This window comes from Equus przewalskii, chromosome 11 (genome assembly GCF_037783145.1).
Source record: "Equus przewalskii isolate Varuska chromosome 11, EquPr2, whole genome shotgun sequence".
NCBI classification, from domain to species: domain Eukaryota; kingdom Metazoa; phylum Chordata; class Mammalia; order Perissodactyla; family Equidae; genus Equus; species Equus przewalskii.
Genome location: NC_091841.1, coordinates 28,504,753 through 28,558,628, shown reverse-complemented (window position 1 = coordinate 28,558,628; position 53,876 = coordinate 28,504,753). Strand labels below are relative to the sequence as shown.

General features: G+C 58.5%; 5 protein-coding genes across 20 annotated transcripts; 4 read left to right on the top strand and 1 right to left on the bottom strand.

The window, feature by feature from the left end:
- Positions 1–11,614: 11,614 nt before the first annotated feature.
- Positions 11,615–19,791, top strand: LOC103544300 (aldehyde dehydrogenase family 3 member B2-like). Its single transcript, XM_070565636.1, is given in 12 exon segments — positions 11,615–11,966; positions 12,226–12,360; positions 15,358–15,520; positions 15,947–16,057; positions 16,250–16,325; positions 16,328–16,369; positions 16,529–16,614; positions 16,735–16,816; positions 17,096–17,470; positions 18,169–18,335; positions 18,879–18,978; positions 19,259–19,791. Coding segments are annotated over 12 exon segments (1,755 nt in total). The 5' UTR covers positions 11,615–11,733; the 3' UTR covers positions 19,444–19,791.
- Positions 19,792–34,445: 14,654 nt separating this feature from the next.
- On the top strand, positions 34,446–38,130 carry TBX10 (T-box transcription factor 10). Its single transcript, XM_070564647.1, has 7 exons — positions 34,446–34,657; positions 34,736–34,837; positions 35,275–35,446; positions 36,629–36,784; positions 37,071–37,138; positions 37,347–37,435; positions 37,844–38,130. The coding sequence occupies exons 1-7, from the start codon at positions 34,446–34,448 to the stop codon at positions 38,128–38,130; spliced, it is 1,086 nt and encodes a 361-aa protein (XP_070420748.1).
- Positions 38,131–39,247: 1,117 nt separating this feature from the next.
- NUDT8 (nudix hydrolase 8) lies at positions 39,248–41,183 on the top strand. Its single transcript, XM_070565635.1, has 4 exons — positions 39,248–39,603; positions 40,266–40,398; positions 40,703–40,780; positions 40,873–41,183. Exons 1-4 carry the CDS (start codon positions 39,410–39,412, stop codon positions 41,098–41,100), a joined length of 633 nt encoding a protein of 210 aa, XP_070421736.1. The 5' UTR covers positions 39,248–39,409; the 3' UTR covers positions 41,101–41,183.
- A 963-nt stretch (positions 41,184–42,146) lies between these two features.
- On the top strand, positions 42,147–47,113 carry LOC103543519 (double C2-like domain-containing protein gamma). 16 transcript variants are annotated; one of them, XM_070565622.1, is made up of 13 exons: positions 42,147–42,349; positions 43,121–43,173; positions 43,280–43,486; positions 43,588–43,694; positions 43,820–43,899; positions 43,976–44,047; positions 44,263–44,372; positions 44,451–44,586; positions 44,718–44,771; positions 46,114–46,271; positions 46,349–46,430; positions 46,616–46,712; positions 46,790–47,113. In XM_070565622.1, the coding sequence occupies exons 3-13, from the start codon at positions 43,431–43,433 to the stop codon at positions 46,918–46,920; spliced, it is 1,083 nt and encodes a 360-aa protein (XP_070421723.1). In that variant the 5' UTR covers positions 42,147–42,349; positions 43,121–43,173; positions 43,280–43,430; the 3' UTR covers positions 46,921–47,113. The 16 variants fall into 16 exon arrangements, with proteins under 16 accessions (XP_070421723.1, XP_070421719.1, XP_070421728.1 ...); XM_070565623.1 differs by having other exon boundaries at positions 42,172–42,349; positions 43,094–43,173; XM_070565618.1 differs by having other exon boundaries at positions 42,157–42,349; positions 43,280–43,694.
- A 340-nt stretch (positions 47,114–47,453) lies between these two features.
- Positions 47,454–53,296, bottom strand: NDUFV1 (NADH:ubiquinone oxidoreductase core subunit V1). The gene is made up of 10 exons (XM_070565617.1): positions 52,583–53,296; positions 51,415–51,497; positions 51,171–51,341; positions 50,239–50,422; positions 49,442–49,631; positions 48,813–49,025; positions 48,462–48,628; positions 48,075–48,156; positions 47,714–47,859; positions 47,454–47,611 (listed from the first exon to the last, which is right to left on the bottom strand). The coding sequence occupies exons 1-10, from the start codon at positions 52,652–52,654 to the stop codon at positions 47,525–47,527; spliced, it is 1,395 nt and encodes a 464-aa protein (XP_070421718.1). The 5' UTR covers positions 52,655–53,296; the 3' UTR covers positions 47,454–47,524.
- Between the last annotated feature and the right edge of the window lie 580 nt (positions 53,297–53,876).

Here is a 53,876-nt window from a genome sequence, read left to right as displayed (position 1 = left end):
GCAGGCTGAGCAAACCACTCAGCTGCAAACATTTGCACCCTTTCGTAAGAAAGAAAGGATGATTCAGGGCCAAGAGAGCAGAGCCGAGAGCTGGGGAGAATTCTTCCCAGACCTTGGAACCAGATCAAAGAACTCGCAATATTTTCCTGGTGGGATTTCAGAATTGCTTTGGACCAGTCCACCTGCATCGCGCCTCCATTTTCTCCCTCTTTGAGCAGGAAGGTCTAGCACTAATCCTACACAGAGATGATAGGATTGTGGTCAAGCCACCAGCCAGAGCTCTCGTCCTCTCAAGGCTCAGATGGGAAAGCCCCCTCCCCCGGCTGTTGGCAGAATTCGGTTCCTTGTGGCTCTTGAGCTGAGGACCTCAGTTCCTCGCTAGCTGTTGTCCACAGCTGCCTTCAGTTCCTAGCGTCTGGGCCTTTGCACAGGGCAGCTTGCAACACGGCAGCTGGCTTCATCAGAGGAAACGAGCAAGGAGACCCAGAAAGAACGTGAGCAGGTCCAATGGTAGTCTTTGATTTTTGTGGAGGTGACGTTCAAATAACATACAACTAACCATTTTAAAGTTACAGTATGGTGGCTTTTCCTGCATTTGCAATGTTGTGCAATCACCACCTTGCTCTAGTTTTGAAACTTTTTCATTGCCCCAGGATAGCACCCTGTATTAAGCAATTACCCCAAACCACTGCATCCAGCCAGCCCCTGGCAATCACCAATCTGCTTTCTGTCTCTGTCGATTTGCCTATTCTAGACATTTCATGTGAAAGGAATGATGTAATATGTGACCTTTTATTAGCAAACCTAATCCTGCGATGTACAAAAACCAAATTTCTTCTAATATAACTCTCCATATTAATAGATTAAAAGAGAAAAGGCATACGATCATTTCAACAGATGAAGAGAAAACATTTGATGAAATTCAATATCCATTGATGACTTAAAATGAACAAAACAAAACAAGATTTTTCATCAAGCTAGGTATAGAGGGTATTTTCGTCACCTGGTAAAGCTAGGCATTTTCATCACGTGGTAAAGAAATCTTCCAAAACCTTACAGCAAACATTACGCTTAAAGGTGAATTGTTAGACACAGTCTCATTAAGAACAAGAACTAGATGATAATTCCCACTGTCATGTGCTTCTATTCAACATTGTATTGGAGTTCCTAGTCCATGCAGCAAAACAAGAAAAACCAGTCAAGTATAAGAATTGAAAACGAAGAAACAAAAACTGTCATTTTCTGCGCATTTTATCTTCATTTACATGAAATCCTATTATTATTGGAACTAGTAATGAAAATAAGATTAATACAAAGAAGTAAGTTGCATTCCAATACCCTACCTACACACTTCTAGGAAATGTAATTTTTAGAACACCAATAAAAACAAGTTGCCTAGGTATGCATCTAGCTAAAGATGTGCTAGTGGAAAAAAAGTACCATATTGTACTGAGAGACTCAACAAAGAGCTAAAACAGCATGAACCATGTTCATGGATGAGGAGATTCATAATGGCGTCAGATTCACCACAAATGGTCTATAAATTTAAACACTGCCAATCAAGACCAATAGAAATCTTCACGGAACTTGATGAGCTGATTCTACTATGTCGATGAAAAACAAATAGGCCAAGAATAAACCAAGATAATTTGAAAGAAAAGCAAGATAAGGAGACTTGCTCTACTAGATTTCAAGACTTTCAAGACTAGATTTCAAGATAAGAATTACATCTAACATCTCCTTACCAATCAAGCAAGCGAGAAGAGGGAGTGAAACCTTTCAAGTGTTAAGAGAAAAACACCCACCAATCTAGAACTCAGTACCTTGCAAAATTATCCTTCAAAAAGGAATGAGGAATAAAGCCTTTCTCAGACAAACGATAATTGGGGGAATTTGTTGCCAGTAGACCTGCCTTGCAAGAAAAGTTAAAAGAAATTCTTCAGAGAGAAAGTAACATCAGCTGGAAATTCAGATCTATGTGAAGAAGGAAAGAGTATCGGAGAAGGAACAAATGAAGGCAAAATACAAACTTTTATTTTCTTATTCTTAATTGATCTAATAAATAACTGGCTCAAAATGATAATAGGAAAAATGTGTTCAAATATATATATGCATATATATGTAGAATGAATGACAGCAATGATACGAAGAATGAAAGGGAAAGGAATACTTTGTTATTATAAAGTATTTGTACTACCTGAGAAGCAGTGGAGTATTATTTGAAAGTGAACTTGGATTAGCTGTAAATGTATACAGAAAACTCTAGGGCAATCACTAAAAAAAGTGAAAAAAGGGGTATAATCAATATGCTAAGAAATCAAATACAATCATAAAATAAAATGCTCAATTAAAACTACAGAAGGTGGAAAAAATGTGGAAGGCAAAAACAGGAACAAAGAACAAGGACAACAAATAGAAAACAATAATGAATATGGTAAATATTTATCCAGCTATATCAATAATTACCTTAAGTATCAATGGGTTGAATGCAACAATTAAAAGACAGAGATTATCAGAGTGGATCAAAAAACAAGACCCAACTATATCTTTCTACATAAAACCCACTTTAGACATAAAAACACATATATAGGGATGCAGAAAGATATACCATGCTCATACTAATCAAAAGAAAGTTGGAATTGCTACATTAATTTCAGACAGAGCAGACTTCAGAGCAAGGAAAGTTATCAGGGATAAAGAGGGGCATCACATAATGATAAAAGGGCCAATACTTCAAAAGACATAACGTGTGTGCACCTAATAACATAGTGTCAAAATACATGAATCAAAAACTGATAGAACTTCAAGAAGAAGTAGAAAAATACACTATTATAGTTGGAGTCTTCAGCACCCCTCTATGAGAAATGGACAGATCCAGCAGGCAAAAAATCGGTAAGGACGTGGTTGAACTCAATAGCACCACGGACAGCTATGGACTACTTCATCCAACGCAGGAGATTACACATTTTTCTCAAGCTCTTATGGAACATTTGCCAAGACAGACCACATTCTGGGCCATAAAACACACCTTAACAAATTTAAAGGAATGGAAATCACTCAATGTCTGCTCTCAGAACACAGTGAAATCAAACTAAAAATCAATAAAAGACAAATAGCTGGGAAGCCCCAAAATATTTGGGTATTAAACAACACTTCTAAATAATATATGGGTCACAAAAGAAGTCTCAAGAAAAATTTTACAATATTTTGAACTAAATTAAAATGAAAATACAACTTATCAAAATTTGTCAGATGCAGCAAAAGCAGTGCTTAGAGGGAAGTTTATAGCATTAGAAGCATATCTTAGAAAAGAAGAAAGATCTAAAATCAATCATCTGTTTCCACCTTAGGAAACTAGAAAAAGAAGAGCAAATTAAATCCAAAGTAAATAGAAGAAAAGAAATAAAAATTAGAGCAGAAATCAATGAAATTGAAAACAGAAAATCAATAGAGAAATTCAACAAGTACAAAAGCTGGTTCTTTGAAAAGATCAATAAAATTGATAAGCCTCTAGCAGGCTAACAAAGAAAAAAAGAGAGAAGACACAAGTTACTAATATTAGAAATGAAAGAGAGGACATCGCTATAGATCCCATGGATATTAAAAGGATAATAAAAGACTATTGTGAACACCTCTATGACCACAAATTTGATAACCTAGATAAAATGTACCAGTTCTTTGAAAGACATATGCTGCCAAAACTCACAAAGAAATAGACAACCAAATAGGCCTATATCTTTTAAAGAAATGGAATCAATAATTAATAATCTTACAAAACAGAAAGCACCAAGCCCATATGGGTTTAGTAGTGAATTCTACCAAACATTTGAAGAAAAAATTGTACCAATTCTCTACAATCTCTTCCAGAAGATAGAAGCAGTGGGAATACTCCCTAACTCATTCTATGAGGCCAGCATTACCCTAACACCAGAACCAGACAAAGACATTACAAGAAGAGAAAACTACAGATCAATATTTCTCATGAACATAGGTGCAAAAATCCTCAACAAAGTATTAGCAAATCAAATCCAACAATGTATAAAAAGAATTATATACCAAGTGGGATTTACCCCAGGTATGCAAGGCTGGTTGGTTCAATATGCCTCCATCATATCTCAAGGATAGTTTTGCTGGATAGGGTATTCTTGGCTGAAAGTTTTTGTCTTTCCAAATTTTGAATATACCATTCTACTCTTGCCGAGCATGCAAGGTTTCTACTGAGAAATCCACTGAAAGCCTGATAGGGGTTCCTCTGTAGGTTATTTTCTTCTGCCTTGCTGCCCTTAATATTTTTTCTTTGTCATTGACTTTTGCCAGTTTTACTAATATATGCCTTGGAGAAGGTCTTTTTACATAGATGTAATTAGGAGTTCTGTTAGCTTCATTTACATGTAATTCCAGCTCCTTCTCCAGGTTTGGGAAGTTCTCAGTTATTGTTTCTTCGAACGAGCTCTCTGCTCCTTTCTCCTTCTCTTCTCCCTCTGGAATATCTATAATCCTTATGTTGCATTTCCTCATTGAGTCAGATATTTCTCAGAGAAATTTTTCATTTCCTATCAGTCTTTGTTCTCTCTGCTCCTCCATATGAAGCACGTCTATATTTCCGTCCTCTAAATTACTGATTCTGTCCTCTATAATATCAGCTCTGTTGTTTAAGGATTCCAGATTTTTGTTTATCTCATCCTTTGTGTTTTTCATTCCAATATTTCTGATTGGTTTTTATAGTTTCAATCACTTTTCTGTAGAATTCCCTCTCTTCATTAATTTTATTTCTGAGATCATTGAACTGTTTTTCTGAGTTTTCTTGTAACTCATTGCACTTCTTTATGGTAGCTATTTTGAATTCTCTACCATTTAGATTGTAAATTTCTGTGACTTCAGGATTGATTTCTGGGTGTTGGTGATTTTCCTTCCGGTCTGGAGCATGGTGGAGAGGGATGCTGTCTCTCGCATGTGTGATTCCACCTGCCCCTGCTCTGTACTTACTGTCTGCCCACCTGGGCTGCTCAGCTCGGTGTAGACACCCCTATGACTACTTAGCTACCTTGATAAGGGGCGCTCCCACAGACTGGTTTGGGGGAAGGGAGGAATGAATAGGCAAAGCACAAAGAATTTTTAGGGCAGTGAAATTATTCTGTAGGATACCACTGGAACCGAATACCAACTCAGGTTTGTTTACTCAATGTACAGCAATCACTGAAATGTCAGGATTGTAGCAAGGAAAGAGCTTTATTATCAAAAGGCAGCCAGATGAGAAGATGGGAGTAGAGCTCAAATGCACCTCACCGGAGGGAAAAAAATAGGGGTTTTCATGTACAGTTTTGGGTAGGGGAGGGGGAGTATGTGGCCCGACTGGTGCCTTCCCATGAGATTTATCTTGAGTCTTTGGCGTCACTTCAGCCTGGTCTTGTGAAACTGAATCCCCTTTCTTCTTGACCAACTGGACTTTAACTTCCTGGAAAAATAATTCACCCTGCAGTGGTCCCTTGCCATACCCTCGCCTTGCTGGGTCCTTGGGGTGGGAGGGACAAACAGACCTTTGTGCCTCCCACCACCCCTCAGGCCTCTCACGGTTTGTGATGCTTTGAAGTTTCTAGAAGCCCCCAACCTTGTCCCATAATGACCTCCCAGCAACCTCATGAGACGAGAGTCATATCTTACTTTTCACTCCCTAGTCTATAGAGGAAAGACCAAGCCTCTAGGCCTTCTGGACAGGGTTGGTTCCCAGCTGAGGAGCCTTCTGTGTGGAAGAGGCCTGGAGAAATGCTACCAGGTGCCCTGAGATCTGTCACAAACCCTATTTGGTGTCTTTTCCCAGGGCAACCGGGGACGGCCGCCTGCTTTGCCCAGGGAACCCCAGGGCAGTTTCTAAATCGTCTGAACCTCATGATCCTCTGGGAGCTTATTAAACATGCCGAAGCCAGCGCCCATCCCAGACCTGCTGGGGCAGAAGTGCAGAGGAGGGCCCTGGAAGCTGCAGTTTCGCCAGGGGCCCAGGGGAGGTTGGAGGGTCCCTGAATTAACCCATCGAGTCCCGGTGAGGAGGCCAGCATCCCAGAGGCCTGGGCACAGCTGTCTCGATCCCCAAGAAAGTTCCCCTCAGCAGGGCACTCAGCAGCTTGTCCCTCTCCCCTCCACCCTGAGGAATTGGCACGTCCCTTTTCCTGGGCCTCCCCTGCCAGGCTGGGGAATCCCACTAGGTCTGCATCTTGGGCAGCTCGGCTGCCTTAACAAAATACCACGGACTGGGGAACTTAAACCACAGACGGTGATTTTGCGCAGTTCTGGAGGCTGGAAGTCCCAGATCAAGGTGCAGGCTGACTTGGTTTCAAAAGAGGGCTCTTTTGCCGGCTCGTAGATGGCGGCCTTCTGGCCATGTCCTCACAGGGCAGAGAGAGCCAGCGAGCTCGCTGGTGTCTATCTTATAAGAGCCCTGAGCCCAACTCATGACCTCATCCAACCCTAACCAACCTCCCCAAGTCTCCACCTCCAAATACCCCACACTGGGGGTTAGGGCTCCAGCAAACGAATTTAAGGGGATACAATTCAGTCCAGAGGAGTCTGACAGATCTCACTGGAAGGTCACGGACAAACCTCAGAGGCCTGGACCGAGCCAGCTGCTCCGTCCTCAGGTTTGTCACACCCAACTCCTTCCCTCCCTCCCTCCTCCACTCCGGCTGGTGGTTACTTCATGGAAAACACAGAAAGGGCCAGAATAAAAGTATCCCTCATTCTCCAGAGCCACCCTCCACTCTGCAGGCTCCTGACCCACCTCCACATCCTCTGCCCCCTTGCTCTGTGCCAGTTGAGCCTGGTAACAACCACCGTTGTGTCTGGACACCAAGCCTTGTGGTTCTTAATATGACAGCAAGACGTCCTTCAGCCAGAACCGTTAGGAAACTCTGAAAACAGAGATTTCTTCCCTACAAGTCCTGGAAATTACACAGCGAGGTCACAAGTAGAGAGAGGGAGAGAGCTCAGGCCTGGGGTTCTGTTTTTACTGGAGTGGAGGGTGAAGCCTTCGCCTTTTTGCCGGCTCACTCTTTATCGGTGAGTTTAAAACATAAGAGCAAGAATTTAAAGCGTTAAGAAATTTTTTCTCTTTGAAATGGACGCCTCGGCAATCCAAACTTAAGTCAGGCGCTAGCATTACAAAAAAGAGAAAATCCAGCTGTCAGGGCTTACCGTCCACCACCCCATCAAGGGCTCTTCTCCCGAATCATCTCCGCGAGCGGCCCAGCCTGCCCCCTGGAACTCCCCACTCTCAACGTCACTCCACCCCTCGGCCATCTGCCATTTTCTGCTCCCAGTAGCGACAGAACTCCTTGAAAGAATCATCTGGTGCAGTGGCTCTCAACGGGGAGTGGTGTCGTCCCCCGGGGGACATCTGCAGTGTCTGGAGATGTTTGAGGTTGTCACCACTGGGGTTGAGCTACCAGCATGTAGTGGGTATGATGCTGGCTCAACCCCAGGTTGACATAAGGGAAGCCACAGTGTAGAAAAGAATCCGTATTGTAACTTTGAATGACCTCTGATTAACCAGCCCAGGCGTGCTCTGTGGATTTTATGCTCCCTCCCAGCTGCGATAAGTTGACAGATTCGTTCTTTTGAGCTCCTTAGGAAAGGGATGACCCGCCGCAGCTCCCCACCCCCACCCAGAGAGTCTGTGCAGTCAGCCATCATCAACGGCAACTGAAAGATAAGGGTATAGGACCTTGCTCCAGTCTCTGATGCTTATCCAGTAAAACAAAAGCTTATCAGGAACAAAAAGCGGATGTCTGCCCCCACCTGGAGATCAGACGGATGTCCCCACATACAGACCAGATGCCTCCCCAACCCGGAGACCAGCCCCTTATACAACTGGCTTGTAGTGTTTGTTCTGTAACATGGTTCTTTCAGACATCAGTCAGCCATGTTCCCTCTTGGGGGCAAGCTGTTGTAAAAAAAGTCCTTTCTCTCCTATTGTTACAGGCTCATAGTTACTATCAGCCCTGATATCGGTTCCCCTACAGTGAATCCAGCACATATGGGGTTAAACTAAAGGCACACATTCCCCAGGTCCCTGGTTCTTTAGTTACGCTCAGACGTAAATGCAAATGCTTGTTTCTTTAAGCTTCGGCTCCCGGAGCTATAGAGCCAAATAGAAGTTACAAATTGCTCAAGTCCAGGTGGCCTCACGCTGGGCTCCCACTAAAGTTGTGGCTGATCCCAGGACTTGGAAGTTCTTCACAGAGAAACTAACGTCCAGAGAAGATCAAGAACCCGAAGCTTCCCACGCCCACCTCCTTGGCTCCCTGACGTCAGAGTCCACCTTCCAGTGTGGAGGGAACCAGCCAAGAACACTTTGTCTCCTCTGTTGGAAGCAGCCCCAGACGCAGGCTGCTGGGAAAATGCTGACCAAGAAGGCCACGGCCCCCCCCCCCCCTCCGAAAACCCCAAATAAAAACCCCTACTCATTTCTTAACGGGCAGCAAGCAACTTTTGGGGCCCTGGCCCTTGCTTTGCTCCCTCTGCCTGGCAAAGTAAAGCCTTTCCTTTTTCACCCAAGACTCTGTTCTCGTTATGTGGATTGACATCGGGATCAGAGACCGGACTTTCGGTAACACTACCACCTTGCCTCTTGACTATTGGCATGTCTTGCAGTGGGCAGATGACCCGGGTGCCTTGGGCAGTAATGGGTAGAGACCACCAGGGAGGCTGCTAAGCACTATGAAGCACAGGATGGCCCCCCACCACACAGGGTGACCGTTCCCCGTCAGCAGTGCCGGAGCAGGGCATCCTTGAGTGCACCCAACAGTGGCTCCCAGACCTACAGCCCTGTCACTGTGGCGTGTTGAGAAAGCACAGTTTCCAGCCCTACCCAGACCTGCTGGCTTAGACCCTGCACTTCTGCCAGCTCCCAGGTGAGCCAGGTAGGTGTCTATCCTACTGATCAGCCCTGGTCTGTGGGAGACGCCCCTTCCTCCTGGTCCGCTCGCGTTCAGCTGTTCCAGCACGGCTTCTCTCCTATTTCTCCTTTTCAGTGATACTTGCCAAGGTCATGGGCCCTTTTTAGTCCAGTCTTACTGAGGTCGTTCCTGGCTGCCCGCTTTGCTGTCCCCTGGCCCCATCCTATGGACTGCCTTTCCTCATGACTCCTTGCCGGGCACGCTAGTGACCTCTTCCAGTCCCATGGCTTTAAAGACAATCCATGAGATGATGGCTCCCACGTTCATATCCCCGCTGGCCTGGGCCCTGAGCCTCCAACTCATGTTCCCAAGTCCTGCTTGGCAGCTCTTCGGGCCCCTCTGGCCGACCCCCTGTCCAGTGGGACTTAGGGTCCCTACCTCTCACAGGCCAGGCCCTCCAGGGCCTCCATCTCAGAAAACAGTGCTTGCCTATCCATCCACCCTTACCTTCAGCTGAAACCTGCATAGTTCCCTGATTCCTCCCTTTCCTGTCCCCTTGCCTGAATCTAGCATAACTCCTCCAGGTTCTGCTGGCAAAGCTCTCTCAAAGGGCCCACTCCCTCGTCCACACTGCCAGCACCCTTGCCCAGGCTCTCAGGCTCTGGCCTGGGTGACTCCTGCAGCCTCCAGCCCTCCCCGCCACCCCCAGCTCATCCAGGATCATCCAGACGTGGCCCTCTGTCGGGGCCACCTGCTGAAACCCTCTGTGGGTCCCCCTTGCACTTGGAATCAACCTAACTCCGTACCCACTCCGAGGTGGCCTGTCCCCTGCTTCCTCTCACTCTGGTTCACTCCCTCACAGCCACGTTGGTCTCTCTCCTGCCTACAGACATTTGCCCTCGTGTCTCATCTGCCTGGAACGGGCACTCTGCCTTCGCAGTTGCAGATAATCTGCTTCATCTTGTCCCCGGAACTCAGCTCCAATGCTGCTTTTGGCCCTGCCACAGCCTCTCTCTGCCCAGCGTCTTGTGACTGTGTGCATTGTCTGACCGCTTGTTTGGTGTCCCCAAACCCCCTCCCCCGGGACCAGCGCCCTCCTGCAGGGTCAGTTCACAGCCAGGGCCCCTGTGTAGCCGGGCTTTTAAGAGCTCAGCAAATATTTGTCGACAATTTGAATAGGATTTTCTGGGAGTCATGATCCAATATTCCCCAGGGGCGACAAAGCAGAGAGCTTTTGCTCCCTGTGGTAGGCTGAGAATGGTCCCCAAGGATCTGTCCACCCCCTGACCCTATGTGAATGAGACCTTACTTAGAAAAAGTGTCTCTGCCAGTGTGATTAAGTTAAGGACCTTGAGACGCGGGAATTATTCTTGATTATCTGGGGGGCCTCAAACCCAACCACAAGTGTGCTAATAAGAGAGACGCAGAAGGAGATGAGACACACCGAGAAGAATGGCACGTGAAGACGAGGCAGAGATGGGAGGCATGAGGCCACAAGCCAAGGAATGCTAGTGGCCCCCAAAACCAGAAGAGGTAAGGGTGGGTTCTGTCCTAGAATGTCTGGAGGCAGCGCAGCCCTGCCAGCACCTTGATTTTGGACTTCTGGCCTCCGGAGCTGTGAGAGCATGGATTTTTGTCTTCAGCCACGAAGTTTGTGGACATTTGCTCCCGCAGCCACAGGAAACTAATATAGTGGGTCTGCAAAGGCATCTTACCATTGTTTGATTTTTCTTTGTACCAATTGCTGTTGAGTTTGAGCATATTTTCCTTAGCTTATGGCCCATTCAGGCCTCTGGCTGGTTCTGTTTTGTTTTGTTTTAACAGCTTAATTGAGACACAATTTGCCCAACTGAAGTCGTCACCCGATGGTTTGGGGGCAGTGGGCCTCCTCAGCCACGCACCCACTGCCTGCTCTCAGACGGGTCCTGGCAGCCCTGAGGTTCCAGCTTGTGTGCCCTGTGCTCTGGCCCCCAGGTCCCCTCCTGGGGTCGTATCATCACTGACATCCTAAACTCCCAAAGTCTCAAAGGCTTGGGGGCCTGGGTTTGTGGCAGGCTGTGGCTCCCGCTGGGCTGGCTCCAATCACAGCCACGGGCATGCGGCTGGTTACCTGCTCCGCCTGGAAACGCTCTCCACGGCCCTCAGCAGTGAGTGTTCTTGGTCCCATTGGACAGGCTTGGGGCAGTGGGGGGAGAGGATCGGGGGGCCTGAGCTCATTCTTCTGCTTCTCAGAACCTAGCAGGTGCTCAAGAAACACTCGAGGATATATTTGGAGCCATCGTCTAGGAGCATTGATTTTGTTCCAGAAGCTGCGATCTGCCTTGTCTATACTTGCATCTTTCCATGTGAGCCTCTAAAGAACCATGACAAGTAAGTGCTACTGCCACCACAGAGAGGCTCAGAGAGGTTAACTAACTTTCCCAGCACCACAGAGTAAACAGGAGAAGACAGGAACAAAGGAATGAGGCACTGTCCTGCAGCCACAGATGCCCCGGGGGCCTGTCCAGGCTCTCTCGAGAGCTACTGCGGCCCCTTCTTCTGCCCAGAGGATGCCAGTGGGGCACATCAGGAGAATGGACATGGAGGAGCCACATGGCATGTGGGGGTGGAGGGCGGACGTGAGGAATTGGCGCAGGGATGTGGGTGGGCCATACAGCTCGGCTGGCTGAGGGCTTCCTGGAGGAGGCTGCATTTGCTGCCAGGGTTGTATTTTCATCCTGTAAGGCCCCTGGGGGATTTCTCTGCTTATCAGCCCCTCCCAGCACACCCGGAGTTACCAGACCTGTTCCCGGGCCCACTGTGCCAGGGCGTGTACAGCCAATCGCTGGCGGCAGGAGAGATGTAGATGTGTGACTCAGAAGGAGATCAGCCCAACCCGGTGTTTGTGAGGTCGCCCCAGGTGCTGTGCCTCTCCCAGGCTCAGGCACATGAAGTCCTGTGGGAGGCAGCCAGCCGCTCGCTCCCAGGGGGACTGACAGTCGGCAGAGGTCGGGGCGGGAGCTGGACTAGGACTATTATCAGCACATCTGAAGGCAGAATGTCGGTGAAAGGGGTCAAAGGCGCCGTGAAGCAGCCAAGGTTGGAGCCTGCACAGGGGTATATGGGGCCCAGGGGGCGAGGGCCAGGGGCAGAGGGGCCACAGGGCAAATGGCACTGGGCAGGGGCCAGCAGCACGGGGGCAGGGGGCGCAGGAGGGATATGGGGCCCCAGGGTTGGGGGGCCTGGCTCAGCGCAGGGAGGGGCATGCTGTCCTGCTCTGGCTGTGCCGTGTGGCCTCAGGTCAGTTATCCCATCTGAGCCTCATCCCCCACTCGACCCTCTACCCCTTGGCACCCAGGAGCACCCTCGGAGGACCCCTCTGTCCCCGGCCTTGTGCTGGCCCGGCTGTGCTGTGTGGGGACAGATCCTGTCTTCCCTTGAGCGGCTCCCAGCCTGGGAAGGAGGCAGGATGTGGACGAACAGGGCCAGCCAGGCAAGTGTCACCAGGGCTGTGATCAGGATCAGGGCTGAGGAGCCGGGAGGGCGAAGAAGCAGCTCCTTGGGAGGTCTGGCCGGAGCTCGGTCTTGGGTTTCAGGTTGTAAGAGAAACGCTCACTGTTCATTTCTGGTTCTGGAAGTATTGCATTCTCATTGTAGAAAATCTGGAAGCTACAGAAAGATGCTGAGAAGCTGATAAAAAGCGCAGGGCACACATTGGTGCATGGTGGTGGGAAGGGGCTGGAGGGCTACCCGGACTGGCATTGAACCCGCCATAGTGCAGCTGTGAGGGGGCAAGTCAAGTCAGGACACCTTACGGAGCCTCGGTTTCCTCATCCTTACAATGGGATAATACTAAGACCCTCAAGGCTTAAATGAAATGAAGCATGACAAACACTTAGCTCCGGGAGCCAGCTCTGCTGCCCCGCGCCAGCCTGAGTTCTGCGGTTTGCCCATTGCCCATGGAATAAACCCCAGCTCCCTGGGTGAAGATCCTGTCAGGCTGTTGACCTGCCCAGCTGCATCTTGTTTCTCCAAATCTCCCCCACAGGCCCTTTGCACATGCTGATCCTTCAGTCTAGGGCATCTGCCCTCCGAGAGCTCCTCCGTTTCCCATGGAAGTCAGAGGCTGCTCGTGGGGTCTCTAGCAACCTCCCTCAGAGCTTGTGGCACACCAATTCATGTTTATAATTATACTGTCTTTGATGTCATTGTTCTGTGTCTAGACTGAGCTCTGTGAGGGCTGGCCAGGTCTGTTGTGGTCACTTATGTAGCCCAGATCCAGCTTGGGCCTGCCTGGTAAGAAGCCTGGAGCCCCCATCAGCCCCCACTCAGCAAGCCCTGGGTCCCTGGTCCCCTGCAGTGGGGGACAGGTGAGGAAGTACCTTGGGCGGGAAGCAGGAGCCAGCTGTCCTGCTCTGGCCCCTCTGGCGGTGCAGCTGACCTCAGCCCCCACCTAGCCGTTCGCTCCTCATATTGCTGGCAACGATGGGGCTAGGCCTGGGCACTTGGCCATGGACAAGTGAAGCCTGAGACTGTCCCCAGGCACTCCAAGTGTGCACGGTGAGGACAGAGACAATGACAGCTGAGAAAGGCAGGGAACCCCTGTCCCGCTGCCTCAGCCAGGAAAGATGTAACTGAGCTGGGGCCGGGGTCCTGGGGTGGAAATCAGGACACCTGGGTGCCACAGCTCACCCCAGACTCCTCCACTCTGGGCCTTGATTCAGGGCTGAGGCACTGGGGAGGCATGGACGAAATTAGAGCAGGGCTGAGATGCCTAGGAGCTGCTGGAACCCCAGCCAGGGAAAGCTGGGGGCGGGAGGGTGATGCTGGCATTCCAGGCAGAGCTTTGGGGCAGCCCTGGGACCCAAAGGCCTGCAGGTACCCCAGGACGACTCTGGGACTGAGGGTGGGCAGTGACAGTGGCCAGAGTTGGGTCCAAAGCAGCCCCACCAGGCCCAGCTCCTCCAGGAAGCACCCAGGAGAAAATGGCCCCCAGGCCCTCTTGGGTCTGGGCCTGGGCCTGGCTCCACTCTGCCCCTCTGCAATCTGGGCAAGGGTCTCGGTGGGACTTCCCCCTTCCCCTGGGCCTGGCTGTGAGAGGGCCAGTCCCCTTCCAGCCCACAACAAGGGTTGGACACAGTAACAAGTCTTTCCTGATCACCCCCTGGAGGCAGTGTCCTCCAGACAGCCGGGACATAGCAGGGTCCCTGCCCCGATGACAGGGGATGAAGTGTGCTAGGAATGGTAGCCTCACTGTGTGGGAAGGGAGAGTGTGTCTGCAGGTGTTGTCTAGGAACGTGCCCAGCATCCCTGGCTCTCCACATTCCTCTCCCCGACCGCCCATAGTGCAGGGCAGGCCGCTCTCCTTGTCTTATTGTTGCTAAAGACAGCAACCACAGGGCCCACCGAGTGTCGAGGGTCGGATGGCCAGGCCTGGCTGGCTGTGCTGTGCACTCCCACGGGAATGCTGGCCCCACTTCCCAGATGAGGAGACTGAGGCTCAGAGAGGAGGAGGGGCCTGCCGAGGTCCTGGGAGTGGGAGGGGTGCTGATGGGGCCACTGGCCTGCAGGGTGCCCAGTGGGGATACAAGCCCCATCCCACTCCACAGCTGACGCCCCTCTAAGGTCTCAGGCAGGGCCCGTAAGATGCTGCTGAAGGCTGAAGACAGTCCACAACCACACGCACAGAGACAGACAGAGACACAGAGACACACAGAGACACAGAAACACACAGAGACACAGAGAGAGAGAGAGACAGAGACATGCACAGAGACACATAGAGAGACAGAGACACATACAGACACACAGAGACATGCAGAGACAGAGAGACAGAGACACACAGAGAGACAGAGACACACAAACTCTTTGCCCGAATTGCAGCCCTAGGTTGGGGTGCTCAGACCCCACTCTTGCTCTGGGTCTGGGCAGGCCCTCTTCCTGAGCACCCCCCGCTGGGCCCCTTCTCTCCACTCCATGCCCCCGCCCTCCTCAGGCCTCTGGGGCTCCGTTGGGCTGAAGATGGGCTCGGGTCCCAGTCGGCCCCAGCTCTGCCAGCCCGCCCCTCCACCTCCGCCTGCCCGTGGACCCCGGCCGCCCGAACGCCCCTTTCTGCTCCTTGCTTTGAGACTCTGTCCAGGCCCTCCTCCCCAGAGCAGACACTGAGCCCTTCTCGCGCTCCAAGGACCTGTGGCACACGCCAGCCTCATTTTCCCCGTCTGCCATCAGAAATGCTCTGTGGCCTCTGAGGTGAAGAACCCTCAGGGACCCTGGTTTAGGCCTAGCAGGGGCCCTGCCCACCATCTGACAAATCCTTGGTGAAGTGGGGCCAGGCATGAATTTGGGCAGGGTGCGTGTGCTGGAGGGGTGCGGGGTTATACCTGGGGTAAGTCCCTGTGGGGGTGTCTGTGAGCCCACGTAGGTGTAGGCAGGGCCTGGGGAGGGTGCCCGCGAAGATGGGGGAGCCCCGGCCCACACTGTCCCCTCCTGGCAGGATGGACCCCTTCAGGGACACACTGCAGAGGCTGCGGGAGTCCTTCAGCGCGGGGCGCACGCGGCCGGCTGAGTTCTGGGTCACCCAGCTCGAGGGCCTGGGACGCTTCCTGCGGGACAACCAGCAGCTTCTGCAGGAGGTGCTGGCTCGGGACCTGCGCAAGGTGAGCGAGCAGGGCAGGCGGGCAGGGGTGGGGGGAGATGGGCAGGGGGTGGGGGGAGGAAGGGCTGGCTGCGTCCTTAAGTCACTCCCGCTGATTTCACAGACCCTTCCCTGACGTTCTAACTCATCAAACCTGTCAGGCAGTTTCCACAGCTGTACTGATGGGGAAACTGTGGTGTGTGGGGATTAAGTCTCTTGCCCAACGTTCCACGGCCAGGAAGTGGCAGAGCCAGAATTGGAGCACAGATCATACGGCCAGGGCCTGTGACCTTAGCACTCACTGTGCAGTTCCCAGGGGACCGGCTATTCTGCCCCGGAGACTGTCTCCATATTGCCAGTGGGGACCACTGGGGACCCAGTCCCCTTGCAGTAGACCCCCTCCGGGACCTGCCCTGAGCCTGACCCCCGAATTCCACCCCCACCGAAGTCAGCCTTTGAGGCGGATATATCTGAGTTCCTCATGTGCCAGACGGAGGTCACACTAGCCCTCAAGAACCTGCACACCTGGATGAAGGACGAGCCAGCGACCAAGAACCTGGTGAGGCCGCCGGCCGAGGGAGGGGTGGTGGCAGTGCCCAGGGGCAGCTCCAGCCCAGGCCCCTTCGCCACCTCTGACCCGGGGTGAGTCACTAACTTTCTCGGGACCTCCATCTCCTGATGGGGACTGCCCTGTGGGGGTGGGCTGTGGAGTGGTCCTCCACAGGGTCCCACCATCCATCCTGCACCCCAGCTCATGCAGCTGAGCTCTACCTTCATCCGGAAGGAGCCCTTCGGCCTGGTGCTCATCATCACCCCCTGGAACTACCCCCGAACCTGACCCTGGTGCCCCTGGTGGGCGCCCTCGCAGCAGGTAAGGAGGGGACCCTGAGCCCCACGCCCTCCTGTCCCATAGCCCTTCCCAAAGGGGTCCCCCGCATTCTGTCCCTGTAGTGCCCCCAGCCTTGTGTGCCCTGCCTGTGACTCTGCTCTCTGAGTCCGGCCTCTGGGTCTCCCCCTTCTGCCTCCACAGGGAACTGTGTGGTGCTGAAGCCATCAGAAATAAGCACAAGCACAGAGAAGGTCCTGGCCGAGGTGCTGCCCCAGTACCTGGACCAGGTAAGGGCCACTCTGCCCCCTCAGTGCCCTGCGTGCCACACCTGTGCCCCTGCCGGCTGGGGAGGTCCAGTTGTCCCTGGGGCCTGTGGTGTCCCCTGAGCCACCCGTCCTCCCTTGCAGAGCTGCTTTGCTGTGATGCTGGGCGGGCCCGAGGAGACGGGGAAGCTGCTGGAGCACAAGTTTGATTACATTTTCTTCACGGGTGAGGGTGACCCCCGCAGAGTCCTGGGGAGAGGGGTGATGTTGGAGAGTAAGGTCAGGAGGGAGCAGCCAGTGGCCAGTGGCGGGGAGTGTCCCAGATGGCAATCAGTCCAGGCAGGTGGGCTGGGCCTCTGGGTCTTGGAGGCTTGGAGGAGTGGGATCCTGGGGTGGCAGGGCCAGGGGCAGATCCAGTGGGTGAGGCAGGATGGGCCAGAGGGGTGGTGCCTGGACCATCTGGCTGAGGCCAGTTGAGGATGGGAGTCAACTCCCATGTCCCCAGGGAGCCCTCGAGTGGGCAGGATCGTCATGACCGCAGCCGCCAAGCACCTGACACCGGTCACACTGGAGCTGGGGGGCAAGAACCCCTGCTACGTGGATGACAACTGCGACCCTGAGACCGTGGCCTTTTTCCGCTACTTGAACACGGGCCAGACCTGCGTGGCCCCCGACTACGTGCTGTGCAGCCCCGAGATGCAGGAGCGGCTGCTGCCCGCCCTGCAGAGCACCATAGCCCGCTTCTTCGGCGAAGACCCCCGGAGCTCCCCGAACCTGAGCCGCATCATCAACGACAAGCATTTCCAGAGGCTCCAGGGCCTGCTGGGCTGCGGCCGCGTGGCCATCGGGGGCCAGAGTGACCAGAGCGATCGCTACATCGGTGAGTTGCGTTCTTCCCGCCCCCCAGGCTAAGGCCCCCCCTCGCTGGAGGCACAGCCGGGCCCCGAGTCTGGGCCCAGCCCGAACCTTTGGGCCTCAGACTCCCACGGCCCCGCTGCCAGAGCCCCGCCTGGTCCCCGGCTTCGGTGCTGCGACACCGTGACGCTAGCAGTCCCCATGCCACGGTCTGCGTCCGTGACCCCATAATGCCACACTCTGGCCCCAGCTCTGATTCTCTAAGCTGGGACCCCAGCATTCCAGGGCCCCGAGTGAGTGCTCTGATTCCAAACTTCCGTCCTACGATCCGGGGCTCCCCGGGGCTGTGACCCCAGGTCCTCTGAGCCTGCGTGCTGAACTCCAGCACCTGCCCTGAGTGTCTGCTGTGCTGTGATTACAAAGCGGCCCCTTCTCCCAGGCCACATGGCACAGCCGGCGACGCTGCTGCTCTAACAGGTTGGGACCTCGGACTCCAGGGGTCTAAGATCCCGTCACCCCCCGACTGTAAGACCGAGGCTGAGGGGTTCTCTGGGCCCCGTAGGCCCTGGTCCCCTGGTCAGGCTGGGGAACCCCTCACGGTCACTTCTCAGGGGCTCTGGGGAGACTCCCCTCCCTAGAACCTCCCTGAGCCTGGAGCCCTGGGTCCCTGGGCGCTGCCGGAGGCCCCACCCCGGGGCTGAGCCGTCCCCTGTGCCTGGACAGCACCCACGGTGCTGGTGGACGTGCAGGAGACGGAGCCGGTGATGCAGGAGGAGATCTTCGGGCCCATCCTGCCCATCGTGAACGTGAGGAGCCTGGACGAGGCCATCAACTTCATCAACCGCCGGGAGAAGCCCCTGGTGTTGTACGCCTTCTCCAAGAGCAGTGAGGTGGGGGCTCAGGCAGGGCTGGGGCAACAGAGGGGCTGGAAGTGGGGCAGACCCGCTACCTCCCCTCTCACAGTCCACCCTGCGAGGGTTAGGGCAGCAGATGATGCTTCTAGTGTGACTATAATCCAGGACACCTGGATGTCGGCTCCCTGCTCAAGGGCACCTGGCAGAGAGGGTTCGGGGAGGGCCAAAAACCTGCCAAATGCGTGGCTCGCCAGCTGTCTGCCGTGGCTGGGACAGCCTCTGCCAGGACAAGAAGAACATTTTCCTATCTGGCTGCCCAGAGAGCCCCCTTTTCCTAAACTGTGCAAAGGTTCTGGATGGGCAAGCAGAGACCCCGGAGCGGGGATGGTGGCAGAGCCAAGCTGGGACCTGACAGGCCGAGCCAGGCTGCGCACAGTGGGGCCTGCGCTCTACTGCCACTTGCCACCCCCACTGCCATTTCTCACGGTCATGGGCTCCCCTCAATGTGGAAAGTACATGGCAGGGGGAGCCCTCTTCTCTGCTGACGACCCCCGATCTGGCCTCCTCCACTCCTCCCAGGTAGTGAACGAGATGCTGGATAGGACCAGCAGCGGCACTTTCGGAGGCAATGACGGCTTCACCTACTTGACTCTGCCATCCCTGCCACTTGGGGGCGTCGGTGAGTCCTGCCTTCCTCCACCCTCCAGCCCCCACCCCCAGGGAAGCCTGGGGTGACACCCGAGAACCAGGAGGCCCAGTTTTGCCTTCACTCACAGTCCAACCTTGATCCAGGTCCTGGGCCTCTCAAGGCCTCAGTTTCCCTATCTGCAAAGTGGCTCTTAGAATGGCCTGGCTTTCTCGGAACTCCTTGCCAGTGGTGGGCTCTGCCTGGGCAGTGGGCTGCTGCTGAGGCGGGGTGGGCTGCCCGGCCTCATACCTTCACTTCCGTGCCCATGCAGGCAACAGCGGGATGGGAAGATACCACGGCAAGTTCTCCTTCAACACCTTTTCCCACCACCGCGCCTGCCTGCTCTCCCCCCCAGGCCTGGAGAAGCTCAACGATATCCACTACCCGCCCTATCCTGACTGGAAACAGCAGCTAGTACGCTGGTCCTTGGGCCCCCAGAGCTGTACCCTGCTGTGAGCACTCTGCCCACCTCCAGTGCCCCACTCTCACCACCCCTCTGGCCTGCTGCTGCCAAGATGCCCAGTGGTCTCTGAAAGGTGGAGTCTCTTGTCCTGGACTGCAAAGATCCTGCTCCTGGGATCTTGGACCCCTGACTGGGCAGGACCTCTGGGCCATTGGGCCAGCGCCTTTCAAGGCCCAAGTCCCCTCTGCAGCCTTCTGACAGATTTGTCGACCCTCTGCTTGGATATGTCTGGTGACGGAGAACTCATCCCCTTGCAAGGTTGGGCAGCTCTTGTGTTTAGAAAGGACTCCCTTGTGTCAGATCCATAAATAGGCTCCCAAAATACAGAGCAATTTCAAACAGCTCCATTCACATCTGGTTTGGGCAACTGGGTTTGTCTGACCTGAAGTGATCTGATCTTGAACCCAGATGCGGCCAATTGGTAGTGGCTGCCTGACATGTATCACTGACAAAGCCTCTGACGCTGTGTGTGGAATCAATAGGAAGGTGTACAACAGTTGATCAGTGGTGCCTGCTATGGGCACAGGCCGGGGATGTCACATGCTGGCCACATCTGTCACCCCTGCCCTAGGCTATCGGAAGGAGGTCAGGGTCGGCAGAATCTAAATCTCATCATTTCATCTGACACACGGGGGAACCGAGGTCTGGAGATGGGACAGAGTTTATACAGGAAAGCAGGGTAGAGCTGAGAGATGGTGGGCTTTCCTGAGAGATGTGGAGTCGGGGATCAGGAAACAGCATATCTGGTCCATTGTGACCAGCCTCTTGTTCTTTCCCTAGTCCTCACCCTGGGAGCCCAGTTCCAATCTTGCTTCAATGGGCTCCTCACCCCTCAGAGCCATGGGAAAACTGGGCTAGTGGCCTGAGGCTGAGGGCAGAAGGGGAGGTATGATCCTTCTGCCCACCCTGGGAAGTGTTGGGGATGGTTGACTCCAAGATGGTACAGGATGGAGTCAAAGGAGGTGCTTGCCAGGGGTTTTTGATGAATGAAGGAAAGAATAAGGAAGTGAGAGGATAGATGGAAAGATGGATGGATGGATGGATGGATAGATGGATGGATAGACAGGTGAGTGGGTGGATGGATGGGAAGGTGAGTGGGTGGATGGACAGATGGATGGATGGATAGATAGGTGAGTGTGTGGATGGATGGGGAGATGAGTGGATGGATGGACAGATGGATGGATGGATAGATAGGTGAGTGGGTGGATGGATGGGAAGATGAGTGGATGGATGGACAGATGAATGGATGGATGGATAGGTGAGTGGGTGGATGGATGGAAAGATGAGTGGATGGATGGACAGATGAATGAATGGATGGATGGATAGGTGAGTGGGTGGATGGATGGAAAGATGAGTGGATGGATGGACAGATGAATGAATGGATGGATGGATAGGTGAGTGGGTGGATGGATGGAAAGATGAATGGATGGATGGATAAATGGATGGATGGATGGATGATACAGTGGGTGGGTAGAAGGGCAAGTGAGTGGTTGAGTGAATGGACGAGTAAGATGGATAGTTGGGTGAGTGGATGGGTGAATTGATAGATGGGTAAGTGGCCCAGGTAGAAGCTGAGTGACCAATGAGCCTGGGTCTAAGAGAGTCCCTCTCTCCCCACCCCTGCCCAGGGAAGTTGCTTCGTCAAAATAACCACTGGGCTGAAAAGAGAGAGCCAGGAGGTTTGAGAAGAATCAGAGGGTCTCCCAGCCGTGGTCTGGGCAGTGGGTCCAGCGAGTAAAAAACAAAAGATACAGTTCATTGAAGACGCAAGTGTTTCCCTGCCCAAACCACACCCAGTCTTGCTCCCTTTGCCTTCTTTGGCCATTAGTTGCTGTGGTTGAGATAGGGGACAAAACCTCCAGGAAAACGTGGCTCCGTGGGGCCACCAGGGCAGGAGAGCAGTCCCAGAATGACTTCATAACGGCATCTGCAGTCAAGATGGCTTTTTCCCCACTCTCCGTTGGGCCCATACACCTCGCCCCTTTCCTGCCCTGAGGCAGTTGGCGCAGGGGTCAAGGGCACAGGGTCTGGACTCAGGCAGACTTGGCTTTGAATCCTGGCTCTGTGATAGACAGGCTGTGTGATCCTGGGCATGTGTGAGCCATCTCTGAGCCTCAGCTATGGAGTAGAGCTGTCAGTAGTACCAGCTTCACGGGCATCTGGGGAGGATGAAAGGAGACTGTGCATGGTGAGCCCCCGCCCCGCACCCCTAAAATCTCTATAATGGGTGTTCTTAGTCCAGTTAACGGTAGAGAAACTGAGGCTCAGAGAGACCAAGTTTTTAAGTTTTGAAGCTTCTGAGGCTTGGTTGCATTCACACCCGGTCTGTCCACTGCAAAGCCCACAGGCGGAGCAGACGTCTTGTCCTTGGGGCCCAGAGAGGGTAGAAAACTTCCTAGGGTCACCCAGAGAAAGCTGGGGCCCTGTCTCCTGGAGTCCAGCCATGAGCTGGGCTCTGCACCGGCGTGCCCAGCATCCTGCTCCTTGAGATGGCAGCCTCTCACCTGATTGGTGGAGCAGAGTCACGTGACTGCATCCTAGCTGCAAGGGAGACTGGGAAGCAGGTTCTTCCTTCTACCCCAGGGAGGCTGCTCAAGAGAGGCCACGGAGTCACAAGTGTCCCCTATTCACTCCATCCTTCGCAGTCCCAGCCTTTCGCTCTTGCGGTCGTGGCTGACGGGGCCCAGTCCTGGAGGCAGTGTCCTCTGGACACGGAACAAACTGTCCTGCTTTTTACGACCCAGCAATACAGAGGTTCCGACAGCCTTGAACCCTCTGCCTTTGCTCAGGCTGTTCTCCCCTCCCAGGACGCCCTCCCTTCCCGCTCCAACCCAGCCCCAGCCCCACGCAGGCACTGCCTCCCCCAGGAATCCATCCGCAGTTCCAGACACGTCTCCGTGGCCCTCATCCGGCTCGATAGCACGCTACGCTTACCCACCATGGTCCCACCACCTAGGAAGCTTGGGTTCACGTGCCCCCACTGCCACAGCGTCCCTGGGGACCTGTGGGCAAGTCCCTTAGCTTGTCCGAATCCCCATTTCTTATCGTGTAGAATGGGGCTCCCCCCCGCCTCTTAGAGTTGGTGTGTGGGTTAAGTGGGATCACACGTGTCTGGGACCCAGGGGTCCCCACTCCAGGATGCAATGGAGTCCAGACTCTTATGTACGTCGAGCCAGTGTCGGGCACAGAGGCCCTGCCGCAGGGGCCCCCCCCCAGCCACACACCTCCCAGAGCTTCTCAGGGCTCCGTCATGGCCTCGAGGTCTGTGACAGCAGCCTCTCCTTGTCCAGCAGTCACCACATCCTGCTGCCCCAAGGCTTGGGGGCAGCCCCAGGGTCCCTCAGGGCTCAGCTTCAGCCATAGGTGTGGGTTCCACTGTGGAACCAGCCACAGTCCAGAGTGGGCCATTAAGAAAAAGGACACTATGGGAAAGTCCTCCTCACCTCCCCACCCCAGGACACCAGGGCTGTAGGAAGAAGTGGGCAGGGTGGTCCTAAGGGGGACGGAGGAACAGGCTGCGATGAGGGTGCTGTGAAAGGCCAGCAGAGGGGGCGGGTGAGCAGAGGCCAAAGCGGGCTCAGAGCCTGGGCAGGATGGTGGACGCTCAGGCAGGGCGCTCCAAAGCGGCTGGACGGTGGCCTTCAGGCGTGGCTCCCAGGTCACGTGACTCTCCTGGGCCAAGTCTTACAGTGTTGTGGGTCAGTTCAGGTTCTGACCCTTCTCTGGGCCTGTTTCCCCACCCGCAGTGAGGAATTTGGACCCACGGTGCCTCCGCCCCCATCATGCCAGGGTCTGCTGTGCGTGTGCCTGTTTCCCAAGCTTGTGCTGGAAACTTTGCTCCTTCATTCCTCACAGCTGCCGGGCTGGGAGAGAGCCTCGCTCTCATTTCACAGGCAGCAGCCAAGGCTCAGAGAGGCCACTGACTCTCCCCAGGTCACACAGCCTGTCAGGGATAAGTCAGAGTCAAGGGCTCTGAGGCAGTACACATATCGGTACACACAACACAGACGTGAATACACAGATCCTCAGACACGGAGATGCTGGCGTGTACACACATACATGCACACACACACACGCACTCTGTCAGGCCTGGGGGCTGCTGTTTCTGGGAGCTCTTGCCCCAGCTCCATTCTATAAACACCCTCTGAAACAGGGTCGCTGGACCCCAGCTAAGGGAAGTGAAGCTTTCCAGGACCCCCAGCTGCTGTCCTCTCCAGAGCTGGGGGCCTAGCACCCCCTGGCAGGCAGCACCCTGGCCCCCAGGAACCCCCAAAATAGCCAGGACTGCCAAGCAAGGACTTCCTTCCTTTCCAAGAGGCCCAGCACCGAGTCAGCAGAAAGCCAGCCCCCCGGGGTGGGCCCCTGGAACAAAGACCACAGCTTCTGACTTGGAAAGCAGGGCCATGAGACCCCCGCCCCGTGCAGGGCAGGGAGCAGGGACTGGGAGGGGGGCAGACACAGGCTCACCCACTGACTCGCTCCACCACCACCGCCAAGTCCTTCCACCTCGAGCCCAGGAGTGAGTGAGGGCTGCCCAGCCTCTGCGGCTTCCAAGGCCCTCCTTTTGCTGAGGCTCCAGATCCCGGGAGGGGGTGGCCTCTGGAGGGAGCTGTTAGGGAGCCGCAGCCCCTCGGTGACCCAGGCTCACCACCCCCACCCCCCACCCTCTTAAGGTGCCAGCTGCCCTGATGGGAACCACAATCCCACAGTCAACGGGGGGAGCACAGGAGAGCGGAGGGGGCCCAGCCTTCCTCGTGAGTTGTGAGTGATCTGAGCAGTTGCAAAGAGGGCTGGCCTGGGGGGGCCCAGCCACCGGAGCCCTGAGCTGGTGGGCCTGGTTCTGGAGCAGGGCTGGACCAGCCTGGGAGGCCCAAGTCTGGTGGTGAGGAAGGCCTGGGACCAGATGCCTGGAGGAAGCCCAACCTCAGGGCCCCAGGGCCTGGCGTACAGTAGGCACTGGGTGACCGGACTGGACAGTTCACTGCCCGGCTCTGCCTCTCTCCTCAGGGACCTCTGGACCATCCTCAGCTCGCCCCCAAGAGCTGAGCTGGGGGAGGGACAGGCTCCCGGGCCGGGTGCAGGGGGCTTCGCCTCCATCCTTCCCCCTTGAGGGCAGCAGGGAGAGGATGGGCCCAGACTGGATGCCCCTGGGTTCCAACTCCAGCCCCACCTCTAGTGTCCTGTGTGCCCCTGGGCGTTCTGCCTGAGCCTCAGTTTCCACCTCCCATAAAATGGGTCTGAGGGTCATTTCCAAAACAGAGCAGCTGAGGCATCTGTGTTACACCTGTCCCTGGAAACGACTCATAATACTGGATGAAATCGTTTGAAATTTTGTTTAAAGCATCAAAGAGCCATAACGCTGGGATGCCACAGATCATAGCCCTTCATGGTCAGGGTGGCCTGGGAGTGACCCTGGCCCCCTGGGGGCTGCAAGGACAGAAGCACGTTGCTGAGGGGGTGGGGAGAGGGGGACACCTCATCTGGATGGCCACCAAGGCTGATGCCTCAATAAGTAACTTGCAGGGTCCTGGCGGGGGCGGGTGGGGGGTGGCCCACGGCTCAGTCAGCGGCATGAGGCTGGATTCCAGGCCCGCCCCTTTGGCAGGACATCCGTGCAGTCAACAGCCTGTACCTGGCTGCCCTCTGGGGCTCTCTCTGGGGGGTTTGTCTTCATCCCAAGCCTTCAAGGGTCCCTGGAGGTAATTTTCCAAGGCTAAGTGCAGCTCTCCAGTGGGAGCCCTACCTGGCCCCGGGGGGTGGAGCTGTCCCTTCCCCAAAGAGGGACAGAGGGTAAGGATAGGAGTCTGGCTGCAGGACCTGAACTCGACATGGCAGCGGCCAGTAACAGTGCGGGGTGGAGCTGGGCAGGGAGACCCCAGTGCCCCTGACCTCTGGGTTGCCCTCAGCCACACGCCTGGCCCCCTGCTCTCCGCCAGCGTGGCACAGACACTTCCTGCCTGGGGACCTCCAGGCATGTAAATACCCCCGGCCTAAGAGCTGCTCACCCCAGCCCTGGAGGCCCAGGAAGCCCTGATCTGCATCTGCAGGTCTTCAACCCCCGCCCCCCTCCAGGCCCCTGCACCAGCTCCGAGGAACATGTGGCCCCTCAGCCTGGCCCTGAAGTCCTCACCTCAGACGCCCCCTCTGGCCACCAGTAGTGCATACCCCTCTGCCTAGGATACTCATTCCTCCCTTTTCAGTTGGGAGAAATCCAGATTGATATCACCTCCTCCAGGAAGCCCATCCTGACTCCAGCTGGTCAGGGCCTCCTCTGGGTTCCTCAGACTCCGGGCTTGCCTCAGATCAGCCCCACAGGCTGTGTTTACTTGTCTTGTGCCCCAACCACTGTTCACACTTTTCTTCAGTTGATCTTTGATGAGCCCCTTCTCTGAGCCAGGCTCTGGCCAGCTCACGTGAGAGAATGGGAAATAGGACCGAGGCGTTGTCCTCAGCTTACTGGGGGAGACAGAGGAAGAACCCAGCAACCACAACCCAGGAGGTTAAATGCAGGGGTGGGGGTGACACAAAGCATCTCACCTGGCCAAGGGCAGTCAGGGAGGGCTTCCTGGAGGAGGCAGTGTCTCAATCAAGTGGAGAAGGAGTTAACCAGGTGAAGAGAGGAAAGGAGTTTCCCGGGAAAGGCCCAGCAGGTGCAAAGGCCTGGAGGTGAGACCAGCACGATGCTTGGAAGTGTGGCTGGAGTGAAAGCTGATGCGGCGGCAGGCAAGGCCAGGTGGAGGGTTCGGACTTTACGGGGGCAGTGAGGAGCCAGCGAGGGTCCTGAGCAGGGCCAGCCACAGCAGCCCTAAGGAAGAGCCGGCGAGCTGCTCTGACTCTCCTGCAGCGTCTCAGGGGCGCTCTCCCATTAAACGGCTGATCCCTGACCGAGACCTTCGGGGCCTGATACTCCATTCCTGCCCCTGCAGAGGTTCCGGCCCTGGCCAGTGCTGCCCTTCTGCCCTACCCAGCCCCTCCCCCCAGGCCGGGCAGCTCCTGAGGCCTCAGCTCCTGTCCCTTGTCTCAAGGTCACACCCACTGACTTGTCTTGGGGGTCCCACTGTCTGACTCTGACCGTGACCCTTGGCCCGGGTTCTTCACCTTGACCCCCTGCCCCCTTCCTGCTTGCCCCAGCTTCAGGACTCTATCTCCACGGCCCCTGCTCGGCGTCCCAGCCCGGAGCTGCAGCAGCCTCAGCTCCTGCCCCACAGAGCAGGGAAAAGGTTCGCCCTCCAGCCCACAGACACAGCGGGACCAGAGTCTGCACTGTGGGCGGGGAGGGAGGGGACGGCCACAGGGCCTCCAGGAAGGGGCTTCAGCAAGCCCACTGGGCACCTGTGTGGACAGAGAGGTGGGGGCAGAGACTTCTAAGACGATATGAGGCCCAAGGCAGGGACAAGGTGCTGAGAGCAGGGGTGGGAGTGTCAGGTGGGCTTCCCGGAGGAGGTGGTTGCCAAGCTGGGCCTTGGAAGAATGTGAAGGGTTCAGACAGAGAGAGAAGGTGGGGAAGGAATTCCAGGCAGCCCGAGCTGCCCTGCCGTGTCTTCCAGAACAGCTGTCCAGGAAGAAGAGTCACAACGGAACTCAGGAACTCAGCAACTCAGTGGCCAAGAATGGAACAGGTGGGCCGCCACCTGGGGGGAAGGGGGCGGGGCTGGGTGATGGGCGGGGCCTGGGGTCTGGAGCACCTCCATCTGGGGCACCTGCCTGACCCTTGTTCTCCGGATCCCCAGCCCTGGAGCTGGGTCCCCAGCCTCAGGGCGTGCCACCGGCCGAGGATGAGAGCCCTAGTGGCTGCAGCTCTGGACGTCACTGAGCTCTCCAGCCAGGGCAGCACCCCCCCGGGGGACTTGCCGGTGGTGGGGTGGGGAGGGAAGCGAGGCCCAAAGAGGAGAGGCCGGGCTCACACAGCCAGTCTCCCACACAGGCACGCCCTTTCCTGCCTTCCAGATGGAAACCTACAGACTCCTGAGTTCCGTGGACTTCCCCCGCCCGGGGGCCGGGGACCTGGCAGGCACCGTGCATCCTCAGCTGCAGGTGTGGCAGGGGGAGGGGACTCCTGGGTCACAGCCTTGGAGGTGTCAGGGGAAACTGAGGCCCAAAGGGAGGGACCACAGGTGCCTCCCACAAGATCACCAGCACCTTAGAAACAGAAGCAGGAGGACAGGAGCCCAGGCTCCCTCCTGCCTCCCCGGGAACCTCACGCTCAGGCCTGGAACTCGGGGCCACAGTGATCGTCACAGCACCCATGGAAGGCACAAGGGGACTCCTCAACAGTCTGGACACGGCTCTCCTGGCCACAGAAGGCAGAGGGAGGGCGGGGGTGTGGGGCAGGCAAGCCCCAGTTCCTCTGCTTGGAGGCGCAAATACAGAGCCCTCTCTTTATTTTCCGGTTAATTTCCGATTAACTCCTTGAGCAACCCTCTGCACGTTAGTTAGCAGAGAGTCCAGCGTCTCCTTCTCCAGGCCTCCCCTTCCTGAATGTTCCCGGAATCGCGCGGTCCTGCTTCTACCCACCAGAAGGAGGTTGGGAAGAATGGGCGGGACACCAGCTGCTGCTCTGTTGCTGCCACATGGGGTCGCTGTGGGCCACAATCCACGCCCTCCGTGGCCCTTGTGTCCTGCAGGGCCCAGGCGGCCGGGGCGCCCCAGCCTCCTTAGTAATGGTACCCCAAGCTCCCCACCTGGCTTTCAGAGATGAGAGGGGCTTCAGAGGGGGCACCCCCTCACCAGTGACCAGCCAGAGCCTCCTCCTCCATGATGAGTCCCTGTGGGCCAGCAACTTGAGTGGAACTCCAGTGGAACTCCAACTTCCCCTCGGATCAAAGGGGACCAAGGAATGCTAAAACTCTGCAAGGATGGGTTTCTGTCTCAGGGGTCTCCGCCTCCTTCCTCCAGGGAGGACCACCTCTATGAGAGGGAGTCCACCGTGTCCCCCAGGTCCATCAGCGAGGCTGCCCACTCTGAGAAGGGCATTGCCTTCGTCCAGACTGAGCAGCTCACATTCTCCATGCCCACCCTGCCCACACTGGCCCCCGCTGCCACCCACCATCCCTAACCCGGGCCACACCTGCCCAGCCTCAGCCCTCTCATCTGAACAATGGGTCCTGAGGCACAATCCCCAGCCCATGGCCCTTCGCCACCCACTCTGTACCATGTTCCTTGCCACCCCTCACCCCTCCATGCCTCAGTTTCCCATTCTATAAAATGGAAGATTTCCAGGGTCCATGGCTTGTATCCTCTGTCCTGCGTGGCCCCTCTCTGTGACCTCAGGGTCTGGGGCAGGTCTGGCCCAGGGTGGTCTTGGACATGCTGTGTGTCCTGGGGCCAGTGGTGGCTATCTCCGCACCCATGCTTGTCCATCAGGGCCCAGAGGGAAGATCCCATAGTGTGTGGGGAACTTGGAAAAAGACTGTCCTGGGGCCAGCAGAGGGACTTCCAGAGGAGACGGTGACCCAGACGGGGGCCCCCCAACCCCCTACACTCCCAGCGCCAGAGAGTCAATCTGGGAGAGCAGAAGCATGTACCCATGTATGTGCACATGTGTGTGGGTATCCGTGTGTGTCCCTGCCCCAGGTGCTGTGTGTGTGTGTGTACGTCTTTGCACATGCGTGTCTCCGAGAGCCTTAGTACCTGGGGCGTTCTTCTGGGGGGATCTGTATGTGGCCGGCACATAGCCCAGCATTTCCAGGTGTGTAATGAGGCTGCAGCCCATGGGGGCTCACAGCTGGGGCAGGCGTGCAGCTCAGCAAGGCTCTCCCCACCGAGCACGGCCCGTCCAAGCACGGGGACGCAGGGAGGCAGTGTCTCAGCTTGCGGAAGAAAGAGGTCCTCCCAGGGAGGCCAAGCCCCCAGCACCAGCCCAGGACTCTGCATCAGCATCGGTGGGGAGCAGACACGGGGTCTGCTGCTGGAGGCCCCTCGGTCCTGACCCTCTCTCCAGCGTGTACACAGCAGGGCTGAGCTGGGCAGGGTGGGACAGCATCCGGATGCAGCCTCACACTGTCCACACCACCCGACAGCAGGGCTGGTGGCACCCAGGGCGCCGTCCTCTCTGGGCATCACTCCCCGGCCCCTGTGTCCCCCTGCCTGACTCATCCATCTCCCTGCGGCCACGGCTGCCTCGCCGCCTCCTGCTATTGAGCAGCGAGATGAGAAGGTGTGAAGGATATGGGGGCACCAGGGACGGGCTGGCAGGCAAGATGGATGAGGGGGCAGGGGGCCAGCAGGGGCCTCGGGCAGGAAGGGCAGGCCAACCGGGGAAGAGGCTGTGCAGGGAGGTGTGTGCATGGCGCGTGTGTGTAAGACAGACAGTGTGTGTATCTGTGCATACAGGAGCTTGTGCATGTGCACACGAACGGTGGTGGGTCCTTGGGCCTTCAGTTTGTCTGTGTGCCCGTGGGGTGGGGTGTCAGTGTGCTCATGCACCTGTGTGTGTGTGTGGGGGGTTTCCCATCACACAGAAGAAAGGCATGTGCAACACATGTGCATGTGCACGCACACACACGCACACACACATACGCACACCAGGAGTCAATAGAACCCTGGGCTGGCCCGCCCCTGGGAATCTGGGCTCAGGGGGAGCCACTGGGACTGGTGTGGATCCTCCACGCGACTCCATCATCTCTCCCATTTCCCCTCTGCCCCCCTGCGGCTTCTGGGACAGGGTGGCACGGCCACACCTCACTGGGTGGCCCCGGGGAGCCCTGGGATCCTCCATCACAAGCACAGAGAACCGCCTCCCCATCTTGCCTGGCAGCAAACCCCAGAGCGGGTGCAGCCTTCCTGCCCCCGCCAGGCATGGGTCTGTGCCCGGGTCAGCCCACCCTCTCCCGACAGGACCCTCCCGGCTCGCAGGCTGGGATCTGAGGCACAGGGGACTGAAGCAGTGGCATCTCTGAGCTGAAGAGAGGAGAGGTCTGCCCGTGGCCTGAGGTTCTGGGATGTCACACTCCGAGAGGGGCAGCTCCTCTGACCCTCAGCCCCCGGTGCCCCCTCTTAGGTATGGGTCTCTGGCAACCCCACGTCCCCAGTGCTAGACTCTGGAGGAGGTGTGTGTAGGGGGGGTCCCACCCACCTTGGGGACTCCAGTTGAGCATGCCCAGCCTAGCCTGGGGTGCTCCTGCCTAGTACTCTGGCCTGGGGGCTAGCCTGAGATGCTCCCTCCCAGAACGGGCTAACGTGAGATCTAGGCAGATGCCCCTCTCTGGGCCATATGACAGGGATGGAATGACCAACAGCACTCTTAACTATGAGCTACCAGCTTCAGGGGATCCCAGCCTCCTGCCTGCCCGACCAGTGATCCGTGTGTGCCCTGAATGCCCAGCCCCGGACAGGCAGGGACAGCCTGGAGAAGGCGTTGGTCAGGCTGGAGAAAACAGACAGATACATGGGCAGAGCAGACACCTGCACCAGAGGTCTCTGACCTGGGCCAGTCTCCTGCCCTGCGGGGACTATGTAGGCATCGTCACCCAGGATGGGGACAGCTTACTGCTCCCAGGCTGGGCCAGCCGGTCCCAGACAGAAGAGATTATGCACTTAGTTCAGTTGGGGAAACTGAGGCACAGGGACTGTCAGGAGGACCTGGCTTCCTGCCACCTAGTCCGGTTCTCCGCCCCTGCCGGCACTGGCTGCTGCCCCCTCACGTTTCCTCTTCCACTTTCCTGTAATCGGACACTGGCAGCCCCAGGTCGGGGGTCTGGGTCCTGGTCAGAGGGCACCACCTCTGCCATTCAGCCCTCCATGCTCTGCCCTCCTCCCGCTATTGTGGCCTCTCCACCCTCCCCGCAGCCCCATCAGCCCCATCCCCTCCAGTCAGCCAGGCCCGGGCCCCTGCGGATCACACAACGCATCCTCAAGATGGGCCTCCCGCCCCGGCACCTGGGCCCATTGATCAGGAATGGCTGGGGGGCTCCTAGCTGGGGAAGGGAGGGAGCCAGGAGGGGGGACCGGCAGCGGGAGAGGAGGCTGCGCGACGTCAGAGCCTTCCCACCTGCCCTCCTCCCGCACAGCACCGCCCTGGAGCTGGACGAGCCCAGCCAGTGGCCGCACACAGTCCAGTCTGAGGGCGTCTTGGAGAAGCGGTCTCGCACATCCCAAAGCCAGGGTCCCACCTGCAGAGCAGGTGCCCGGCTCGGGTGGAGAACCAAGACCTGCGCGATCTAGGAGGGAAGGACGGCCCTGAGCGCCTGAGAGCTGAGCGGTGCTGCTGGACGGACCAGGAGACCAGGAGCGGCTGACCACCCCTCGCAGCAGGCAGGGGCCCCTCGGGTGGCAGCTGCAGCCCGGCCCCTGCTGAGCGGGGCCTCTCCAGGAGCTGGACGTCCGGGCTGTCCCCATGGCAGGTACAGTGCAGGCAGCTGAGGCGGCCCTATGGGTGGGCTCAGGCTCCAGGGTGAGTGGGGCAGGGTAGGGACTGGGCATGGGGACCAAGGAAACCCCACTAGACCCAGGCCCTGGGCGAGGGGGTGGGGCAGGGGCACCCCAGGCTGAGCCCTCAGGTCCTGCGAGGGCAGGGCTGACGGGCTTGCAGCCACCCCAGTGTAAATATGGGGGTGCTGACAGGTGGGGGGACAGAGCCATTTCTGGGTGGTGACAGCCTTGTCAGGCGTGGGTGACCTAGGGCCTGTCCCCTCCGCTCTCTGGGCCTCACCCTTGAGTATCAAGATGGGGGCTAGATGAGAAGCCTCTACCTGCTGCTTCAGACCCGACTTGATGCCAGTGGGACACTGGCAGCTCCTGACCCAGAGGGGCGCTGGTTTCTAGAAGAACCAGGCAGAGGACAGGCCCCTCCCCAGGGTTCCTGAAAGCACTGAGGGCCAGCACACTGACCGGAGTGGGCAGGGGGTGGGCTCAGAGAAGACTTGGGAGCCAGTGACCAGCCTGAAGCCCCCAGGCTGTGAAGCCATGAGCCTCTCCCCTTGGGACCCATCGCCGTGGACCCTGGGCACTGGTATTGGTTATCTGGAGGATCTATTTGCCCCACAGGGCAGCAGAGCTACTGGCAGGGCCTGTCCAGGCGGTGGGGACATCAGTCCATCCACCCTTCATGCCCCTCTGGGGGAGGCAGACCTGATGTGACCCATCCCCCTCAGGGGGACCCACCGCCCCCAGACTGCAGAACTCCCAGGGCCTTTAGTGAGGTGCCACTTCCCACACTCTCTCAGGGCTGTTAAGGATGGGGCCACGGGGCCTGGGCCCCTCATTCTCACCAGGCACCCACTATGCACCAGCTCTGGCCAGGCACTGCCCACCTGTTAGCTCATTACACGCTATAAGGCCCCAGGACTCTCCCTCCCCCGTCTACCTATCCGTCCAGCCAGCCAGCCAGCACCGACATTCCACCTCTGCCCAGGGCGTCCTGTGGTTTTACCAGGCCCTCGGCCCCTTGGCGACTGCTAGAAACTAAGAGTCTCTTTTTCAGGATATTTTCTCCTAGTTTTAAATTTTTAATTGTGGTAAAATACACATAGCATACAAATTAGCATTTTACCCATTTTTAAGCGCACCGTTCAGCGGCATTAAGTACATTCACATTGTCGTGCAGCCATCACCACCGTCCATCCGGGACTTTTTGCATCTTGCAAAACTGACACTCTGTCCCCATTAAACAGTCAGTCCCCACGCCCCTCCCCCAGCCCTGGCACCCACCATTCCACTGTCTGTCTCTATGAATTTGACGACTCCAGGGACCTCCTATGAGTGGAATCATGCGGTCTTTGTCCTTTTGTCACAGGCTTATTTCACACAGCATAATGTCCTCCAGGGTCATCCATGTGGTAGCAAGTGTCAGCACTGCCTTCGTTTTTCAGGCTGAATAATGTCCCATTGTCCGGATAGAGCACATTTTGTGTACCCGTTCATACACTGATGGACACTGAGGCTGCTTCCACCTTTGGCCGTTGTGAACATGCCGCTGTGGCCACCGATGCCCTCGTCTGTTCAGGCCCTGCTGTCAATTCTTTGGGGATGTGCCTAGAAGTGGAATTGCTGGACCGTATGGGAATTCTCTCTTTAATTTTTTGAGGAACTGTTATTCTGTTTCCCAGCGACTGCACCATTTTATATTCCCACCAACATTGCACAAGGGTCCCGATTTCTCCACGTCCTCGCCGACATTTGCAATTTTCTGCTTTGGGTCTTGTTTTTTGTTTTGTTCTTGGCAATAGCCATCCTCGTGGATGGAAAGTAGTATCTCGTTATAGTCAGGATTTTTTTTTTTTTTTTTAACCAGAAGGGTGGAGGGTGGCAAAGCTTTGGGCCAAAGCTCGTGCTAGGATTACAGATCAAAAGATGGGATCTTTAGAAAAAAGCGAGGAGGCCAGAGAAGAAAGATGTTAGGATGGGCTTCCGGAGGCAGGATTTGGGCAGGGTTTCGAGGTCAGAGATGGATGAGAGTCGTTCATAGTAATTCAGAGATCTCCTCTCAGCTCAGTTCTCCTTAAGGGGACCAGGCAGTGGGGTCTCCAGGGAGCTAAGAAAGACCCCCAACCCCCACACCCACCCCCAGGGCCTCATGTGAACCATTATTCATTAGAGGTGTCATTTATGAAGGGCCTCCCATGTGCCAGGCCCTGGGCGTGTCCTCACAAATCCTCACATTGGGCGTGCGAGGCGGGTATCAAGAACCCCTTGTGATGGATGTGGGAACTGAGGCTCCAGGAAGTGAAACAATTTGCTCAAGGCCACAAGGCCCCCTGATGGCTCAAAGATTCCCTGGGAGCCAGAGAGGCCCTGTCTCCAGCCTCCAGGAGCTTTCAGGGAGCATTTACCTCACGAGGTGATGCTGAGTCAGGAAGACTGTGGGAACACAGGCCTGGCAGTCAGGGAGGGCTTCCTGGAGGAAAAGGCACCTAGGTGCAGCCTGAAGGGTGAGGGCTGGCTGGGTGGAGTGGGGCTCTGTGAGGGGAGCAGGGTCCCAGGCTTCCATCCTCTCTCCCCAGCCTTCCTCTCTGCAGGCCTTGGGGTACTTGCAGCCTCAGAGACCTACCCCCTGCCCATGACCAGCTCTAGCTGGGAGCACCGGCTGGACTCCCCGTTCCCATCGGGCCCTTCCACCAGCTCCACAGAGGCCCCAGCTGCGGCTGAGCCCACTGGGCAGGGCCCCAAGAACCCTCGTGTGTCCAGTGTGACGGTCCAGCTGGAGATGAAGGCTCTGTGGGAAGAATTCAACCAGTTGGGCACAGAGATGATTGTCACCAAGGCCGGCAGGTGTGAGCAGCGGGGGTGTGTGTGGTGGGGGCTGGGGGCCGGAGCCGAGTAAGTGTGCTGAGCCCCTCCCTCCCGCAGGAGAATGTTTCCCACCTTCCAGGTGAAGATCCTGGGCATGGACACGCTGGCTGACTACGCCCTGCTCATGGACTTCGTGCCTCTGGATGACAAGAGATACAGGTCTGGGGCTGGCCAGGGGGAAGCGGCTCAGACCTCAGGCGCTGAGATGGAAAAACAGACCCCTACCTGCACTCTGGGCAGAGGCAGGGGTCAGCTGGAGCCGTGCCAGTGAGGCCTGTCCTGGGGCAATAGTGGGAGGCTGGATGGCAGGGGGAAGCTGAGCTCAGGCAGCTGAGCCTGAAGTGGGCAGTGGGCTAGCCTGGGCGGAGTGAGCTAGCCCAGGGCAGCAGGTGCGGCCACAGGGAACTCAGGGCTGCACAGCATTCTTGGAGCCTCTGGTTCCTGGGGTGCGAGATGGGGACAGTGCATGGGCAGTCACGGAGACGGCGACAGCCCCTTCCCCTGTCAGCCTTGGCTCCATGGGGGCAGCGGATGAGGCGCCGTTGGCTCCATGGGGTGCAGACGGGGCACCCTTGCCACCTCGCTCTGCTTCCCAGGTACGCCTTCCACAGCTCGGCCTGGCTGGTGGCAGGCAAAGCAGACCCGGCCACACCCGGCCGCGTGCACTTCCACCCCGACTCGCCGGCCAAGGGCGCGCAGTGGATGCGCCAGATCGTGTCCTTCGACAAGCTCAAGCTGACCAACAACCTGCTGGACAACAACGGCCACGTGAGGCCTGGGTCACAGTGGGGAGGGGTTGGGTCAGGGCAGGGGACACTGAGGTCTGATTGTGATGAAGCCTGGAGCCAGGGCTGGCCGGACCTTTGATGCCCAACGGCCTTGGTGCCTAGCACCCCCACCTGCTGCTGGGGCCAAGTTCACCTGGCTGGGGGTTGGACAGTGGAGGGGACGGTCCAGGCAGGTGGGGAAGTGGGCTGGGGGTGTGGGATTGTCCCAGCAAACACTGTCCTCCTTGTGAACAAGGTTTATGAAACGCCCAGCACGGGCCAGGCCTGTTGTAGCTGCAGGAACACAGCACTGTTGACACTTTGTCAAACACACAAGGTCCCTGGCTCGTGGGGCTCACCTCTTGGGGTAGGGGAGACAGTAAGGATCCAGAAGACTCTGCATGCAGTGTCTCAGAGGGTGACAAATGCCAGGAGAAAAAGGAACCCAGGAAGGGGGCTGTTCTGTTGGGAGAGGGGCTGAGGGGCTGTTTGAAGAGAAGTGGAGAAGGGAGCCTGCGCATATAGAAAGGGGAGCTCTTGTAGCCAGAGGGAACAGCAAGTGCAAAGGCCCTGAGGCTGGAGAATGTTGGGCAAGTTGGGGGAACTGCAAGGAGGCTCCCATGTGGCTGGAGTGGATGGAGGAGGGGTGGAGGGAGGAGAAGAGATCCTAGAGGCTGCCAGGGCTGGTCTGCCAGGCCAGCCAAGGGGATTCTGGCTTTTACTCTGTGCGGGGTGGGAGCCCCAGGAGGGTTTTGAGCGGGGGGTGACACGCTATGGCTCACGGGGGTTGTGTGTGGAGAATGGACAGAGGGGCCAGGTGGAGGCAGGGAGACCAGTCAAGAGGCAGCTGAGGAAAGAGGAGAAGAGGATCCCCAGGAGAAAGAGGATGGTGGCCAGCTGGGGTGGGAAAGGCGGTCCGATTCTGGGACGTTCGGCAGGAAGAGGCGACAGCTGGGACACGGGTGTGAGGGACGGGGGAGCGGCAAGGATGCTCAGACACAAAGGGGCCTTCGACACAGAACTGCAGCCTCTCAAGTTCAGACCCTGCGCCACCATCACAAGAAAGGGGGGCAGCAGGCCCAGCATGTTCTCTCTGTTCCGGGGAGAAGGGCTTCAGCCTCAGTGAGGGGTTGCTGCTGCCCGCCCCCCCCACCCCGTCCAGCCCCTTCCACTCCCCCCACAGATCATTCTCAACTCCATGCACCGCTACCAGCCCCGCTTCCACGTGGTCTTCGTGGACCCACGCAAGGACAGCGAGCGCCATGCCCAGGAGAACTTCAAGTCCTTCATCTTCGAGGAGACCCAGTTCATGGCTGTGACGGCGTATCAGAACCACCGGGTGGGTCGGACCACAGCTCCTGACGCAGCTGCCAGCCCACTTCACAGGGATGGAGACTGCGGCCCTAGGCTTTAGCCGCTACATGCACACAGCCGCCTGCCCTTCCCTCCTTCCCTGGGACTCTGTGGGCATCTGCCCGCAGTCATTCCCCTGCCTTCACACTACGGGCTCTGTGGTTCCTGGGCCGAGGGACTGGGGGTCCCGAGGGGACAGGGTGGCTGAGCCTGGGCCCCATAGCCTTTCTCCAGCTCAGGGCTGACCTCTAATTGCACTTTCTCTTCTGCAGATCACCCAGCTGAAAATCGCCAGCAACCCTTTTGCCAAGGGCTTTAGGGAGAGTGACCCGGACTCCTGGTACCGTCCGGCCCCGGCCAGTTCTGCCCTGCTGCCCTACCCCAACCCCTCCCCCCAGCCCCAGGCGGCTCCTGAGGCCTCAGCTCCTGACCCTTGTCTCAGGGTCGCACCCACTGACTTGTCTTGGGGTCCTGCTGTCTGACTCTGACCACGACCCTTGGCCCAGGTTCTTCACCTTGACCCCCTGCCCCCTTCCTGCTTGCCCCAGCTTCAGGACTCTATCTCCACGGCCCCTGCTCGGCGTCCCAGCCCGGAGCTGCAGCAGCCTCAGCTCCTGCCCCACAGAGCAGGGAAAAGGTTCGCCCTCAGGCCCACAGACACAGAGGGACCAGAGCCTGCACTGTGGGTGGGGAGGGAGGGGACGGCCACAGGGCCTCCAGGAAGGGGCTTCAGCAAGCCCACTGGGCACCTGTGTGGACAGAGAGGTGGGGGCAGAGACTTCTAAGACGATATGAGGCCCAAGGCAGGGACAAGGTGCTGAGAGCAGGGGTGGGAGTGTCAGGTGGGCTTCCCGGAGGAGGTGGTTGCCAAGCTGGGCCTTGGAAGACTGAAGGGTTTGGACAGAGAGAGAAGGTAGGGAAGGAATTCTAGGCAGAGGGGAGAGCAAGCGCAAAGGCTGAGAGGTGGGCAATTTGGGATGGGAGGAGCTAGGATGACTGATGTGAGGGGAGGTCTGGGGTCCACTCAGACCATTGCCTCCCTCAGATCCCAACAAAGCTCCAGCCTCCACCTCCAGGACCCCTGCCCGGCTCCACCATCAGCTGCTGGCGCCCCCTGAGGCTCTGCTGACCCCGGCCACCTACCGGCCCATTACCTATCAGGGCCTGTACCCCGGAGCCTCAAGCTCCCTCAGGAACCCAAGGGCCAGACCAACACCGTACCCTCTTCCCAATCTCCAGGCTAACAGGGATCAGGGGGGGCTGGCCCTCCCAGCTGGGCTGAGGCTTCTGTCCTCCACCACCATGTGCCTGGGGCCTGGCCAGGACCCGTAGTGATGGTGGGAGCCCTGTGGACAGAGTCCTCTTATCCTGGATCCCATCCCCTCCAGCCTCCTCTGCAGAGACCCCTCCCCTCCCAAGGAAAGCAGGGGAGGCCAACCCCAGGGAGGGAGGCTACTGCCCAGAGTCACAGCAAAGCTGAGACCGTGCCAGGCTTGGAACCAGGCCTCCCACCTCCCAAGCTGCCCCCTTCTGCCTTGGGGGTGACTCCTCCAAACCATGCTTTACCTCTCCCTCCCCCCCAACATTAAACGATTTGGCATGGGTGGTCAGAGCACTTTTGTCCTTGGGGGCGGGATGGAGGGCCTCAGGAGAGTAGCCGAGTGGCAGGGCTGAGAGGGAGGCTGGGGTTCCTGCGCCCTGCCCTGTGTGGCCGGATGAGGGCCAAAACCGGCTCAGAGAGGCACCGGGACCTGTTCACAGTTACACAGCAAGGCATGGCCGACACCTGCCGTCTAGGTGCGGTGCGCAAGGCTGGGCTCGTCTGGTCTGGTCCTCGGAGGGATGCAGAACCACGAGAGGCCAAAGTGGGGGTGGGGGAGAGATGTGAGACTGCGATGAAGAGAAAGCGACACTTAAACCAACACCTACAGAGCAGAGATTGCAGGGCAGGGGGAGGGAGACGAGCTCCGGCGGAGGCAAAGCAGGGCAAAGGTGCTGGAGTCGGGCCCCGGGAGTGGGAGGGCGGCGCGCGACACCCCGCGGAACCGGGGGAACGGGCTCGGAGGGAGGCCGGGCCGGTTCTCCCCCAGCGGCCCTGACGCCCTCTGCCTCCTGGAGGGGCGCCCCACGGCGCCCTAAACGCCACTCTGCGCATCCTGAGCACTTGGTGAGGGCCCCTAGGAGGGCGACGGACACACGCGGGCGCGAAGGGACGCGGGGCCTCAACAGCCAGACACCCTGACTCCCAAACCCCACAGTCACAAGGGCCGGGGCAAGGCGGCCAGGCCAGGACCCAGCCGAACTGCTGCACGCGTTCTGGGACACGCTCAGCCGACCTTGCACCCAGCTCCGCCCCCGGCCGGAAGCCCAGGCTACCGGGCCCCGCCCCTTCCGGCCCCGCCCCGCCCCGCGGAGGGTCCGGCGGGGTCCCGCCCCCTTTACAGGCCCCGCCCCTCGTCGGTGAGTTTCGAAGCTGGAGGGGCGGGGCGTTCCCGCCGACTCCTCCCGCAGCCCGCCCGGGGGCCCGAGAGGCCGGGGATCGTTCGCGCCGCCCCGCCCCTTCCCGCGCCCGGTTCCGCGCCCTAGGTGTCCCGGCCGCGTCCGGCGGGACATGCTGCCCGACTGCCTGTCGGCGGAGGGCGAGCGGCGCTGCCGGCGGCTGCTGGCGGGGGCCACGGCTCGGCTCCGCGCGCGGCCCGCTGCGGCCGCGGTGCTCGTGCCGCTGTGCTCGGTGCGCGGGGTCCCGGCGCTGCTCTACACTCTGCGGTCCAGCCGCCTGGCCGGGAGGCACAAGGGTGATGTCAGGTACACCGGCCGGGAGCTCCTCTCCCTTCTAGGAGGCTCCCGGAGACCGCGGGGACCGAGGGCAAGGCACTTAGCCTCCCCGAGCCTCGGTTTCCGCCTCTGGAGAATGGGTCTGGCGAGAGCCCGTCCGCCCGCGGGCTGCGGCGGGGAGTCGGCGACCGGCGCGCCTCCGCCCAGAGCCTCGAGCCCCGGGTGCTCCTGTCCGGGTGCCGCACCACCTCGGGCCGGGACATCTCTCTGAGCTGTGTCCCCATCTCTAAAAAGGCAGGACCCCGCCCCCTGCCGGCGATTATAGGGACATTCGAGTTCCCGAGCCGAGGAAGCGAGCGGGCCGGGCTGCCCGGTTTCCCGTCCTGGCCCTGCCCCCGGCGGGAATTGAGAACACCCTAGAGTCAACGTCGGCACCACTGGGGCCACCCTAGGCAGAATTTGGGGGTCTGAGCCCCAGGCCCTTCTTGCCTCCCCTGCTAGACCCCCAGGGACTCTCCCCATTACCCCCATTGCTCAGGAAGTTAACTGAGCCTCCAGAGGGCACGAGGCCTGCCCCAGGCCCCACAGAGGCAGACGTTGCCTAGGGGGGTCACGGCCCTCTTCCCCAGCCAACACCCCCACCCCTCCATGGCCGCGACACCCCAAGGACCACACTCCCTGTGCCTGTTCAGTTTCCCAGGCGGCAAGTGTGACCCCGCTGACCAGGACGTGGTACACACCGCCCTGAGGGAGACCCGCGAGGAGCTGGGCCTGGCTGTGCCTGAGGAGCATGTATGGGGCATCCTGCAGCCAGTGCACGACCGGGTGAGCCCGCCAGGCCCTGAGGCCACCGCCAGCCCTTACCCAGCCAGGAGCTGGGACCTCAGGGTCTCCCGCAGGCATAGGGTGTGGAGGAGCACGCCAGACCCCTACCTGGCAGTCCTATTTCATCCCCACACAACCCCTCGGGGATGGCCAGGGGTCTTTTATCCCCTTTCACAGCGGGTCCGGAGGCTCACGTCCAGGGTGTAGGTGGCCCCCGGATGGCACAGTGGGTCTTCCTCGCAGGCTGCCCTCCGCAGCCCCACCGAGGTCATGCCTCCCCTGACTGCCTGTCCTCCCGCCCCAGGGGAAGGCCCCCGTGGTGCCGGTGCTTGCCAGCGTGGGCCCACTGGATCCCCAGAACCTCAGGCCCAACCGCGAGGAGGTGAGCGGGGGAGGCTGGGACCGGGGGGTCCCGATGCTGGGGGGCTGCAGCGGCCAGTCCTCTGTCACCCTCCCGCTGCCTCCTGCCCGCAGGTGGACGAGGTGTTTGCACTGCCCCTGGCCCATCTGCTGCAGGCACAGAATCAGGGCTACACCCACTTCTGCCAGGGCGGCTGCTTCCGATACACGCTGCCCGTCTTCCTTCATGGGCCACACCGTGTCTGGGGGCTCACGGCTGTCATCACCGAGTTCACCCTGCAGCTGCTGGCACCTGGCGCCTACCAGCCCCGCCTGGCCAGCCCTGAGCTGCCCAGGGGCTGAGGCCCGGCCCTCAGCAGCCAGCCCCTGCCTTCGCCCTGCCAGGCCAGCTCCACCTCAGGATTGAATAAAGAGCCTTTACACCACTCTGTGGCAACTGTGTCTTCTGCCCTGGGCCCCTGGCTTTGGCAGACCCCACCAGACAGGTGGCCTCCTGGCTGCAGTGCCTCTGGCCAATCGCACTATTACCCTCAGCCGTGGGCACTCACTGTGATGCTTACTGTATGCCAGGTACCGGGTGTCATTTCTCTCTTCACCCTCACCACAGCCCCATCAGGTGAGGCCAGCGCTGTCCCTGCCTGGTGAGACGGGCTTCTGGAGGACAGATACCTTGCCTGAGGTCACCCCAAGAAGGGGTTTGAACCCAGCCCGCTCTGAGTCCAGAGCTCTCAGCCGCCACGCTGGATAAGTGTCAGCCCACGCCTCCTACTCCCCCTCCATGCCTGCTGACCCTGCGGCCTCGCTCCTACCAGTGTCAGGTGCGGTGCTGGAACCACATCTGCAGACCGGCCAGTTGCTGTCCTGCCCTCTGCCGGGAGGTTCAGTCGGGGGGAGACCTTAGAGCAGCTCACACAGATAATCGTGTGATTGCACATTCATTAATCACAGATAACAGTGGGACTATACATCAACTATGTAGACCAGGGTTCTGAGAGAGAGAGTTGAAAGGGTGAGCGGTCTGACCTTGACATGGTGATCTGGGAAGACTTCTTGAACAGTATTAGCCAGGACGAGTGAAAGAAAACTCCACCCCCAAGCTGACTTTGCCAAAAGAGGAATGGTGGTTACAAAAACTCTAGAGATAAACTAGCTTCAGGCATGGCTGGATCCAGGGGCTCAGGGGCACTCTTTCTCTTTCTGTGATCCCACTGTGTTGGCCTCACTCTCAGAAGCATTCTCTACTCCACAGGGATGAGAGGTGAGGAGAGGGCAACAGCTCTAGGTTGGCACGGGACTGGCGTCCCATCAACAGACAACAGAGCTGACTTTTCTCAGCCAGTCTCACCCAGAATTGCACTTTATCTGCCTCCCTTGTGTCACATGGCCTTCCCTGGGATTGCCACATGGCCTGCTGGATTTGGAATTTGTTGATGGCAGGGCCTGGCGCACCGGCCTAGGGAGGAGTGTGAACCTCCTGGACTGAGAGTACAGAAAGGGTGGCCCAAAGGACCACTGGGAAGAGAGGGAAGGGAAGGCTGACCTGGTAAAAACCAGCCAAGTTCCCCTGCAGGGAGTGGCCTTGACACCAAAGGTGAGCTGGAGCGGGGCCAGGTCAAAGGGCAGAGGAGGCAGTGGGGCAGAAGGAGCAGCACATGGGTGTGCAAGGGAGCCAAGAGCAATGTGGAGGGGGAAGGAGGCCCACCACGCAGGGGGCCGCTGTGAGGTGGGGACCTCATTCCAAGCCAGGAGAAGGGGAGGGGGGTGAGGGGATTCGTGTTTAAAAAGCTTGAGCTGGCTACTGCAAGAGGACCAGCTTGCAGATGCCCTCCTCCCTGGGTGCGCCCTGTCCGCCCAGACACCTCCCCCTCCTCCTGGGGGCCCCCCTCCTACCAGGTACCCCCATCCTCCTAGGTGCCCCCCACACGCAAGCACTCCCATCTCACCTTCCCATGCGCCTCCCCCACACCTCCCAAAGTGCCCCCGCACCCCTCCCCCTTCTCACACACCTCCCCACATGCTCCCTCCGCTGCACCCCTTCCGGCTCACCTCCTGCTTCCTCCCCACACACCCCTCCCATTGCCCCTCACACCCCTTGTGTCACCTCTGGCCCTCCAGCCTCCTCACTTGGGAGCAGGGCCACATGACAGTGGTAAAAATAACTCTGTCTGATGGTGTGTGAATGGGGAGGGGAGCTAAGGGAGGCTGGGCCCCCACAGTAGGGAAGGGAGCCTCGGGGTTGAGGGCAGGGAGGTGGCGGTCTCCTGAGCTCTGGAGTTCAGTTACGAGCCCCCCCCATTCCTGCCCCCCCCACACTCCTGCCCACCCGCCCCCCCAGCCTTGCTTACACGGCTGCCTCTGGCAGGCGCGCAGCTGGTGCCAGCAGTGAACCAGAGCAGCTGGAGGAGCTCTCATAGGGTAAGCAGCCCAGCGGGCCTGACCGCCAGCACACTGGGTCCCCCTCCAGGCTGGGGCCCCTACTTCTCCCCCACCCACCCACCTTGACCCTGCACTCTGTCCTCAGGTCCCAGCTGCCAACCAGGACCAGCCCCCGCCCCCCCGCCCCCCACCGCCTGCTGTCGGCGCCCTCAGTGGTGCTCCTTCATCCTGTCTCACTGGCCTGGTGCGTGCCCCTCATCTCTACTCTGCGGGGGCTTCTCTGAGTCCCTGTCCCCATGTCTGAGCCCCCATGGCGGGCACGGCGGCAGCGAGCAGGGGGCGGCCACAGCGGGTGAGCATGCAGGAGCACATGGCCATCGACGTGAGCCCGGGTCCCATCCAGCCCATCCACCTCATCTCTGACTTCTTCCCGCACTTCTACCCCTTCTCGAGGCCCACCCTGCGCGCCCCAGGCCCGCGCCCTGCAGTGACCCCCGCCCTCCGCTCTGCACCTCAGCCACAGCCCGATCCAGAGCCAGAGGGAGACTCAGACGACAGCAGTGAGTAGCGGCGGGAGACAAGGGGGACACCTGGGCCCAGCCCAACCACCGGGGAGGGCAGGGCAGGAGGCATGGTGTCATGGGGGGCGAGGGAGGAGCTGACCCTGCCTGCCACCTGCCCTTAGCTGTCCTGGGCACCCTCGAGTTCACGCTGCTTTTTGATGCGGACAACAGCGCCCTGCACTGCACGGCTCATCGTGCCAAGGTGAGGATGGGGGCAGGGGTCCCTGGCCCATGGGCCTGGGACACAGGCCTGCCGCACATCCACTGTCTGTTCTCAGGGCCTCAAGCCACCGGCCTCAGGCTCTGTGGACACCTACGTCAAAGCCAACCTCCTTCCGGGGACCAGCAAGGTGAGAGCGAGCCCCAGCCCCTGCCGCTGTCCCCGGGCCACACACCAGCGTGGAGCACCCACCTGGCCCTGCCCTGCTCCTCCCCATCAAGGCCCAGACGTCAGGCATGGAGCTCCCCATTGCTGGGATGTGCAACTGGGGGCCCTATCAGGGAGGCGGGCCAGCGTGGGTCCCTGGGGCCCGAGGAGGCCCTGACCCACCTGCCTGGCCCCCAGGCCAGCCAGCTGCGGACACGCACGGTTCGGGGCACCAGGGGCCCTGTCTGGGAGGAGACACTCACCTATCACGGCTTCACCCGCCAGGATGCCGGGCGCAAGACCCTGCGGTGAGCATCGGGCTGGGCCTCCAGAGGGCAGGGTGGAGGGGGGCTTGCCTGGCCAGGTCTGACGTGCGTGGCCACCAGGCTGTGCGTGTGTGAGGACCCCCGGCTGCGGCGACGGCGGCGGGCGCCTCCCCTGGGGGAGCTCCGGGTGCCCCTGAGGAAGCTGGTGCCCAACCGAGCCCGCAGCTTCGATGTGTGCCTGGAGAAGCGGAGGCTGGTGAGTGGGGCGGCGCCGGGGTGGGACTCTGGGGGCCGGGGACCATATGAAGGGGGAGCTGGAGAGGGGAGGGGCAGGGAGGGGGCCTAGGCAATGTCCAACCAGGGTGACTGGGCTCTCTGTTTTTTCAGACCAAGAGGCCCAAGAGCCTGGACACGGCCCGTGGCATGTCCCTGTATGAGGAGGTGGGTAGGACAGTGGGACCCAGCAGGGATGGAGGTGGGCAGGCCTGGGGTGGTCCAGGCTGGAGTGGGTTAGGCAGGGACAAGGGTGGGCTGGGTAGGGGTTCAGGCCCACGTGGGCTTGGAGAAACGGCGGCCATTTCCCTCATAGGCCTTGTGAGCGCTCATAGCCCTGGGGAACAGCCAGTTCCCAGTGGCTGGTTGGAGAGGGTGACTCCCCTGCCAGGGCAGCCCAGACTTGCTGTGGAGCCCTGGGACAGCAAAGCCCTCAGTGGGCAGAGGTGCAAGCCACCATGAGGCAGAGGCCGAAACTGGGGGCGTTTGTCTGTGGCCCCACCTGGGAGGGCAGGTCAAGGTCCAGGAGACAACGCACAGGGGTGGGGCTCCCTGGCTGCTAGGTCAGCCCCAGGGGCAGGTAGCCCTAGCCAGGCCCTTGTCAGGAGGCAGCGAAGGTGACTACAGGGGGCCCCAGGGGAGACCAGAGACCTGGCCAGAACCCCTGGGGCCCGGCAGGGACGTGGCATCCGCAACGTGGTGGCTCCTCTTGGACAGAAGGGCCAGTGCTGCTGCCCTGCCCCCTGGTGGAGCCACAAGTTGGTGCAGCTGCCAGTTAGCCAAGGCCAGGCAAGTTCCAGCGAGGTGGGGCCGGCACCCTGCGACAGCCACTTCCTGTCCAGACCCCAGATGCCGCAGCACCAGGGTGCACAGCGGTCACTCACGGGGCCCTCCCTCACTGAGAACTGGCTGCGAGCGAGGGGGCTGGGCTCCCTGCCAACCGAATCCCATCCTCCATTAAGTGTGGGAGCAGCACGTTCTTCCCAGGCGTCCTCCGAATCCTTTCGGAAGCACCAGGACCAAGCATGGCAGAGGACATTCAGAATCTGGTCCCTGGGGGACAGGGGGTGACAGGGTGGTTTTGTAGCTGAAGAGACCCACACGTCCCTGGGGAGAGCACAGCCTCTTAGAGCTGCTTCTGTCACGGGGGCTTGCCTTGCCGGAGGGTGGTTGTAGGCACTCGGTGCGAGGCCACTTAGGAAGCTCATGGCACATCTGTGGCACTCAAGAGACATCGCATCCCTTCCCCTCCATGACAAAGATGCACCGAACTGACCAGTCACGTGGCCTGGGCAAGCCCCTCCCCTTCTCAGGCGCTGGAGGGTACAGCTGACCTGTAAGTTCTCTTCCAGGGCACTAGGCCAGTGACTGATTTTGGAAATTGAATCATGAAAAGAAATCGTTGACCCCTGATTTCTTTGCAGCCAGTCTGAGTTCTCCCATCCTGGCTGACACGCCTGGGTGGGGGGCTTTGGGCCACACCAGGCCTGACCCCCACCTACCCCTGCAGGAGGAGGTGGAGGCAGAGGTGGCCGAGGAGGAACGTGGGCGCATCCTGCTGTCACTGTGCTACAGCTCTCAGCAGGGTGGCCTGCTGGTGGGCGCGCTGCGCTGTGCCCACCTTGCCCCCATGGATGCCAACGGCTACTCGGACCCCTTCGTCCGCCTGTGAGTGCAGACAGGTGGGCAGAGGGGGCCCACCTCTCCAGAGCCACATCTAACCCAACCCCATCCTCCCCAATCAGTTTCCTGCATCCAAACGTGGGCAAAAAATCTAAATACAAGACCAGCGTTCGGAGGAAGACCCTGAACCCCGAGTTCAATGAGGTAGGACAGCGCCAGCTGGAGGCCGTCCTGGCCTCTCGGGGGTGGCAGAGGTCAGCGTCCTGGCTCAGGCAGAAAGTGGAGGTCCCAGTTAACCTGAGCCACTCACCTGCCTGAGCCTGTTTCTGAAGCTCTGAAGAACCCGAGGCCACCTCCTTCCTACCTTTGTGCCCCCGGCCCCCCCACAGGAATTCTTCTACGCAGGCCCAAGGGAGGAGCTGGCCCAGAAGACGCTGCTGGTGTCTGTGTGGGACTACGACCTGGGCACGGCGGACGACTTCATCGGTGAGTGGGAATGCAGGGGAGCTGGGGTGGGGGCCTAGTGGGCTCCCACATGGCTCCTGACCCATCTCCCAACCCAGGCGGGGTGCAGCTGAGTAGCCGGGCCAGTGGCGAGGGCCAGCAGCACTGGAGTGAGTGCCTGGGCCACAGTGACCGCCGGCTGGAGCTGTGGCACCCGCTCGATGGTGCACCCTTCCAGCTCAGCGACTAGCAGGGGTGCCCAGCTCTGCTCACCGCCCCTCACTCAAACTGACCCACGGATGTCTCCACGGAGCTGGGAGGACCTGGGGCTGCCTCACCCACCGTGCCCAGTCCCTAGTCAGATTGTTTCCTCCCTTCCCATCCTTCAAATTCACCCCACTGTCGGATCATGAATCAAGAATAAACCTCTCCTCTGAACCAGACCAGAGAGCCTGTGCTTTCCCAGCCCCTCGCCTTGCAGGGAAGACTGCGCCCCGTTCTCCTTGCTCCACTCTCCAGGACCTCAGGCCTGGACCCTAGGCCACAGCTTTCCCCTCACCGCACCAGGGAAAGCCGGCTTGCCTGCCCCTGCTTCCTGCAGTGAGGGATGGCTGCTCGGGATGGTCTAGGACAGGCTGGCCCACAGGAGGCCACGGTGCGGATTCACAACATGACCTTGAGCTGACCTACCCCTCCAAGCCCCCAGCTCTGTCTGGCAAACAGGCCTCCCTGAGTTGTGGCTGCGGGTGGCAGGGTGAGGACAAGGCCACAGAGAAGCTGCGATGGAAGAGCAGGCAGCATTTGCTTTATTGTCCAACTCTTGGACAGACAGATGCCAGCCCAGGGTGGCGGGCTCAGGAGGCAGCTTGCCTGGCCTGGTGCTGCTGGGCAAACCGATGCATCCGCTCCTTGAGCTCTGGCCGGAAGTGACGGATCAGGCCCTGGGGGTGGGAGGCACTGTGTGAAGCGGGGTCTGAAAATCCCCCAACGCCCTGGGCTCCCAGCGCCCCCACCCAAGCGGCACACAGCAGGGCAGCGGGTACCTGCACGGGCCAGGCGGCCCCGTCGCCCAGGGCACAAATGGTGTGGCCCTCTATCTGCTTGCTGATCTCCCAGAGGGAGTCGATCTCGGCTGGCCGGGCGTCCCCCCTCACAAAGCGGGCCATCACCTTGTTCATCCAGTCCACACCTGCAGCCGTGGTGGCAAGACAGGGCCTGACGGTCTCCCCCAGGCAGGGTGTGGAGGGCAGCACTTGAGGGGTGCCTGCCCCACGCGGGGTGGGCTAAGAGAAGCCATGGCAGGCTGGGAGGCAGTAGCTATTTATCCAGGGTCCTTTGTCCTGTGTCCGACCTGGGCCCAGGGTGAGTCACAGAGAAAGCCACCCCCCGGCCCAGGGTGCTCACCCTCGCGGCATGGGGTGCACTGGCCACAGCTCTCGTGCTTGTAGAACTCAATGAGGCGGGCGATGGCTTTCACAACATCTGTCTGGGGTAACAAGGGACAGTAAGCAGCCCCCCAAGGCCTGAGCCTCAGCCCTCCAGCAGCACATCCTCCTGATTCCAGTGGCATCCTGGCCACCTCCACCATCCTCCCTGGGGTCCTGCACGGCCCAGACCCCACGGGCATTCCCACCGATTGCAGCCTTGCTCCCCTCCTCTCCCACCTCACTGTAACTCAGGCTGCAGGAACTGGGACCCGAGAGCTGGCAGGAGTTCTCAGAAGCCCAGGAAGGGGTGCTAACCAGGCTGGCATAATGCAGGGCCCGGGCGGGGGTGTGTCCCAGCCCTTACCGAGCGGTCCATGACGATCACGGCGGCCGTGCCGAGGCCGCTCTGTGCCTGCACCAGCGCATCGAAATCCATCAGCACTGTCTCACACACGGACTTGGGGATCAGTGGGGTGGACGAGCCGCCAGGGATCACAGCAAGGAGGTTGTCCCAGCCACCGGTGACACCTCCTGGGACCCCAATCAGTCCCCAAAAGGACGGATGGTCAGGGCTGGGGCTCGCACACCTGCCTAGTCCTGAGCCCACGACCTCTGTCAGCGCCCACCCCAGCCCCGGCTCCTGAGGCCCTCCCACTCCTGGCTTTCTTCACGGACACGCTGCCCCGTCCCCCACCCGGCTGGCCCCAGGCCTTACCGGCATGCTTTTCAATCAGTTCCTTCAGCGGCACAGACATCTCCTCCTCCACAGTGCAAGGGTGGTTGACGTGGCCAGAGATGTTGAACAGTTTGGTGCCCGAGTTGCGCTCGCGGCCAAAGCTGGCAAACCAGGCACCCCCGCGGCGGCAAATGGTCGGGGACACAGCCACTGTCTCCACATTGGCCACAGTTGTGGGGCAGCCAAACACTCCTGTGGGGGAAATGAGACAAGAGACCAGTGGCAGCCAAGGGGTGGGGACAGGTTGGGGCAGTTTTCCCGGGAGTGGGGTCGTCCCAGGGTCTTGCTCCTGTAGCAGAGCCCCACTTTCACCTCTTTATCATTCTCACCGCCCAGTGGACCCCAAACTCCAGCAGGAGCTGCACTGCCTTGTGCACCACCCTGCCTCTAGCTCCTGGAAGGAACCTGGGTGTCTGAGGTTGGCGCAGAGGCTGGATGAGGGACTGTAAGGTGGCACTGGTGGAGTCTCTCTGTTGTTACCGCCCCACTCTCTGTGTCTGGCCCCCAGTCCAGAAGGAACTCAGAAATTCCCTAAGAACAACCAATGGGGACCTGAAGCCAGATCCCGGACTCCACAGGACAAGGGTCAGCATCAGGCCAGGACTCACCCACGTCTGCAGGGAAGGGTGGCTTCAGGCGGGGCTTGCCCTGCTTGCCCTCAATGGACTCGATGAGCGCCGTCTCCTCTCCGCAGATGTAGGCCCCAGCCCCGCGCACCACGAACACATCAAAATCGTAGCCGGAGCCGCAGGCGTTCTTGCCAATGAGACCAGCCTCGTAAGCCTCTCGGATGGCCACCTGTGGGACAGGGGGATGAGGGCACCATCCTGAGAGCCCAGGGACACTGCGTTTTGGAGGGAGAGGTCTAGGCTCAGTGAGCCCATCACCAGGATGGCCCCAAATACTGCTTCTATAGTAGAAGAAAAGACCCTATAGATTTTTTAAATACACGTAATAATAATAACACTTATACATAATGCTCCTATGTGCCAGGTGCTATTCCCATACCCCTCATTGCTGTTGTTGAGGAGCCTACTGGAAAGGTGTGAGACTCTGGCCCAGAACCAATTGCTGCAGGCGTCACCGAGCTGAGAACTCCTAAAATGACCTCTTGACCCTTTTGCAGGAAAAATGCCCGAGTGTGAGTTCCCTGGCGCAATCCCACCCAGGAACCCTGGAGTCCTGGAAGGCCTCCCAAGCTGAGGCTCTGGAGTAGCCAGGAGGAGCCCAGAGAGGGAGGCTCTGGGGGCCACATCCTGTTCACCACACATGCAGGAGGGGTCACCATTCTCCCAGTCTGACCCCAGACAGATCAGGTGCTCAAATGCCAGAACTGCGATGCAGGTAAGCGGGCGTGTAGTGCACACCGAGTACCTCCCCCCGTTGACGTGCCTCCCCTGCCCACCTGCAGATTGGAGGCCTCATTGTAGAACTCCCCGCGGATGTAGATGTAGGCGGCACGGGCGCCCATGGCCCGACCCCCAACCAGGCAGCCTTCCACCAGCTTGTGGGGATCATGGCGCATGATCTCCCGGTCCTTGCAGGTGCCTGGCTCCCCCTCATCCGCGTTCACCACCAGATACTTGGGCCTGTGGGGCCAGCAAGTCAGTCAGGCTACGGGGCCACCAGGGCTGGCCCTTCAACCACATGCCGCCCCACTTCACCCAGGGAAGCCTCAAAGATGTCTCCTCTGACAGCCAATCTCTCTCTGCCCTCCCAACATGTTCCCAGGGGCTCTGCTTGCTCACCACCAATGACAGAGAGCTCACTGCCTATTCCATCTTTGCGTGGCTATGACCACAGGAAAGGTCTTTGTTCTGCTCAGTCCAAACGTCTCTCCTTGCGCTTTCCCGAGAGCCCAGACTCTGCTCTTGCTCACAAAGAGCCTTCCTGAACCTCCGCCACATCTCTGGGGCCAAAAGGAGGCAAAGTAGCTAACGTTTATAATTTGCTTTCTATGTGCCAACCAATGTGCAGGCCAAAAGCTGTACAAACATTCTCTCTTTAATTCCTGCGCAATATTATATCCATGTACAAAAAAAACCCCAAAAGAACTGAGGTTCAAAAAGGTCAGGAGACTGCCCAAAGGTATGATTAGTAGAAAGCAAAGCTAGGAATGACTTAAGTCTGCCTGAGTCAAAATCTTGTGTTGATTCTGCTACCCCTCAAATCTCTCCTGAGGAAGACCAGAGAGAAGTGAGTCCCATCTACTTAAGCTCTGGTAACATCTTACCACTTCCTTCACTCTTAGTTTCCAAGGAAAGAGCAAAGGCCGAGGCAAGCTCCAGCCACCCCAAAGGCTCTCCTGCAACCCCATCTCTGCCTCCCTACACACACCTGCCATCGGAGGGCTTATTCATGAAGCTCCACTTGAGGCCAGTGGGGAAGCCAGCGCCTCCACGGCCCCGCAGGCCCGACGTCTTGACCTCACCCAGGATCCAGTCAGGCCCCTTCAACAGGATCTCCTTTGTCTTGTACCAGTCACCTCGGCTCTGGGCACCTTTCAGCCTGGACAGAGTGGGGAAGGCAGTGAAGGGGCGGCCCTGCCCCAGGAGCCATCAGGCTAAGGGCACAGTCTCACCTCCAGTCATGGCGGCCATACAGGTTGGTGAAGATGCGGTCTTCATCCTTCAGCGAGCCAAATGAGGTTTTCTTGGGTGCTGTCTGGGGACACAGAGGGTCAGAAGGCCCAACAAAGCTCTGAGGCCATGAAGGGCCAGGCCAGAAGCTAACGACTCTTGGGTCCCCCTGATTAGAAGGGGCTGGGCTGGGGGGACAGTACAGGCCTAAACCTCAGAACCTTTCATATCAGCACAGGTACCACCGCCACTTAGTAAGCACTTCCTGGTTAGCAGGCACTAGGCTAAGCATTTTACATCCAAAACCTCATAACCCTGAAACGGGGATGATTTCCCCCATTTTACAGTGGAGGAAACTGAGGCTCAGAGCAAAATGAACTTATGGAAGGGCGTGCAGCCAAAAGCAGCAGATGGAATCCGAGCTCAGGTCTGTCCCTGGCCAAGGCCCGCACCTGAATCACAGGACCATACTACCTCCCTGAACCCAGAGAGATGTCATGGCCATTTATCTGTCTGGCTGTCCTGCTGGACCAAAATCTGGTTAGGCCAGGGCCTTATATTACTAACTCTGCTGGAGGCAAAATACATTTACTGATGGGAAAGAAACGCCTCACTGGGGCTGGGACACAAAGGTGATGGAGGGAGAGCCACTTGGGATAAAACTGATGAGGAGAGGTGGAGCCCGGAATTCCACATGACCCAGTGGCCAGCGCCCCAGGAGAGGGCTAAGGGGACCTGGTTCCAGGCTCCCATCCACTTAAAAGCCACTGCAGGGAGCAGAGCGCTGGACGGGGAGTCAGTCAGGCGGTGCACATCCCTCTCCAAAGCTGTTTTGTGCATCTGTAAAATGGGGCAACGACTGCCTCAGGCACTACAAAGCTGTGGCACGGGAGGAATGAGACAAGGACGCTTTGCCACCTGCAAACCTCCCCGTTCGGCAGCGGGGCTGTTAAATTAAGGGAAGCCAAGGAGCCGGAGGGCTGGGGGGGCGTCAGCTTCCCGTCGGGACTCGTTCCTCTTCTACTCCCAGGCCGGAGCGACCACCTTCCCGCCGGGCTGGGGAGATGAGGCGGGCGCTCCAGAAGGCACTACTGACCGAAGGACAGCGCGCGCAGAGGCGCAGCAGCGAGCCCCGGCCCGCCAACACCCCTAGCCTGAGCCGGGCCTCACCGTGTCGCTGCTGAAACGCACAGACACCCGCGCGGGGAGCGACCCGCCGAGCAGCCGTCGTGCCGCCAGCATCGCGGGGGCGAGCCCAGTCACCTCCCGCTGTCACCTTCACGGCTCTGATGCTCAGGAACCGGCGCGACTCAGACGCTAGGCGGCGCACAGGAAGAACGTCACGCGCTTTGGCGCTGGCGGCGCGCCCAAGCTTCCCTGCGCCTCTCTCGCCCCGCCCTCGGCCCCGCCTCCTCCCAGGAGGGCGGAGAGGCCGGAAGTGGACTCTCTGGCGCTGAGGCTGCTGGGAGATGTAGTCTCGCCGACCTTCGGTTTGCCTCCCTCCCTCCGCGGGGCTAGCGCTTACTCCTTTGCTTGCTGGCTCGGCTTCTTTCTGTTCGCCTGCGGAGCCCCCGCCTTTCAAACCCCAAGTAAACAAACTTCGCGTGTCCCTTCTGCAGGGTTCTAGTGTTTCCACTTTCTATAGGTTTCGCATTTAGTGTGTACCTACTGTATGCACAAGTGTATTGCAGGGGGGAGGAGAAATCAGGCCAGTTACAGTCCGATCCCCTTGACTGTGTTGTAGTTATTCTGTCCTGGTCCAAGCCCTCCCAGACTGTCATTTCCCCCACCTCGGGGCCCCCTGGGCTCGGGAAGATTGCCCATTAGCAAGAGAGAGCAGAGGCAGCTCCAGGGGCAGGCTAGGTTGTTGGTAGAGGTCTTCCCGGAGGAGGTGTGTCTAGAGTCCTAAGTGGGGGTAAGGCCGAGGGGGTGGAGATGGTCAGTGGATAGCACATGCTCTTGCGTGTGCTGCTAAGCTCTCCAAGCCGTGCCCTCCTTAGCCTCCGTCAGGAGAGTCCTGCACTTGGAGCTCCTGCTCAAAATCCAGGAGTGGCCCCTACTGCCTTCACAAGCAGGCCCTGGCCTGGCATTTAAGGAGTCCGCCCCTCCCCCGCAGGGTCATCAGGCCCAGGCCACATCACGCCCCCTCCCCCCCACGACCGCTTCCTCTCTGGGCTTTAGGACGTTAGTGTGGCTGTCTCCCCTGTGCGGCTGCTCCCCTGACCTGAGGCCATCTGTCCTTTGGCTCCTGGTGAAGTCCTGGAAGCCTGATTCACTCTTGTCTTTTTCAGTCCTCTGGAACTCCTTGGCCCTGAGACCTTGCGCCGGTCCCATGATAAGGTATCTTTCTGACTTTCTCTTCCGAGTTCTTCTATTCTCTTGTCCTGTAACCATCATTTCTTTTCTCTCTCGAAATGTGCTATTTACAAAACTCATTTGCCCTTATTTTCTCATATGCTCCTAG

Bases quoted from the DNA above. Each gene is read 5' to 3' on its own strand.
- TBX10 (XM_070564647.1), top strand. From the start codon at position 34,446: ATGACCAGCTCTAGCTGGGAGCACCGGCTGGACTCCCCGTTCCCATCG. The intron at 34,658-34,735 runs GTGTGAGCAGCG...TCCCTCCCGCAG, and splicing joins ATTGTCACCAAGGCCGGCAG to GAGAATGTTTCCCACCTTCC. The intron at 37,139-37,346 runs GTACCGTCCGGC...TGCTTGCCCCAG, and splicing joins GAGAGTGACCCGGACTCCTG to CTTCAGGACTCTATCTCCAC.
- NUDT8 (XM_070565635.1), top strand. From the start codon at position 39,410: ATGCTGCCCGACTGCCTGTCGGCGGAGGGCGAGCGGCGCTGCCGGCGG. The intron at 40,399-40,702 runs GTGAGCCCGCCA...CTCCCGCCCCAG, and splicing joins TGCAGCCAGTGCACGACCGG to GGGAAGGCCCCCGTGGTGCC. The intron at 40,781-40,872 runs GTGAGCGGGGGA...TCCTGCCCGCAG, and splicing joins TCAGGCCCAACCGCGAGGAG to GTGGACGAGGTGTTTGCACT.
- LOC103543519 (XM_070565618.1), top strand. From the start codon at position 43,445: ATGGCGGGCACGGCGGCAGCGAGCAGGGGGCGGCCACAGCGGGTGAGC. The intron at 44,373-44,450 runs GTGAGCATCGGG...CGTGGCCACCAG, and splicing joins GCCGGGCGCAAGACCCTGCG to GCTGTGCGTGTGTGAGGACC. The intron at 46,713-46,789 runs GTGAGTGGGAAT...CTCCCAACCCAG, and splicing joins CACGGCGGACGACTTCATCG to GCGGGGTGCAGCTGAGTAGC.
- NDUFV1 (XM_070565617.1), bottom strand. From the start codon at position 52,654: ATGCTGGCGGCACGACGGCTGCTCGGCGGGTCGCTCCCCGCGCGGGTG. The intron at 51,498-52,582 runs GTGAGGCCCGGC...CTGTGTCCCCAG, and splicing joins TGCGTTTCAGCAGCGACACG to ACAGCACCCAAGAAAACCTC. The intron at 48,157-48,461 runs GTAAGGGCTGGG...TTGTTACCCCAG, and splicing joins TGATCGTCATGGACCGCTCG to ACAGATGTTGTGAAAGCCAT.